Source organism: Pristis pectinata, chromosome 15, assembly GCF_009764475.1.
Source record: "Pristis pectinata isolate sPriPec2 chromosome 15, sPriPec2.1.pri, whole genome shotgun sequence".
NCBI lineage: Eukaryota > Metazoa > Chordata > Chondrichthyes > Rhinopristiformes > Pristidae > Pristis > Pristis pectinata.
In genome coordinates, this window is record NC_067419.1 from 25,096,272 (window position 1) to 25,168,360 (window position 72,089).

At 39.0% G+C, this 72,089-nt stretch overlaps 1 long non-coding RNA gene across 1 annotated transcript; it reads left to right on the forward strand.

Annotated features, from left to right (window-relative positions):
- The first annotated feature begins 27,060 nt into the window (after nucleotides 1–27,060).
- On the forward strand, nucleotides 27,061–46,508 carry LOC127578434 (uncharacterized). Its single transcript, XR_007957521.1, has 4 exons — nucleotides 27,061–27,163; nucleotides 28,677–28,715; nucleotides 45,680–45,797; nucleotides 46,420–46,508. It is a non-coding gene; the product is annotated as an uncharacterized LOC127578434 (long non-coding RNA).
- Nucleotides 46,509–72,089: the final 25,581 nt, after the last annotated feature.

Below are 72,089 nucleotides of genomic sequence, written 5' to 3' on the forward strand. Positions count from 1 at the left end.
CCTATCAATTCACCAACTCATGGTGGACACTGATTATCTTCCCACACTTAAGTTCTCATCTGAGCCTTTGCTACTGAACTCACATACAACCCTCTCCTTCCAAAAGCTGGCACCCAAACTAACCTTTCCCTGTTCTGTCTTCAGGACTTTCATCCCCAGTATTGCACCACTTGCAAATCACACCCTTGGGCCAATGTCTAAGGTATATACAGTGCAAAAGCTGATGGCTGGGTGTGTTAAATCAAGGGGTAGTGTGTCCTCTTGTCACCATCTTCTTGATCTTCTACCACTGCTTGGCTAATTGCAGTTCTTGGCTGCCTGAACAAGAAAGGCAGAAGCGTATGGCTCATGGAGCAAGGGCATGGTGTGGTGAGGGGCAAAGATAATAAGTGCACCACCAGCAGATTGAAAGAGATTGTGATTTGAGTGGGAAATGGAGTGCAAGAAGAAGGTTTAGGTTCAAGGATTCTGTCATCTCTTATCTTTCAGCTCCACTGATGGCTGTTATGGCCTTAGTGCTAATAAGAAGAGTATGGGAGAGCACACTGTGATTTCAAGTGCATGAAGTAAGTCTTCTCTGTGTTTAAGAAATTGTTTGGAGGTCAGTTTGCAATGGAACACTGTGTTCTTCTGTTCCTCCTCAATTAACTTGTTCTCCAGATTCCAATTACCTACACCAGTATTACATCATTTCTGCACCAACAAATACCTCTTCTAAGGTATCATTAAAGGACTAGAAAGTTACATAAACACAGCTGGAAAGGTATTTCCTTGCTGATCTCCTTTGGCATTAGGATGTGCCAGATGGAAGCAAGAGTGAGGACCAATGGCTGCTTTAATTATTGTACCCTCTGCTGAAACTAGCACCGTTGCAAACTTTAGGAAAAGAAAATGTGCTGCTTGTACTCCATTCTCAGGCTAGACACAGTGAGGGAACAGGGTATGTCGGGCCTTTGCTATGGTTTGGGATGAGAGGGCGGGAGAGTGGATTATTTGACGGGGGGGTTATGGAATTGTGGATTAGTTCAGCATGTGGCCAGTTGTATTGAGGGATTGGAGGAGGAGGTGGGAGTGGGCTGCAGATCAGGGGATGATGCAGAGGGTGATGTTGGGGGGGACCAGTTCAGTGCAGGGTTGGAGAGGTGCCCAAGGATCAAGGTAAGCAATTCACTTGCTTGGTAGGCATTCCAGTCCAGAAATGCACCAACAAGTACACCACTGTTGTCAGTAGAATCTCAGATGGAGATGAGGAGGTGTACAGGAGTGTGATGGATTGGCTGGTTGAGTGGTGTCGCAACAACAACCTTGCACTCAACTTCAGCAAGACCAAGGAATTGTCTGTGGGAGGAGAAGTCAGGAAAAGACACACCAGTCCTCATTGAGGGGTCAGTGATGGAAAGGGTGAGCGGCTTCAAGTTCCTGGGCATCAACATCTCAGAGGATCTAGCTTGGGCCCAACACATTGATGCAATCATGAAGAAGGCATGCCAGCGGCTCTATTTTATTCAGAGTTTGAGGAGATTTGATACGTCACCAAAGACTCTTGCAAATTTCTATTGATGTATGGTGGAGAGCATTCTGACTGGTAGCATCACCGCCTGGGGGCTCCAATGTACAGGATCGCAAGAGACTGCAGAAGTTTGTAGACTGGTGAATGCCTTGGTGAATTTCAGGAATGACCCAGAAATGGTCATTTTTCAATCAGGTAATGCAGAAAATTACATTATCCAATTGAACGTATGGGCAATTTTTTTTTCTCAGTACCCTGCAATTTGCATCAGGTTGGGACAGATTACTGTCCTGCAGCAACTCATCTATTGTGCTTGTTGGACTGGGTGAAACTCCGGTACATACTGTATCCTTGTTCCCAGATCCCAATTACCTACACCAGTATTGCATCATTTCGGCACCAACAACTATCAGAATTCCTGTTCCTAATATTTAACAGCATTTATTTATTTCTATGATTGTACATTTGTTTGCACCTTTGTGCTTCAAAACTATCCATGTAATTTATTGCCTTGGAGTGTCAATACCAATGCAAGCCACAGTTGCTTCTAAAGGGGGTCAAGTGAACATTGATGATGCTTTTGGAAAGATAGCTGGCTTAGGTATCATCGAGTAAATAAGGCAAGACTTGCATTTGAATCGAACTTTTCACATCTCTTTCAAAACATTTCAGAGCAGTTCACTGTTAATGAATTACCTTGATGTATAGTTACTGTTGTAATGTAGGAACTGAGCTTGTTATATTTATGCGGCCTCGCAACAATAGTGCTTGACCTCTCTGAAAGTAATGGCACACTGCTGGCATAAGAAGCAACATCCTTGTCATTTTGTGATCTCTGTACACTATAAACCTGCTGAAGCCAAATGCTGACATTCACCTGGGTGAGGTCATATTGACTGGTGTGTATCATCTCTACAAAACCTTATCTTGATGCCTGCAATGTCTTACCAAGTTTAATGTCCTTCACATTTTGACATCAGACGTGCTCGAAGGGTTCATCCTGTGTCAGATACTGCCACAGTCAGGGCAAAGTTATGACCTCGAAATTTGTGCTGCACTAGAAACTGACACAAAATGGGACCGAAATGTGCACACATGGACTAATCAGAAGTTGGCTGGGAATTTTATTTGGGTCATCATGTACATAAGACCAGTGAGTTTAAAGTTGAGGCAACCCGCAGGTAGATCCTTGGAGCAGGAGGACAACCTGTATAGTTGGTGGTAGGAGATACAGGGTGAGGGAGGAAGGGGTTGCGACTGGCTACGGTGCCTGGTGTCATAAACTCATAGAGAGTCATGGAGTTGTACAGCACAGAAATGGGCCCTTCAGCCCACCATGCCCATGCTGATCTTTTTTCCCATCCACACTAATCCCATTTACCTGCATTGGAACAATATCGCTCTATGCCTTGCCTAGGAAGGAAGCTTCCCAATATCAATGCTATAAATTCAAATTCAAAAAGATTGTGTTTCCCTTTAAAGCTTCCAATCTGTCTAATTCATAAATTCATATTACTTGTACTGCAGCAACTGAAGTAAATACTGACTATCTTCTCTTGTCTTTTTTTTAACTGAATTAATCTTTTTGAAAAATTTACTTAGAAATCCCAAGATAAAAGTAAAATATTTAAATCAAGATAAGCGAGCTAAACTTCTCATTTTTGCACATAAATGATATGATTTTTCTGGAGTACTGGAGTGGCAATCTCATTCCCAGTAGCTACTATCTTACTGGTTTTATCTGTTAATTAAAATACAGGAATGCTTCACATCCCCTTAAATATAATCCATCATCCCAAAGTCCTGCTGGCATTAATACATCTGTCAGTCATCTCCAGTATAAAAGTTCCTTACTGCAGCCTTACAATGGAGGAGCTTGTAACTGCTGAAAATTAAATTTAAAATCCACATACAAGGTCAGGGTTGGAGGGGTATTTTAACCTAACCTGTGTGGTGTATGGAAATGTATGACATGTAATTTGACATACATGCACATGTGCAGGGTTGTTTTCAAGTGTGGAATAAGCAAGATGTGCATACTTTAACACTTCTCCAGGAGTTTTAGTGATTCATTATATTCCTGGCAGCAGATGCTGTTAGAAGAAGAGCCCACACATACATTTCAACCACTCAGCAGGGTATAGATATACTATATGGGTTTTCCCCAGGTGCATCCCAAAGATGGTAGATTAATTGGCTACTGTAAATTGTCCCTAGTGAGGTGGGTGGCAGAAGTCTATGGGAAGTCAATAGGATTGTGAGAGAGAATAGGTTTTATTAAAGTTGGTAGGGTCATGGGATGGATGGGAATTCTTTGAGAGCTGACATAGACTTGATGGACTGAATGGCCTCCTTCTCTGTCATAATAATATATTAATAAAAAGTCTGCTATCGATTTTAAATTCTGATTTTACTTTATCCTGACTTCAGCTGATAGTAAAATTGGGCAGGATATAAATTAAATCCATCAAGGAATTGAGTTAAAATTAATACTCTCACCATGCATCCCTCTCCCCATACTCCTAACCCCCATTCCCCTCCCCTCCAAATGGCCCTCCCTCACCCCTAACACCTCCAATAAACTCATTTAATTTATTTGGTACATTTCTTTGTAATTACAATCTTCCCCAAAATGAATATCTTAAGGATTCATTGGGAATTGAAAGAACATAGAGCAGAAAAATGCATTGAACCAAGGAATAATTTTCATAGTGTGTGGACATAATCATGATTCAATGATTATTGAGTTTCTAATAAACTGCATTTGCAATCCTGCTGTATTCTGCCTCACAGATAACAAAAATGACATTTAAATCTAATTACTCAAAAGTTCAGGGACATTATGGAAAACACATTAAAATGATTTATTAAAAGTTCGTAAGTTTCCCTCATTTACTCTCCATTATATCCCAATGGAATGGATAGCATTTCAAGCCATGGACCACTGCTGTTGATGCTCATTTTTTCAGCAAACATGTAGAATCAGTGAAGACATTTGCTTTTTCTCATTCCCTACAAAGAGTAATGGAGTGATAAAGGTAAAGCTAAGTATTGAAGGTTACGATTGCTTTATTTGTGAGAAGCACCATCTTCTGGTCAGAAGCCACATTTGTTATATAGGGAGTCCATACCAAAGTTGTGACAGGGCAAATAGTCAAGCATATAATGGCTTAAAGAAAGGAAACATCATCATTCAAGGGCTCATCATTAATTTTAGTTTTATCTTTTCATTCGATGCATTCTACTGCCTTGGACAAACTAAACCAACATGTTTATCAATGTTAATATTTAAGGATACTTAATTAATAATACATAGACACTTGGTTCCAATAAATGGAGTTCATCTAAACATTGCAAAATAGGGAAATGAAACACATGCAAGTTATGGTGTTGCCTGTATATAGTAAGTACATATTATCCTACAGTCAATCAATCTGACAGCATGGACCTATGAGATATATTGTTAAAGAATCAGCAGGAATTGTTATACAATTATCCTGACTCTGGTTTGCCACATCTGAAAAGAATGAGACAGCAGTCAATTTGAGCATGTTCTTCAAATGAATGATGCAGTGATTTAGAATCTTAATCACTATCTGTCACTCAAACAAACTGACTGCTTAGATAAAATCAACACTTGAATAGCTGTCCTTGAATAAATGGCTGTAAATATTCGTTCGATCAAATGTAGGTGACAATATTCACAGAGACGTAGATAACCTAATTGTGTGACCTTTAAAATTGTTCCATAACTTGAGTGTTTCGCTATTTTACTATAGGAGTTCAAAAAGCAACAGCATATTTCTGAGAAAAAGTCAGGTCACTTTTCATTTGTGGGGACGCATTAATCTCTCCAGAAAAAACATCATAAAATAATACTTATTTAAGCATAATTGCAAGGAATCACTTTAATGAATTTCATGAACATCATTCTTATTCAGTTAGGTGAAATATAAGAGGCATCAAAAATATCCCACCCATGTCCTTGCACAGATGAGGTTCAAACAGTACAAAGTGGTCAGCAGGGCTGTAACCTCCACATTAGCTATCCACTGTAACATGAATTTGTTTATGGGAGAAGAAACTTCTTATTCCATTTATAATAGTAAGTTTACGCAGAGTTTCGGTTTAATTATTGGAACCGTCCTTTTTGCCTTTGTGCCATTTCATGTCATTTCTGAACTAGTTGATTATATTGCAATGCATTTATGACAGTGAGCCTTTGTTGATCATGAAAACAGATTAGATATCCCCAGAATCAATTTTACGTCCAGACAGGAAAATATGCTTGTGAGTGGCAGGGAAGGAGCACAGCTAAATTTTTAATGGACAGAACTGGAGTTAAAATTGTAACATTGTAACAAATAACAAGGTTTGATTTCTGCTCTAAGTCTTTCTCTGGCTCCACAGTAATTCATATTTACCTTTAAGCGCCAATGTAAGAACCATAACCAGTAGGCTAATGTATGGCATTTATGTACAATGTGAGTCAGTTGTTTTGACATTCCATCAGCATTATCAGTAATTAAACTGATAAGAACCAGAGAAATGACCAAGGACAAGGGAAGACCTATGTTTATATGAAAAGTGATGAAATTACCTGCTTTAATTAGATGATTATGCTTTGTAAATTTAAACTGACAATAACTGTGTTTGGTAGGTATCAGTCACATTTGACACTGCTTCAAAATGAGTGGCAAATATTCAGCATCACCTCATCAATGACCTCATCAGGGAGATTTTAAAGGTATAAAAACCATCAGATCTGAGACCAAAAATAAATTTTACTGTTGTTAACAGACTATATTTTTTGCTTTTTTTTCCCCTTGCTAGGTACCAAGGGAGGACTCTCAGCAGTAATCTTTCCCTGGAATTCTCATTGTCTATTATTTTTGAATAAACTGATTTTGTGCAATGGTGATGTCTGGAAATTTACCCCCATTCAGAAGTGTTAAACATCCAGGAGTGTCTGCACATTCTACTCTGCCTCTGAAACTCATTCCATTGATCAATGATCAAGATCAATGGAATGATCTTCAGAGGCAAAGCACAAAGCACTGACACCCATTATATTGTGTATATAGTGCAACCACTGTGGGTTGAATTTCTGGGCAAGGATGTCATTTCTAAACTAACTTTTCTTCATCAATCTAAATAATATGATTACAGGAAATATTACATTAAATGGATTACCAAAAAAAAATTTGAAGCAGTGGGTGGTACCATCAGTTAACACAGAACCTTATCCTGGATTGAATCCAGACCAGATGGTGGGATACAAGTCTATGATCACTGATGTCTTTTCAAGTCCCCTAATACAATCTTAACCAGATCCCATTGAATACCAGTCCACATTGCTACCAATTATATATTGGTACTAATTAAAAAAACAATTGTGAAGGCCATAAAGATTGATTGATGTTAAATATGGAAATGATCTCACTGTGATTGTGCAGGGACATACTGTGTAGTGGCTTCAGCTATGTTGTTAAAATTTATGAAGCACTTCTAAACTGTACCTCTTACTTGAAGCACAAATATTTAGTGCTTACAAAATGAAAAATTTCTATGACTCAGCTTTGTTATTTGTTCATGAACATAATTTCTTTAAAGAAAATCAAAATTACTTTTCAGAACAAATATATATCCTAAAAACTTAAATACATTATTTCTGAAAGATATCACCCAGCCGTCACTTCACCCTACTCTAAAGCAATTGATGTGGCATATGTGTATGCACTTTAACACTTTTTCTTCTTTGTGTTTTATCTTTGACTTCAATACTGTGACTGATTCACCTTCAGTGGGCCTTTCATCTTATAACATTCAATAGTGCAACAACCACTTTGGATTGAACAATCACTTTTAGTGCTAATTATGATTTCATTTCCACCTTCTACATGATTCAGCAGAAATTTTAACTGGAGCTGAAATTTGGGGGTGGAGTGGGTGGGTGTGAAACAGGCAGTAAATCAACCTGACCTTGGCAGGTTGAAGTTTGGGTGTTTTTAACTACTTGGCCTCAGCTGCGTGCTGCTAGGAGATGGATGGAAAACATCTGGGGCTGGCAGATGAGCAAGTATCTTCAAGTGGCAGGAGATTGCCAGCCAGCATTAAAGGTATAAGAAGGTAAGTCATGGTGAGTGAGATTTTGGGAGAAGTTTATTATGAGTTCATATTTACAGTAGGTAAGGGTGGAGGAGCCCAAAGCAGGACTATTTAAATGAAGAAAGACTGAAAAATGCTACAGCACAGAGGGATTTGAGGGTCCTCCTACAAACACAAAAAAACTAACATACAGGAACAGTGCATAATCGGGAAAACTAATGGCATGCTGGCTTTTATTTCCAGATTTGGTATAAGTAGTAGGAAAGTCTTTCTACAACTTTACAAGGCCCCAATGAGATCACATCGAGAGTATAAAGTACAGTTTTGGTCCCCATATTTAAGGAAAGATGTATTATCACTGGAGAAGGTTCATTGGCATGATCCTGGGCAAGGAGAAATTGACTTTAGAGGAAATGTTGAACAAGTTAGATCTGTAATCATCGGAGTTAGGAATAATGAGAGGTAACCTTATTGAATCATACAAGATTCTTAGGGGCTTGACAGCATAAATGCCTGGAGATTGTGTCCCTAAGCAGGTGAATCTGGGACCAGAGGGCATTGTCTCGGTATAAGTGGGCACCCACTTAAGGCTGAGATGAGGAAAAATTTCTCCTCTCAAAGTCTTTGGAATACTTTGCCCAAGAACGTTGTGGAGGCTAAATACTTGAATGTATTCAGAGTTAAAATCAACAGATTTCTTATCAGCAAGGGAATGAAGAGTTTTGGGGAGAGGGTGGAAAGTGGACTAAGAAATTACTGAATTATTGCATGATGGAACAGGCTCAAGGGGATAAATGACCAACTCCAATTCCTATTTTTTATTGTTTAATAGTCTTATAGGTCTAAGTTCCAAGTCCACTCTTCCTCTTCAGGGTCCTGAGGATTCTTCCTGGCATCACAAAGAAAGTTGGAATGCATGTATTTGGATGTCTCCCAGTGCTGGACCCTCTTGCTGCTCTCTTCAACTGAAGAGGAAGGCATTTTAGTTGCCAGACTCAGGCCACTGTTCAAATGCTGTCAGGGCTAGACCAGACCCTGGTCTGCATGTCTAAAAAGGAACACTAAGTTTCAACAAGGTGCCTTTCCTGTGCACTCAGAAGAATGGGCTAAGATAGCAGATGGCAGGCCTCAGTAAGTTGCCCAGTTGATCTTAACTACCTATCTGATCATCTCTAGCCTTTCACAATTTCCTTTCTATTTTAATTATGTTTAACATTCTGCTCCCTTATGATATTTCTCTTCTACTATATAAAATCTCCCATCATGTCAATATTATTGCATCGCTGGTTATTCCCAATGATTCTAAGTGTTGAATGTAGTGTTGTAACTGTGTCCACTGCAATCTCTCAATATTTAACAAAGTGCATCCCTGATAGACCTGTGTCCACCTTTTGAGTTCTGATATCAGAGAGAGCTGGAATCTTGTAACAAGTCTGCCATCTTTGCAGTTAAAGACAGGCTCGTTTTATGGTTTGCAAAGCAGCAGAAGTGCTGCTCCAAGCCTCATAAAATAAAATGGCCTCCCACTACATTGCAATCAGAACACATCCTCCTCTGTAGCAATTCTGGGATTTACCCTGCTACCAACATGTAGGCCAATTGAAGTCTTGGTGACCTACATCTAGTAAATTGCATTCAGCCACCTGTATGGTATCTAGAGCCCTCTAATTCTTCTTAAAATGAGGTTCTGGACTACGAAATGGCTGAAATTAGATATCAACACAGGCAGGCCATAGAGGGATTCTGGCCAAAAGGTAAAAGCCTTGAAATCAGGGAAATCACATATTTGGCTTTGTTCCAAATGGTGAGTCCAGGATGTTCCAAATACTGGATGTTTGAGGTACCAGGGAAATATGTAGGAGGTGGGCGTGTGGGCTAAGCATGTAGGAGATGGCTGTGTGAGGGGAGGGGTGGGGGAAATGGCCACGTGGTGGATGGTGTTGGGGAGATGGCGTTGTGGACAGAAAAGTTGTGGAGATGGCCATGGGAGAAGAGGCTGTGTCTTGGCTGTGTTGGGGAAATGTGGGGTAGGTGTGGATTAGGAATGGGGAGCTGGCTGTGTGGGGAGTGAAGTGGAGAAGATGGTTGTTTGGACAGTGTAAGGAGATGGTCATGTGGGGGAAACAAGGGGGGAAGGGGTGGAAGAAATGGGCGTGTGAGGGAAGAAGTGGATGACAAGGTGGTTTGAGAGAAGGGGGAGTGAAATGACTATATAGGGGTTGTGTGGAGAAGATGACCATGTGGGGGAAACTTAGGGGAAGGTCCAGGGAGATGGCTATGTGGGGGTAGTATTGGGGAGACAGCCTTTGGGTGAAGGGAAGGGGGAGATGGTCATGTGGGTCTGTAGGGGTGGATGCAGTACTGGTGATGGTTGCATTCTTTTAGGGAGGAATTAAGTTCAGTGTTGGGAAAGTAAGCAGAGGCAGAGTATAGAGGAGTGGTGAAAATTAGTCTCCCATCACTGAAAACCTGTTGACGTGTTGGCCTTTCATTTGGGCCTGACAGAATTTAAGCCTCAATATCTTTTCTTCCTGACCATACATCTAGGCATTATTTCTCATTTGAACAAGTCGCCCAACAGGAACAAGATAGGTACAAGTCAGACTCCTATTTCAACCCAATCTAGTTCAACAGTCTGTTAAAGCCTATTTTTCTCTAATGAAGCCAGTTCCCCAGAGATATATAATTTCAATTCCTTGGAAATTTTACAGATATAAAAGGTGACAGGCACCTGTATTTCTTATAGTGAAATTAGATCAATTTTCTCTTCACTAAAGATTACAATTCTCTTATCAATATAAAATGCATTGTCACAATTTGACAATGCCAAGGAAATCTGTGAACAAATGTAATGGCCCAGGCCATTGAAACAACACCTTAAATATGCCACTCTACATTCCAGAGCAACTCATATCTTGTCAAACACACCTCAGCCACCATGTCTGCTCAAGCTTTGGTTTGAATTTATGTGGTTATAAATTAAAATTAGACTTACTCCAAAGGAAGATAATGACACTTTTATTACCATTATTCTTCTCAAAAAATCTCAGTGAATGGCTGCCTTGTAATCCCCCTTGTTTCAGTCTGCCTCATGGCTACAGATTCTAGCACCATTTCCTCATGGAGTTATCTTCTCCTCAGCTCTTCTCATCTGTCCATCCAGCAGGAGCCATGAAACAAAACATCTTCTCCAAAAGCTACTGTTTGGCTTCTTCACTGAGCATTGTATTGAGGAAACACTTGAGTACTGTGATGATGATCACCCTGACCTCACCACTGTTCACATCTTTCAAGCATTGTTCACCTATAAAGCTACACACTAAATGTACTAATAAGTCTTTTAAGCATCATTAGTTAATTGGAAAAATTGCTTTGGATTATCAGATCATTTTTCATTTTTGAAGGAAAAACAAGGAGTCTAACATGCTCTCATCTGTCTCTCTCATAGATCTCCGAACCTAAAGCAAATTCTAGATGAAGAGAGGAGGGAATAAAAACTCACCATTCATCCACTTCTTACTCCTTGATCTAGTGCTGTGTTATTAAGATAAATTCACTATTTTCCTGCAGAATATTTTTGTCATTGTTCATGTCGAGAGTGGACACAAGAGAAATGTGTGTTGGGATTGTACAATATAATTGAGCATTGCTGCTGTAGTGAAGGCTTCCTGCTCTTTTCACAGCAATGTTACTGAACATATTGTGGAGCTGCTTGCCTTCCTGGCCATTTCAGCGCTGTGCCTTGAGGTGCAAATTTCCATTACATCAAAATACTGTTTATACTTGCTAATGGCCCTCGCCCCAGTTGGTATGGATATATTTTGATTTTTGAGGTGGCTGTAGTTTGCAATTCTCTACAACCATCTGTCAATTTCTAGTCTTCACTAAAACTATTGCAAATATCATTGACATAAGGCAACGAGGAGGCAGGCAATAAGACAGCAGGACACTTGCTTGGAGAAAGCTGGGTTAGTGAGAACAATGGGCAAAGACATATGTGGATACAAGTTGAAGTAAGATTAGGGGAACAATGCAATAAACAATAGAACAGATGGCTGGACGGCATGAAGGCAGTAACAAAATCAGAATGGAAAATAATGAGGCAAACCTCTGAGAAAGATAAATAACAGAGCCAAAACGTAGGGATCAGGATGAAGTAAAGCCAAATAAAAAAATACCAGAGAGATCCAAGAAGAAAATCTCAAAAAATAAAAAGACAGTCATTCACCTCATGTTGTTGATTTTTGTTTTTCCTCAACTTTCCTCCCCTAAAGATGCTGAGTTCTATTGTGATACGGTTCTACCGGAGCCATCTCCCTCACGCAGCTGCTGCTATGTGAAGCTGCACAGTATGAATGGCAGGCTTCTTAACCTGTAAGTTACTCTTGCTGAGTCCAGTCTCATCCTCTTCACTACCCAAGTCACCAGAGTTTCAAGTAATCCTGAAGATTGCTTTTTGTTTTAGGAACAGTTGTTCATTAACAATTCCATAGTGGAAAATATGAGCCTGCATACTACTTCCAACTCCACAGCATTCATGAATATTTTTAACTCATATTGATTATATCTTTCTCTGTATTGCATCTCTCTCTCTCCAACCCCCAAAATCTTTCCTTATTAATTTTACATTATTCTCAAGAAACTGACTGATCTAACATTCCTGCAAATTGTCAGCCCTCCTGCAGTGGAAGAAGAATGGAATGAGATAATGTGGTGTCATACCGTTGTCTATGTTTAAGAATAATCACATAAATAATTATTTTCATTTCATTGAAAAATAAATTATTTGGCATTCAAGTTCTATGGACTTTGTGTCAAGATTATAGACTCCTTTATTCAAAACTCATTGTACATTTAGACTGCCATCTAACTTCCTTCAGTCATTTTTTTTATCATTTTAAACTGTGAAGCCTTCAGGTTCAATAACTTTGCTTTCCTCCATAAAATGAATCAATTAAATGTTTATACATGATCAAAACTCAAAATCTTCACTGTATACTTAAATTAAGTAAATCTGAAAAGAGTAAAGAGCCAGCACCAGTATTGGCAAATAGATTATTGTAAAAGACCATCTGGTTCAATGTCCTTCAGGGAAGGAGATCTGCCACAGAAATAGAAAATGCTGGAGATACTCAGCAGATCAGGCAGCATCTACAGAGAGAGAGAAATTGACTCAATGTGTCATGTTGACAAACTCTCATCTGAAATAGGATAAATCTGATGAAAGGTTATCAATCCGAAAAGCTGACTTGGCTTCTCTCTTGAATGATACTGCCTGTCCTGTTGATTATTTCCAGCATTTTATGTTTTTATTTCAGATTACCAGCATCATCAGTAATTTTGTTTTTCAAAGGAAATCTGCCTTCTCACCAAGTCCGGCTTTGTATGTGAATCCAGACCCACCATGGTGGTTATCTCTTACAGCCTCCTTCACTTCAGTGACAAATAGGGATGGAAAATAAATTCTTTTGTTGCCTGTGAAGTCTACATCCCGTGAGAAAATTATAAATAGATTTTCATTTGGGGGAGGTGGAAACAAAAATAAATTACAGCCATACATTTCCCATTTCTCCAATTTACAACTGGTTCATTTCTTAACTTGTAACTAAGATTTATACCTCAACAACGCAGGGACTCGGGAAGGATCAAGGATCTCAATCAATATCAATATCAGTTGCTTGTCCTTGGAGGAGGTGGCCAAGGTTAGCCTCTTAGACCTATGAGAACTTCTTTGCCTGAGTCTGTAAAGTTGATTGCAGCCATCAACTTTTCTGCATTAGGTTGATTTCATGGAGCCACAGATGCTCCTTCAATGCAAAACCTCAGCAATTAATATAATCCCTGATTGCTGAAGTATTACGATACACTCAAAACCCCTTTGAACAATAGTATCCATGGACAAGATGGCAGCATTCTAAGTATACAATACAAAAATCAGAGCTTCTGATGTTGTGGCTTCTGCTTGTGTTATTAATATATTAGTGTATGTCTTGTAATGGGTATGGGTGATGTGTCTGCTAAAAAATGTGTGTGAGACTGGGAACAGTGGTAAGTGTGTAAAGGTGTGCTGAAGCAAATGAATGTTTGGTTGAAGTCCTAATTGATAGTGATTGTTAGAGTGATGGTGATGTATAGCATTAAGGCCAATGGTGCAGACGTTGGCTGGCACGGCTTCAATCAGTACCAACTCATACCAACATGTGCAGCAACTCATGGTTACTCAGTTACTCAGTGACCTGGCAAGGATGTTCCATGTAGGGTCTTTGAACTGAATCATTAACTCTGTTCCTTTCTCCACAGTTGCTGCCTCATGTAGCGAGAGATTTGGAAGGAGAAGAGTACAGTAACCTAGGTGTTCTTGCTGCACCAATCGATGAGAGTAAGTATGAAGGTCCTGCAGGTGTTTAAGAATATATATGCCTTGTTGGCCTTCACAGCGAGAGGAATTGACTACAGCAGCAGGAATGTCTCACTGCAATTTTACACGGCCTTGGTGAAACTACACCTTGAGTATTGTGTGCAGCTTTCATCTCCTTTTCTGAGGAAAGATGTTCTTGCTATGGAAGGAGTGCAGCAAAGGTTCACCAGACTAATTCTTGGGACAGCAGGATTGGTGTATGAACAGAAGTTGGATAACTGACCCTTATGTTTGCTAGAGTCTAGAAGAATGAGGGGGGCTTCATTAAAACTTGTAAGGTCTTGTTGGGAAAGGCAGACTAGAGACAGGAAAGATGTCCCCAAGGTGAGAAGTCCAGAAACAGGACATAGGTTATGGGCTAAACCATTTAGGGCCGAGATGAGGAAAATTTTTCATCCAGAAAGTGATGAGAGACCTGTGGAACTCTCTTCTACAAACACTCTTTGAAATCATATCATTAAAAATAGTCAAGTGTCACGAACCAGCAACAAAAGAACACACTGAGCATGATTCAGTGTTAAAAACTATTTTATTAATTACTACTTATGATAATACGTAAATAAAAGTAAAAATGTTAGTATGTTAGACTTCAAAAATGTTAAACCTTGAACGTTAACCCCAAAACTAAACTCGTCGTGTGTATGTGACAAAGTCCAAAACTCCCAGTTCCGGAATGGTTCTTAAAGTTCAGTTCGCAAGCCATAAGGTGAAACATGAGCAAGGGCTTCTTCAACAACCACATTGTCTGAAGATAAGACGTAGACGTAGAGAAACATAGAGAGAGTAAATACGAAATCCAAATGTTCCACGATGGAACCCAAACGACACTTCAGTGTTTACTCGGTAGTGACTTCCTCACCCCGAAAAGCATCCGAATCGTGGTTGTCCACACACAAATACCTGTTTCCTTCTACAGGTCAGCAACAAAGTGAACTCCACCGGATTACTTCCAACTTCCATACATGGATTTCAGTAGCAAACACAGTTATTGTTTCTCATCCATTGATAGAGAAAATAAGCAGGCTGGTGTCTCTCTCCCTTCTCTCTCTCCCTCTCCTTCTTCTTCTCAACAACGTCATTACGTCCTTTATCTTCTATTGACGTAAGCGCACCCCACACACACCTACAGACACACTCTCTACCTTAAAGGGACTTTCACTGAGTCCGTAACACAAGAAGGAGTTAGGTATCGTTCTTATGGCTAAAGAGTCCAAGGATATGGGAAGAAAGAAGGAATGTGACACTGAATCTGAATGATCAATCATGATCATATTGAATGCAGAGCAACCTCGAAGGGCTGAATGGACTACTCCTGCTACTATTACTATGTTTAATGACCTGCTGATAATCATATTTTGATTTCAGATTTCCAACATCTGCATTGTTTCATTTTTTAAGCACAGTTGGTGATGTCTCAAAGCTGAGGCCATCATACTGAGATGAGAAGACGAATTTATGTGCTTCCCATACCAGATCAAAGGACACTCATTAATCATTTCCAAGCCAGCTTTTCATCTAATAGCTTCTCAACCATGGAGGAGTTTTTATTTAAATGCTCCTCCAAGCACTTTTAGATAAATTCAAGTTAGTTGTTAAAAGCTAAGAATTTCAGTTACATATGAATTTGTTGTGGAAATAAATGGCTAGAAATTGTAGTGTGTTGGCCTGCCAGTGTAAGCAGGCAGAAGGAGTGATTACTGCACTCAAAGACACAGGGCCAAGGAGGTTAAGGAATTAGTTCTCAAATCTCACCTATATAATCCACTTGCGCTGCTCACTGACAAAAACATGAAATTTTGGGCTGAATGCTTCATTGGTAAAAGCCTCTGGTAAATTTGGGAGATTGGAGAAAAAACAGCAAGAAGTAGACTGATTGGCTGGCAGTCGCTATTCAAAGTCCTGTGTAGCCAAGAGGAGAATGCCTGTTCCTCCATGCTCCAGAGAAATTTCATAATAAGCTCCTTTATTTCCCTGTGCAGGCCACTCACTTGTTCAAAAAGCCTGAGCAATGCAGGCCTGAGATTTGATGTGCTCAGGACAGTCCCATTTCAGAAAAGGTTCCTTGAATTTGTCTCACATTGCACAGAAAAGGGTTTTAATTCCTATACAGGCGATTGCCCAGAGTTTTGCAATATTCCAACCTGGTTCTGGGTTTGAAGGTTGGACTGCTATCAATGGGCTTTGCCATAAATTGGTCATTTTTTGCATCTGTTTACACATTTAAAATCAATGCAATGAGCATCAATTTCCACCCTAATGTTCCAATTCAAAGACAAGGTCACAAGGCTCATATTTTAACAATAGGGGAAACAATACTTGGCAGGATTTCCAATGCAGCTATAAATACAGAGCACCGGTTGGCCGCAATTTCTAGCTGGTGGGACTCTTCAATGGCAAATAGCAAGATTTTGCTGTTGGAAAACAGAAATCACCAGGTAATCAGGCAAGGCAACTTTAGACAAAGAAGCAGTCAGATTTTAAATCAGTGCTGATGGAATCAGCTCCACTCAAAATAGTGGTTATTTTAAAAAAGCAAAAGAGATCATCAACATTGAATACTGATGAAATTTTGTCTTCGTAGCTAAGTTTCCATTTAGTTCTCTGGGGAAGGCAGAAGAACAACAAAGCAATAACCTTTATGCTCCCAATTTATCAGCTTGGTTTAACATTCCACCACTAGTGGTGGCCAAGTCTCCAAACCAATGGAAGCAAGGAGCAGTATTTCATTTCACAGTCTATTTGTCTCATTGAAGTCAGAATTACAATCGGCAAGGTGGCATATCTGCAGCTGTCAAGAAACTATAACTTCTTCCTGAATTATAGTTTCAGCTCAGGATTCCTTCCTTATGATTATGATGCAAACATTTATTTGTACAAACAATATTGCCTGTACAAAACAAACTGTGAACCTGCTAGCCTGCTGTGTCTGCTGCTAACCCCACCCAAGCAGACAGCAGCATGTAATAATTATCATGAATATCTTCTGATTTGTTCAGACATGTCAGAAGCGCTCTGCTTCAAGCAAGATGAAATTCTGATGGGATGTTGCAAATTCATGTTTACACTTTGACAGATAGATTTTTAATGGTTTTGACAGTTCATACTTGCCGCCACAGCATGAATACATTTTGGTTTTAAGATTTAAACAATGAATACATATTTTTCTGATTACGGCCATAGATATGTAGCAATCACAGGAATTGTTTTGTCCACATTTGCCCTCTATAATACCTTCAGCTGTTTTTGCATTTTTTGTGACAGTAAATATTATGAATTTACTTTTCTTCTTGTTTTCCCTGTATCGTACAAAGGCAGCGTCAAAAGCTATGAGGAATTATCCTGAACAACTCCCTATATGTTGCAGTAAGGTATTATGCTGGGAGAGCATATTTTGTATTGCCATACTATTTGATACCTGCAGTGATACAGAAGTTCAAAATAGCAAGAGTATTCAATGGCTTCAAAGTTAGGAATGCGACAAATATTCTTTGTTGGTGTCTTTCAAATGCTACATAATTTAAAATAATGCTAGAAAGTGGGCAGTGAACCTAGAACTATGAAATACAGATGGTTTTTTTTGCATTGGAATAGTTGTTTGGAATGCCTAGTATATATCCTTCCAATTGCTACTTTTTACAAATCTATAGAATTAATGCTGAAGTTGTTTACCTTTGTAATTGCCAATAATAATATAAGAACATTTTAATAATCAAAATAATGCAAATTTTTGCAGTAACTTAAAGTATAACTTTCTTGACTAAACGTACAACATAATATTAAAGAAAATAGCAGAATAGATAGAATATAAGTTATGAGCAGAAGAAAAATTGCAAATGTAATACTTTAATTCAGTTGATAAAAAATCTGTGAAACCTTTGTAGAATGTTAGTAATTTAATGCACTACTTCAGCTCATCATTTTCTAAGCTATCACAGTATCACATATAAGACAATTGAAAATATTGAAGTGATCCACTTATCATTAAATATGAAATGATACTCTCCAGCTCACATATGAGGGCATAGAAGGCAAATTATCTTTCTGAATATTTTGTATTTGATAACAGCAGTTTTTATCCTTCCTTGTTGAACATTTTCAAAGTCACAAGCAGATTTATAACTCTTTCTTCCCCTTTTATTTTTGCCTTCTTCAGAATATGCATCATCTAGGAGTCTAAACAATGCAAAATTAATCACTGGGAAGTCTTTAACCTACTCCTAGTCAGTCCTGGCTGAGCTTCCAGCCTCATGTCACCTGCATCACAAATACCAATTACTTCCACTTGTATATATCAATGGCCACTGCCAATGCCTTATCTCTGTTACTGTTGAATTGTTCATTTAGTTTACCTCCTGAATAAAATGTTACTCTTCCATGTTACTCACATCAGCTTGTGCATATCTAAAATTGCTGCCCCTATCCTGACCCAAACCAAGTGCCATTCTTATTCACATTAGTTCCCAGGTCACCATTTTTCATCTTCATACTCAAGTATCTGTGGCCTCATCCCTCCCAGCTCTTTATCCCTGGAACTATGCTCTCCTTCAATTCTGGTCTCTTCTGCATTCATTCCAGTGATGGTGAGTGGTCTTTAGTCTTTCCAGGGCTCTGACTAGAGTTATTTCTCAAAGTCCCTCCAATTCTCCACCTTCCTTAAAGAATTTCGAAAAATCTAGTACTTCTGAACCCTTTGGCATTTATTCCAGTATTCACTTTCTTTGCCTGGTATCATTTCTTGTCTGGTTACACTCTGCTGAAGCACTTGGAGATGTTTTAGAAGTTAATACTGCAGTGTTTGATGCTAATTGGTGTCAGTGTTGTTATTGTTGTTGAACTCAAGAGGGCTTTGAGTAAGTGCTCCAATAATTGATCATATACAACATAAAAGAATACGGTATGATTATCCAAAACAAGTTACCAAACCCCAGAACATCACTGTAGGAGATCTTTAGAGACAAGTCCTTGGTCCAGTGATTTCAGTTTCTTTATCAATGATCATGCATGAGTTCAATTGTAAAGTCAGTTGCTGCTCTTTCTATGATCCATTCAATCTCTTTCATGAATAGTGTAACCTTTGTCAGCTTATGGCAGGAATTGGAGATGATACATGTTTGGACAGATAAATGGTGGGCTGCATTCATATCACAAATGTCTAAAAGAAAAGGCCCAATTATTCCCTGTTAGCCTTCTACAACAGCATCATTGTCAAGTAACCCACCAATAACATCTTGGGGAAGTAGCAATATCAACACTGCAAGAAACAGACTGAGGCTAGATACACTGCAAAGAGTGGACCACCTTCTGCAACAAATAATTTCTTTGAGAAAATACTCACTATACGTCCGAAGGAGTGCTTCAAAAACACTCAAGAAACTCAACACCATTCAAGGCAAAGCAGTTTGCTTGATCAGCACTCATCCCACTTCACTTGATAACCACCAAATAACAGCCATTTGACTGTACTACCAATCAAGGTTGCTTCAGCAATTGATTCATTCCCTGCTGCTTCCACCACTGAGAAGAACAGGGGCTACGTTGTTAACAGAACTTTAATACCATCCAAATGGAGACACAATCCTGATGAAGGGTCTCAGCCTAAAACGTCCACAGATGCTGTCTGACCTGCTGAGTTCCTCCAGCATTTTGTGTGTTGCTTTAATACATCCAAGTTCCCCTCCAAGTTAAAAATAATGATTTTTGCTATAAACTGATTGAAATATGGAAATGATAGTTAACAGAACATTACATGAAAAACATATTAATGATGTACAATAGTAGCAAAATGCTAAAATTATAATTTTAAAAATAAATTATTATTGAATACTATTCAGTACATATGTAACATAAAATTAATATTTATGAATCAAGATTTTAAGAATAATCTTAAAATGATTGAACAGAAAATATTTACAAACTAAACCTGTAAAGATATTGCATGGTTAATATTCATTAATAACAAAGGGCTGGTCGAGACAAGAAGGGTCTGAAAGAACAATGCAGGGTGGATGCAGACATTTTGGGCAGGAGGACAAATGGGAATGTTCTGGAAGACCAGCTTCAGCAAGTGAGAACATTGACTGACTACATAGACAAAAGTGGATTGGAAAATGTATTTTAAAAGTTGAGGAAAAACAGAAAGGTAGATTGCAACACCTAAAAAAAACAGAGGAAAGAGACCAAATGTTTAGAGTGGAGCATTCCGGAGATCTGATGGGTCAATGTTTGATGATTACAGAGAATGATTTAAAGAAATTAAATTACAAAACTGAGAAAAAGAAAAAGAATTGACAAAGTGACTATTTTTCCTATAGAAAGCAAGTCTGGGGAATGAATGAAAACAAGGAAATGATAGATGAATTAAAAGGATAGTTTGCATCTTTTGGCTCTAAGAGCCTGCTCAACCATTCAATATAATCATGGCTGATCCTCTTTCTCTTAATATCATATACCCACTCTCTCCCCATGCCCACTGATGCTTTTTGAGTCCAGAAATCTATCTACCTCCTTCTATAATATATTCAACAACTGGGCCTCTGCCTTCTTCTGTGACGGAGAATCCATTTGTTCACCTGAGTGAAGAATTTTATCTTCATTTCAGTCCTAAAGGTCAAAATAAGGTATAAAAAAATAATTCTAAAGCTACATAAAATAGTGCAAGTGGAGCTGTGGGCACTCCATGGGTTTCTGATTGGCATAGCTATTCACTTAATAAGATATTGGAATGAGGTACCACAATGCCTATCCTGATTGTAATATGCTGCCCCTCTAATTGTGAAGACTGAGTTTCAATTTTTCAATTTCAAATAGGTTGAGTGGTGGATTCATTGTATAATAGTATCCTGGGATAGCTCAATTCGCACATTAACATAATTCTGCATTACTCTATTATACTTGGGCAGTGTTCGTGCCAATCTGGGTTTCAAATTTGTTGCAGCTTAGGCTATTCTTTGCAACACAGGCAAAGAGCTTCTCTGCGCTTCCCTACAGCTTCTCCACAGACAGCAGGGGACTAGTACAGCCTGACAAAGTTGCAGAAACAAATCCCTTTATAAATGTAGGAATTTATAAAAGAAATACCTTTGACATTTCTGAGCAAGAATTCATAACTACCATTGCATTCAACAGCATAGGGAAACTAACTGTTGCTACATAACAGCTGCTATTGCAAGTTAAATTTTCTTTGCATAGTCCTGCTGGGCATTCTGCATTCAGTTCATTAACATCAGATATAACAGACAATAATATGCCTCCAAAAATTCAACCATGTGCTCCTATCCACAAAGGCAATCAAGTAACTAGCCTTAGAATCTATTGACAACTTCTCGGCAAACCAAGCAGTCTAAGCCTGTGTGCAGCAAGTCCTAGAAATGCACAGGAATTAGCTGGTATGTGACAAGTAACATTCGTTCCAAAGAGTGCCAGGCAATGACTATCTCCAACAAGAGAGAATCCAACTGCCTACCCTTGATACTCAAATGCATTATTATCATAGAGTACCCCACCATCAACATCCTGGGGGTGGAGCGGGTCATCATTGACTAAAAGTTCAACTGGACCAGCCACAGTGATTACAAGAGCAGGTCAGAGGCTGGGTATCTAGTACAAGTGACTCACCTCTAGCCCCCACGCCCCCCATATCCCCCCAAAGACATCAACTATCTATAAGATACAAGTAAGAACTACAAAAGAATACTCTGAATTCGTCTTGATAAGTGCAGCGCCAACAATACTAAAAAGATCTCAGCACCATCCAGGACAATGCAACCCATTCATTGGATCCCCATCCACACTGTAAACATTCATTCCTCCACCACTCCGGATATAGTATGTATGATCTACAAATACACTGTTGTTACTTACTTAGGCTACTCCAATAGCACCTCCAGACCCATAACCTCCACTATTAAGAACAGCCGGCACATTGGGAACACCACCACTTGTAGGTTCCACTTCAAGTTTCACACCGATCTGACTTGGAAATTTCTGCTCCATCATCTTTGTTGGTTGTAAATCCTGGAACTCCCAACCAACAACATGTGGGAGTACCTTCACCAAGAGGACTGCTGTGCACATTAAATCAATCCTGATAATAAATAAATAGAATCTCCTGTAATCAGATCCTTGATCCTTGTTACATAAATGTTTCACACACTCATTTTCCTTTCAGGTGTTCCAAAGAAATACTTTTGTAGAGTAGTCGTTGTTGCAAAGTAGGAAACATGACATCCAGTTGTACAGCAAGTTTCCACAGCCACAAGTGTGATAATGACCAAGTATTCAAGGGATCTTTCTAACAGTGATTAGGGAATAATTTTTGGCCAGGACACTTTGGACTAATACGAATATGGCCTAAGTATGTGTTGATTAACTTCTACTAGACAGTCACATTCCACATATCATTGGTCCTTAACATAATCTCTGGTTTGCTGATTACTGACTGGGGACTGAAGTTGGTCAAAATGTTTTGATGTCTTATTGACCCCTAAGATGTGCTTCCAACAGCATATCTGCTCTATTCATTAGGAGCACGGAACCAGCCACTTCTACTCCTCTGGACCACTCGCAACTCTGCACATGCTCCTGCTCATCTGCTGTTGAGACCTCTTCTATGCCTTTGTTTCCTCTTGACTTGTCCTTTCCAATGCAGTCCCTGTAAAATCTTCCCTCATTTAGCTCCAGAAGCTTGAGCTTATCCAAAACTTCTGATTTATCCTGACCCACACCATTCCATTCACCCATCAACCTGAGCTTGCTAACATGCACTGACACCTGGTTAACCTACGTCTCATTTTTTAAAATCATTATCCTTGCTTTCAAACCCTCCATGTGCTCACCATTCCCATCTCAGTAATCTCCTCCAGACCTACAGCCTTTTGAGAAAGCTGCATTGCTTTGATTCTGGCCCTCGCAGATCATAATTGGCTGCTGTGTCTAAGCCTAAGCTCTGAATTTCTCTACATAATGCTGTCTGCCTCATTACCTCTTTAAAACCTACCTTTCTGAGCAAACATCTGTTCTGCTATCTCCTTGTGCTGCTAGATCTTGATTGTCTTTCGATCATGACACCGGGCACAAGTGTAAATGTTTAGTTTCTTATTTTCAGTAAGTTTTGATTTTCATATCACCTTCATTAATGCAAACATTGAACAGTAGACATGGTGACAGGAAAATGCAAAATCAAATGGTAATGAAGGAGAATTTTTCATTTGTTTAATTTCTTGCATCTCCATGTTTAGCACAGATTATGTAAATCAATAATCAAATCACAACTATTGGGAATAGGAGAGCATGTTTAATAAAAACATAAAATATAATAACAGGAAGAATTTGGCTCAGCAAATTTAATTCTTGAAATTGTAACTGCCATGAATATTCCATGATTTATATTCACCTTATAAACGGGGAAAAATAAAAATACAGCCTTCCTCTTCCTGCAACCTCCAAGAGTAACTGAAAACACAAAAGCGTCAATCTGTAATTTATAGTAATTTTATGTCTTTGCACTGTACTGCTGCCGCAAAACAATAAATTTCAAAAAACAACAAATTTCATGACATATAAGTCAGTGATAATAAACCTGATTCTGAATCTGATTCTGACATTTGAAAACAAATTGATTTTGAATAATTCCTTCTCTATGCATCATCACCAAGGGTATTTTTTTTTTCTTCATCCCTTGTCTCTGCCTGGTAATCTGTTGGAATGAATAAACCGCTCATTTAGAACCTGACTGATTTTGATTCCACTGAGGGTCTGTCAAAGATAGTGATTTGCGCCATCAGACTCCCAGCGAGGCACTGAGCAAAGATTACCCTCTTGTGTTCTATAGCTTATTGGCATTTTATCAGTAGACAACTAATATCATTAATTCTCAAAGCTGCTTTCATTCTTTCATTCAAATAAAGTTTGTAATATTCAGCTCTAAGTATCTGATGCGTATGTGAAATTATTGATTTCCGAAGAATCTCCATATTAAATTTTGATAATAAGGAATTTCCTTCATCTAACCTGTGGACATAGCAATGACAACTGATTCATCAGCACATTAGGAGCAGAAGCAGATCATCTGTCCCTTCAAGCCTGCTCCATCATGATCATGGCTGATCTTCTAGCTCAGTTCCATGTTCCTGAACTATCCCCATATCCCTTGAGAAACCTTAATATCTAGAAACCTACTTATCTCTATTTTGCTTTTTCGGTTGGAGAATTGCAAAGATTCACAAGCCTCTGGGTGAAGAAATTTCTCCTCGCCTCTATTCTAAATGGCCTACATCTTAATCCGAGACTCTGACCCCTGGCTCTAGAGTACTCAGCTCAAGGAAACATTCTCCATGTATCCAGTCTACTGAGCACTATAAGAATTTTAGAAGTTTCAGTGACATCACCTCTCAGTTTTCTAAACTCTTTAGAATAGAGGCTCAACCTACAAAATCTATCCTTATACGCAAACGTGCCATCTCAAAAACCAGTTTGGTGAATTTTCATTGCTGTGCCTCCATATTACCGATAATCTTTTATGGGGAAGGAGATCAAAACTGTACACAAAACTCCAGGTGCAGTCTCGCCAAGGTCCTATGAAACACAGTAAGACATTTATTTCTCTTGAACCAATTTGTGCCATACCCATTTGACAGCAGTAAAATGAACACCCCAGGATCCAATATAGCAGGTGTTGTGCGCAATTTCACTCTGGACTGCAAGTATGCTGCATGCCAGATGGATGAAGGCTTCTCCATAGAGATTGACACCATGCCTGAATTATACACAATTCCTTTTGTATATGCTTATAGGGGGTCAGATGCTAGTTTGAAGTCAGTTTGCAACATTTGGATTGCCCATGATCACAGCATGTGTCCTACATAATGTAAACAGCAGCCAGGCCTCTGGTGGATATTGTCAGAAAAATTTCAATTGCTTAAATGCAGTGCTAGGTGAAGCAGGATTGTACCTGGAGGTTCCTACTATACATCCTGCCCAGTCTGGATTGCTTTCTTTCTTGTCAGTCACAAGAACATCAGCTGATCAGGGTGCCTCCTAGGAGAAACATGCTGCCTCTGTGACCAATGCTGCAGATCAATACTTGTAAGCAAATGAGGCTAGAGACCAATCATATGACCCAACTCAGGTCCAATCCCACTCATCAACATTAAGCATATGGTACATTTTACATTATTTTCATCAACTTTAATTCTATATTGCAGTTCTGCTAACAGCCTTGGTTTTCAAATTAATACACTGTCTTTAGTTAAAAAGAAGGCAAGTTATGTTGCTCATTATTTGTCCAAACATGTGGTGAGTTTGTATTTCCTTGACTTCTATTGACAAATCCAGAAAATGGCTTGTTCCCCCTTTTTACATTTTTTTTAACATTGTTCACCTTTTTCTCTCTATACCTCAAACGTATATTTGAATTCAATAAGTTGCAAGATTGTTATCACAGGAAGAAAATATGAGAATATGTTGTCCAGATCTATATCCTGATACATTTCACAGTCTATATTGCAGAATATCAACAGCATCAATTCAAGATGCAGTCAGATTAAAGTTTCATCAAACAACGGTCCCTATTGCTATGATCCATTAGCCAATTCTGACTGTCATGATTAAAATAGACCAATTTTAGCATTTAAACAATTCACTGTAGTATATATTGAAACTAGGGTCTTGTGAACAATCTTGAGAGGGGATTCAGGCAAGCCTATTAGCTGCTGTGTTGTAGGAATCTTCTTGGTCTGTTTCCGCTGATGCAATGTCATTGTTTGCAAGCTGTATTGGTGGTAGTTCGATATTTGTAATCTCTGTTGTTCCATTCTCTGTCAGCATGTTCAAAAGCAAATGACTCAATACATTGTCTACGTTAGATCATTTTGAAAATAAGCAGATATAACTATAAATCTTATGAACTGTGAAACTAAGGGACAGATTTGGATTGTATCAGATGACTCCTATCTAGTCTCTCATGTTTCAGATTCCATAAAGTTAAATTAATCAAATACTCTGCAATCTGTAATCTGTTCACAGCAAATTACTCAGCCTATACTTGCTGATTTATTTTGTCTTTCAATTAAACTTGATTTTAGAACCCTTATCATGTTTTTCAAATTTCTCCATGGTCCACTCCCTATCTATGTTTGTATTCCTCTCCAGAGTTACAACCTGACATGTTGTCTGTACTCCTTTAACTCTGGCGTCTTGATACCTCTGTTTTTAATTGATCCACTGCTGGAACCGTGCCCTCAGTTGCTAAGAAATGTGGCCCTGGAATTTCCTCTCTGAACTTCCCTGCCGCTCTAACTGCTAAATTGCTACACTGATAGTCCAGAGACCTGGATGGAAAGTCCAGCAATCCAAGTTGAAATCATACTATGGCAGGTGTGGAACTTAAATTCTTACACAGGGCCTCTATGTGCTCCCAATGTTTGCCTTAAAGTTCTCAATACCATCAAAAATGTTCCTCTTCCACTTTGAGCAGCCATGAGCCAGAGATTCCCAGGAGTTAATGGGGATGTTGCATTTCTTCAATTTATCAGTACTGCAGAAACTAAGTCACTTCAGTGTTTTTCTTCACTCAGCTAGTAAAGTATAATGAATTTAGAATGCTTTAGTGGTGCTTTATACTAAATTAACATTTCAAATACTACATTGATGCCAATACTTTCTCTGGTTTCTATTTCATTGCATTGTTTATGAGGTGTGAACCAACCTGTTGATTGATGGGCAAAGATGTTAAATTATCTGATGATGGATTGTGTTGTCATTGGGTGTTTGATTTATCTTAACTATTTTGATTGCAATAATTTTACTGTCAGCACTTTTCTTAATGATTTATTTATTGCAGATATATGTTCTACGCTTCTTATGGTAGCATTTCTTCTCACATCTGAGGAAAGTTTTCTTTATGAAGTTTTTTTGTCAGTATTGCCTCTGTGTTTTAATAGTGTGGCATTAATTTAAATTTTAGATATTTTTTCTTGCAGAAAAGGATGAGGCTAGAGTTTGACAGCACATATATGCATCGCATTTCCTTTGGTTGCAATCTGGAACATTTTCTGCACTCTTTTCCTTCATCCTCATTCGGCACAGAAGAAAATGTACCCAAAGGAATGTAGCATTAATTAATGTAGCATGTGAATTAAAAGTGAAAATAACAAGATTATTCAAATGATATTATTATGCCATGATGCAGTTTGATGCAATGCACCATAGAAAGCATTTTTCAAGAGCATCAGTTTCTGTTGCTTTTAACGGATGAAGGAAATGTCAAGTAACCCATGTGCCCATAGTAAAACCATCAGTGAACCTCCACTCCTTCCATCACAGATCTCAGACCAAAAACAATTGTCAATATACACAGAGGGGAAACTGGGAAGGCAAGTGATCTGTAGTACAATCCAGAGTACATAGTAAGCAACTTGCTGTTTGGATATTATACTCTTTGTAAGTCTTATACTAATAGCCAGAGTAAGGTCACTGAATTTTCATCCAATGCCACTTCAGATCTGAGGTTCAAAATGGATGGTTCTTAGTCATTTGAATCTCATTTCCCGGCTGTCAGATGGAAATAACATCTTCTTCCACCTCCTTAATTCCTTTACTAAAGACTTTATAACATCAACAAAAGAAATGTGTCTTCTCCCTGTGGATATTTTCTACCAGTCAGTACACAAAAAACAAGGTTCATTGCTGCTTCATAACTAGCACCATACCCCTATTGAAGATGTCCACCCAACACTAAGATACATCCAACTCCTTGTACCTAATGAGTGAGTTGTCCAATTGGCAGTGTAATTCAGGCCGACATCTCACCCCCTGCAGTGAAGTGAGGTATGTAACTAAAAGGAGTGACAGTATCAAGTAGGCAAAGGTATTCACTGTGTGCCTGTTATAGGTGCATCGAAGGTTCCCATACAATATTTCAAGGTAAAAATGAATCTATTACTTCTAAAACCCTATTTTTCCTGAACCCGATGGCAGCAGAATGAACTTTCACAGCAAACTCTGGGAAATTTATCTATCTAATCTCCCCATGATGTCAAAGTAAATGTTTATTGAAGAGTCAAGCAAACAAGGTCTTCACACCCTGCAAACAATGGGATAATGTTTTTGATTGATGTATTTAATTCCCAGGATATTCCCACATCACTAGCACACAATGTTAATATACAATCACAAATGAAAATTGCACATTAGTCTATCCCATCACCTGAGGATAGACTCCATTGACAAATGAATATTTAACACAGTGTATTTGTAATCAATCAGATAATGAAAGCTATTTGCATATTGCATCAGCCTTGTGAAATCACTTCACCATAGAAGAGAAATAAGCAAGAATCATAGATCCAAAGTAGACTGTTGCCATTTATGTGGTACCCAAACTATTTCTTATGAAATATAATGATATAAAATTTCTTATTTTTGTCACAGTATGTTTCTGAGGGTACTGCTACAAATCTCTGTAAACATTCAACAATACTGTCACTTATATAGTCCTGTCACATTGCACCTGAATCTCGTACATCAAATTGCTTAGCCGTGTAGTGCAGTAAGATCTGACCTTAAGTTATTGCTTTTAAATTTTAGTCATATATACACCTCAAAAATATAATTCACCAATGTTCATGTCTCTCATACCTGTAGGTTTATGGTCTCCAGAAGGCAGGATGTCAACAAAGGATGGTGAGTTCAGTTGATAGTGATGAAACACTGATGAACAGATATATAGAGATGTTTCCAGTAAGGAGTAAGGTTTTACGCAAAAGACCACGGTATTCAATTCATGGTATTTTATGTCACTTCAAGAATGCAAAGCCAACCCAAGAAGACATACTAAAGTAATGCAAAAATAATGAGGAGCCATGTGACACCAAAAGTGTGAGTTCATTCTTCTTTCCATCTGAGCAATCACTGTTAAAGGCCTCTGTGTGAAGAATGCTGTTACAAAACTATGTAAACAGGATAATAGCCACAGATTGAGTCAGATGTCCTTAATGGATGATACTTCTCAGTTCCCAACTTTCCTCCCCTCCACCCCCCTATGGTTCCTGCCATCATGGAGGCCAGCCTCAGCCAATTCTTTAGTCTATGTGACATAAAGAAATGGCAAAAGGACGAGATACAGCAAAGACTTGGGGATTTGTTAATGTTCTGGCTATGCTCCAGAATCAGCCATACCTCCCGCCAAGCTGCCCCAGCACACTGTTACAACATCAGTATCTATCCAACAATGTGGAACTTTCCCAGTTATGTCTTGTCCACCAACAGTAGGGGAAATCTAACTTGCATAATTAGAACCCAGTTAATCTATCTCAATCATCAGTAATGTAATAAAATATTGCAGAAGGTCAATCAAGATGTCATTAGCAAATTCAGCAAACATACCTCGGAAAATTAATACCAAAACATCAACTATCTCACTAGCCACTGATTTTAAGACCCTAAAATAAAGTCCATCAGGACAGAAGACTTGTCAACCCACTCACCTGGACCACTTTCAAGGCACCTTCCAAACCTGCAACCACATAGAGGGATGGGAACACCATCACCTGTAAGTTCCCCTACAACTAACACATGCTGTCTGGGAAATGAATCACCATAATTGCACAGTTGCTGGGTCAAACTCCTGGAACTCCTTATAAGGCCTCTTCAGTAGTGCCTACATCCCATAATTGAATAAAGAATATAAAATCAAAGCTGTTCTACCCTATATCCTCCCATGCCTTAACCTCTCTGAATTCATCCATTTCCACAATTGATACTAAAAATATGTGCATATCAGCAGGGAAAAGATGATAGATTTAGTAACGTAGGCACAAAATTCAAACTGAAGGGTTCAAAGTGCATTCTGTTTCTGCACCAGAAGGACACAGTATGCCTAGGTAGATGTAGCCACCAGGGTGCTGGCTGAAACTCAATTGCTGAGTACTTTCTCAAGGCCCTTTGAGAAATGTTACACATGGTGCAGTTAGTTTTTTCAAGAGACAGCTGTCAAACCAAATACTTAATAAGCCCCTGGAGGCTGACATCAAAAAATAGTAACTAATACTTTTCTAAAGGTGGAGTCAGAAGGAGCTAAAGTTATGGCTGAACTACCCTTTGAACCTGAATTCATGCATGGTCCATTTTCTGGGCAACGGTGTCAGCTTGGTGTGAAATACAGTTTGTAGCAATTTACTCATTTTAAAACTTTTTTTTTGTACAAGGCATGCTGGAGGTTTCTTCACAGAGCAAAGTAATTTATCATACTTATTTTACATTCTAAAAACCAGATGTAACCATTAGAGCTCTCAAATTCAACTGCTCATCTGCACTGATAACCAAACTTCTGAGAAGATGACCTACAAAGACTAAGAAGATTTCAGGTTTGATCCCTGGACTATACTGAGCTAATTTATCTCAATTCATAGAATGAAAAATGCACTTAAGTGCCGAAGAAGGATTTCACTCACCATTCCTGCCAGAAGTACTTTTTTTGAGTGAGGCTTGGAGTGAGTAACTGGATGGACAATTTCCTTGGATTACTGACAGAATATCAAGGAAGTATAAATTCAAGCACAAAAGAATTAAAAGGAAGTTTAGTTAAAAAAAAAGCCTTAAAAGGAAAGTGAGGACATGGGTTCACTGTCATAATTATTGCTGAAGCAACTCCTATAAATTCTTTTAAAATGAATTAAATAATCCCTTAAGGAAAATATTACAAGCTATGGGATACAGAATGGACTTAGTGGTAGCCTGGCAGTGAATTGATGGGTCAACAATTTATACAATAAAATCTGGGATTCAGTTCTATCAACATAAAAAGCAGGCCATCAATCATCACATCACAAACTGAGCTGCAATAAAATTCAACTGTGGAGATAACTGGACCTTTTTAGTCAGCTCCATTGTGCATAGACTTAAGTAAGGCAAACTGAGTAAAGATCTATACTTTGTTTCATTGACCATAATATTTTAAATTACTGACAGAAAAATTATTTACTCCAGGGAGAGAAGTTGGCTTAAATAGTACACACATTCACAGTACTGACTGACAGTGTGTGAGCAAGAGAGAAGGAAACTCAATCTAATTAAGTCAGGAGATATGTCCTCCATGATGGTTAACTCCTCATCATTCCTGCTTTCAGAATTCACCATTGTGACAGCAGGTATCAGCAGATATTAATGTACCACTCTAAAATAAAAGATCACCACCAATAAAAGGTGTCAGTTTGATGAAGGTCAGGGTCTGTGTCTGTAGCTGGATGGTGATTAGCGGGTCAATAGTGGTCAGAAAGCAGGGTTCTGATGGTAGTCAGGGGCGGTGATATCTGGTGGGGTTTGCGAGTTTTCATGGGGATTCAGAGGGATTGTATGCCGTTCAGGAGGGGAGTCGAGGTTAGTGATGTGTTGCTGGTCCAGTGATCAGGTCAGCTGATGCTGCTTGCGAGGTCTGATGTATACTTTTGGCCTCCTTACCTAAGGAAAGATGTATGTGCCACAGAGGGAGTGCAATGAAGATTCACTAGACTGGTTCCAGAGATGACAGGATTGCCTAACAAAGACAGATTGAGTAGAGTGGAACTTAATATTCTGTAGAGTTTAGAATAATGAGAGGAAATCTCCTTGAAAAATTCTTAAATGGCTTGACAAACTAGATGCAGAGAGTATGTTTTCCTTAGCCTAAAAGCCGAAGAGATGGTGCTGAAAAATGGTGCTAGGTAGAACCTCAACCATGATCTTAATGAATGGGGGAGCAGGCTTAAAGGGCCAGGTGGCCTACTCCTGCTCCCATTCACATTGATAAGAAGTCCAATGAGGATCCTGCTAGTTCTGCTCTGCAGGCAATAGTATAAAGGCTCTTACCTCATGGGTTTTACTCTTCGTGTCTATTTTTAGCCATTGGTTCTCCTGAGGCCTTCCATTAACAGAGACTTTCAAGGCCTCCTAACTTGACATGTAATTTCTTAAAAATTCTTTGGGCACACACCCAGAACTTACTAGTCCATAACACCATAGATTCCTTGAGAAAATCTTGGGCAGAAATTGCCTTTGCGCACAAATACCTTGTATCTGACCTAATAACTCTGTGTAAAACAAGCATAATACTACCACCTGAATATTAATGTTGTACCTTTTCTGATGGAAGGTATGTTGTCACCACTTTCTAGTCCTACAGGGCAGCTGAATCTGATATAGTCAGAAAGTTGTCACATCACTTAGGACAGATAAATTACAGCTGCAATTTCACCGGAAAATCCTTTATCTTCAATGCAACATTCCCACTTGTCATCTGAACCTAAGTTACCAACATTAGACTTATATTGTTAGAAATAAGACCAACTCTTTCACCTTTTTATTTTATACATTCCATTTTCAAATACTAACTGATTGGCATGAATGCTTTGTGTTTTCTTCTGCATAGTAAACAAATATAATTGGGACCTCAAGTGTTTCTGAATAAGAGTTAAAAATACACTTTCAGTACCAATTAGAAATCAAGGTTTACTACTTGTGATGTGTGCATCTATAATTTGTGCATTTTTAGATAGATTTGTATAAATGTCTTTTACAGAGGCACGTGCTAATGAAGAGGTTGATTTTTAGGCTAGGTACTTTATACATCCTTGTATATTCTTTCGAATCTGGCTTTATGGTCTGCATAATGTTTTTTTTACTCTTTTTCCCAGCTTGGTCCATATCTGTGCTAATTTTGATACAATCCGATCCTTTGTTTATTCATATGAGAGTTAGTTGAGTTCTCAACATTGCTTGCTTTGTTACATTTCTCAGAACCAGCAGCAACCCTGTATGACTATCTGCTACTGTCTGTCACCCAAACTATTATGCAATCATGTCAAATATATTAAAATCTGTCCTCTGGTCCCAAATCTTCTGCTGTAATCCATTGCCCTTTGCCAATACCTTCACATTCTGCTAAGAAAACACAAAGCAGGTTAGCTAAGTACTGGCTTGACATATCCAAAATCATCTGGATAAACCCCCCCACTCCCAAATATGAAATGATCCCAATACTATTCCTTATGGTTTCTGTGGCAAGGGGAAGCACGTTGAACAAGACAGACTCCGCCTGAACTTTTCCTTCCTATTAATTTGCAACAATATTTACAAACTAGCTCTACAGAGTTCACAGCACTCATCAAAGTATTAGCTGTGAATGTGTACTTAATTTTAGCTCTATTGAATTGTAATCTTTAAAGCTGAATCTATAGGAAGCTGAAGCTGAACCTTGCTAGACAATAGAGTGGCACCCACATAACCTGATGCAGCATTGTCCTTAATTACTATCAAAGTGGTTTAGGAACATTTGCATGCTATTAATATATACTCATTTACATTCAGAAATGCTGGCATGACTGTTTCTAAATTCACTAGATGGACACAGAAATTCAAACATTAACATAAAAAATGCTGACACAATTTTACTCATAAATACCAAAATGCCAAAGCACTCACTTAAGAAATTGAAAAAATATAATAATTTAAAGTAATGAGCTGTGAAATTAGGCCACACAGCGCCAACTTTTTTCAGTACGATGGATACCAATTTTTTCCAATATCCATTGTGCATTGCAAGCACATATTTTTAGTGCAGCTTGTTCTACTGAGAAATTTGGATAGTGCAGTCATACATGCATCATGCACACAGAGAAGGTAGTTGGTGATGTCTGCACTGCCGAAAAACAGCTAGCAAATTGCGCTGCTGAGAAACAGCTAGCACCTTGTGATAACCTTGCAAATGTAGACTTCTGTTTAGAAGTAGTAAGAAACCTGAAATACAAGCTATTTAAAGGGATTCTCAATGATTTGCTGCCATGTTGCTGATTGGTTGTGAATAGCATTGATTAGAGAGGTAAGTATAATTTTAGAGAATGCATCAGTCATAGAGGCAAGGAGACAGGTCCCTCAACCCACCATGTCCATGTAAGCCAGCAAGTACCAATCAATTCTAATCTTCTTTCCCAGCACCATGGCCTCTCCATGATATTTCAAGTGCTCATCTAGTTACTTCTTAAGGTTGTGAAATTTCCTCCCTCTGGTAGTATGTTCCAGATTTCAACCACCCTCTGGATGAAAGAAATTCTTCTGCAAATCCACTCTAAATTTCCTATCCCTTACCTCAAACCTCTGCCCTTTGTCATGAATACCTTTGCCATGGGGACAATTTCTCACCATCTACCCTGTCAATGCTCCTCATAACTTCGAATACCACGTCCATGGAATTTGAAAGTGCTGTTATCAGATTCAAGAAATCTGTTCGCAATGAAGAGATTGGTAGTTTAGTGACCATCCTGCTGGGCCTCCAGGAGAATGAAGAGAGGGCCCAAACACTAGCACAAGTGGGCATGGGCCTTCCCATAGCCACACAGCTGCTACTGGCTCCAATTGCATGTTATCGTGCAAGAGAAAATAAATTCTTCCTGACGTGGTCAGTAGCTGGAAGTATACTGATGAGATATGAGTTTGAACCAGAAGGTAGTGTTAAGTTGCACTAGGAAGTAGTGAGGAAGAAGAGGGCTGATTGGCGGAGAATGTTATTGGACTTGTAACAGTGGCGTATCACATGGAACAGCAGAGTCATTGGATCATATAGCATGTAAACAAGCCCTTTGGCCCACCGAGACTGTTTCAATCATCAAACAGCTATTAACATTAATCCTACACTAATCCCCACGTTCCTTTCAACTTCCAACCCCACCAGTTCTACCATTCAGCTACACACTGGGGCAATTTACATTGGCCAATTAACCTACTGATATGTGATGCTTGAGATGTCATTGCGAGAAGATAAGGATTGTTGAGTACATTATTCACTCACCTCAACCTTGTCAGACTATTAAACCTTTTGTGGCATTACATTCATGTTCTGAGTGCTTCACTTACAGCATAAGCCCTGAGTGCAACCTTGGCTCACTTTAATACATTATTGACCGAGAAGACTGCCTGGGGTTATAGGATGTCTCTCCTTTTTGAAAGCTGCATCTGAAATTCAGTACTGCTACTTACTGATCATCTGTATGCTTCCAGGAAACTGGTGCACCTCAATCACATATTGCAATAGCAGTATTTCTTTGGCTATAAACTGGGTTATTTTATCTCTTGAATGAACTTTAAGATTAAATTAACATTCGATCCAACAATGTAGTCCTATTTGGTACAAATATTAATTACATTTCATTATGCTGTAAGTGTCATCTGTAGAAGAAATACAAAACTAAACCAAAGCCATTTGCAGAGTTTCAGCACTCACAAGGAACTAATTCAAATACACGGCATTTAACCTGTAATGAAGGCACAAGTAAGTACCTCAAATTACCGTGAAAGCAGGTTCTGATTCTTCCTGGAGGCATTTCGTGCATCAGTTATTATGACACTGTAAAATTACACTTACCACCACATTGTATCCAACAGGCAAGGCAGGATTCCAAAGTCCAATGCACCTGCAGCAAAAATAATTTGATAGCTGAAATGACATTAATCTTAGAAATACATACTTATTGAGCCAAGTTATAATGTTCAGCAATAAAGAAACCTGTGCTTATCTGCCTTCCATTTTATTGTGTATTGATAACCAGTCAGAGAAATATTGAATTTCTGATTTTGCACCACTATTAGATACTTTTTAAAAATGGAATAACCAACCATGGTCACTGTTTAGTTCAGCAATATTTTTTTACCAGATTGCGGCTTTACAAGTTTTCAATAATAATTTTCTTCAACGATTACGGTGCACCAGGATTACACAAGCCATGGGAAAATTAGTATGTAGAAGCAGGTTCTGACTATTAAGCTCATCAACTCTGTTATACCATTTACTGAAAATCACGGTCTATGGCTTCTTTCGTGATGGGAAATAAAGGTCACAGGGTGGTAATGTCTGCTCAGGGCCTCATCCGTCCAGCTCCAAGATAAATCCAGTTCACCCACTTTGCCCACTACTAGGTCTATGTTACCCTTTGTGTAAAGAAGCAAGTCCTGGTATTGGTCTCAAATGTTCCAGCTGCTTTTCTTTAGTATTTGCAATGTGATGGAGGTTTCTGTTGAATTCAGTCTGCTGTTAGGATCATTAGATTCCCCAGGTAGCAAGCATCTCGCAGGGACTATTTCCAGATGGCCTCCCATTCAATTAGTGGCCAAGTCTGAATCTGGGTACTCACAGGGAATGCAACAAGGATACAGATCCCTTGCTCCTCGTCATAGACCTAATTTCATTATCTGAATCCCACTCCCTGTTGCCATCAGCACCAGAGGAAATCCTTTCTCCCTAATCTGTAAAACACTTTATTCAGATCAGCATTTATTTTTCCATATTAATGGCAATATTGACAGTCCATGTAACCTGCCTCTTGGTTCTATCCTTCTAACATAGTATCACCCTGGTGAATTTGCACTGCAAGTAATATATATTGTTCCAGTGGTTTGTAATCCAGAGCTGAAAGCAAAACTCTAAAAATAGTCTTTTCTAGCCAGAGCTTCATACAATTGTGCCTTAACACCCATCACATTATTTTCCAGTTCTCTTGAGCCAAAGGCTAACATTCCATTAGTCTTTTAAATTATTGTGCCTACCCCTTCACTAGCTTTTAGTGTTTTCCAAATGCAGAAATCTCTCTGCATCTCCCAGCTTCTCACCAGTTAGGAAATAATTTAATCCGCCTTTCTCAGGTCTGAAATAGGTGACCTCTTGCTCCCCACAATCGCACTTAATCCATCAATGTCCCTTTACAATAAAACTGAATGATCCAAATAAACTGAACAAACATTTTCAGTGATAAAAATGGTAAAAAGAAGTCCTTAATAAATCAAATCTTTCCTGAATACAGGACATATCAGTATTGATAGATGGGAGAAGGATTAGTCTGAATGGATTACAAATAAAAAAGACAAGACAGGAAATCCAAAGTCAATGTTCTATACCTGTTCTATTACATTTTTCTACTCTTCTGACCCAATTGTGGGTTTTCACGCACTTAATTTCCAGTTGCCTGAAGTTATATTTTCCTGAAGGATTAAAGAAAAGTTTGCTACTTCAAAATGATGACGAAGAACAGATTGGCCCCATATCTACTTATGTAGGAACCCAGCACTTGTTCCCAGGGGCTCCTCAAAAATGACCCAATGTAATATGAAATCCTTTGGGTTCCTTGGGATCCTGGATGTTGACCCCTGGAACTGGAAATCAGTCTGACTAATTTATATCCATAAAGTGGGAACTTTAGAGGCTGATTTCTAATCCATTATGTTTAAGCAGCCTTTTAGCAACCAGTTCATCTTAAAAGCAATAATGTTGAAAAAGATGCAAGGTGCTAACTTTGGCTCCATAACCAATGTCACTTGGATGTTAAATGGGTCAAACTGCAACATAGGACATCATATCAATGTACGTATAACTGTCAAAGCAACCAACCTCTACAGCTATGCAAAATACATGCCTATTGACATGTATGATGAGTTAGTTACGATGGGTTGGTTAGGCCTCCTCCATGTTCTTTGACGTTGCCCACATGCTTTCTGAAAAGCCTACCAACACCCCAAGTATTTCACCTTCTGAAGTCTGCCCCATCAAAGACCACATCTGATTTTTTCTGGAGTAGAACCACAAGGTACCTCATCCTTTGGATAGCTGACACCAGCAGCACTATTTCCCACTTCCTTCTCCACAATCCGCATGCTGGGGGTTCTAATGAAGCATGGATATCACCTCCAAATTGTAGACTGTGTTGGTACCTCAGCTGGTGACAGGCATGTTAAGCCAAGTGAAGGCGCTACTTCTCCTTCATTCCTACTACCTTCTGCCAGATTACAGCTCTTGGTCAATGGGAATGAGAAAGGTTCAAGGGTAGGCTTGCATTGAGGTGAGGACGTTAGTAGGTGCATGATTACACAATGAGTAGTTTGCAAATCAGAAGCAATTGTGAAATGAGAGTGAGAAAAGCAAGAATCATAGTATCATACAGCATGGAAACGAGCCGTTTTGGCTCACTTCGTCCATGATGCCTATCAACACTAACCCTATTTACCCGCATTAGGCCCATCTCCCTCTGTGTCTTTCCTATCCACATACCTGTCCAAATACTTTTTAAACATAATCTTATTTGCCTCCACCTTCTCCTCTGGCAGCTCATTCTAGATATTCACAACCTTCCATGTGAAAAATTTGCACCTCAGATCCTCTTTTAACCTTTTCACCTTAAACCTGTGCCCTCTAGTTCTAGATTCCCCTGTCCATGGAATAGATTCTAACTATCTATTCACCTATTATATTTGAGCATCTTTCACCCTCTATTATTCCAGCCCACCACTGACCATGTTCTCAGTAAAGTGGATAAGATCGTATGGTCATACCTTTTCCCTGGTAGTTAGCTGCTGCTTCTGATTATGTGCTGTCCTGTCCTGCAAGAGAGAAGAAATTTGTTAATGACTGTCATGTAAAGTATTTAAGTTACATGCCTGTTATGGTTGTATAGCTGGGAGACACAACGGAATGTCTGTAATAGGACAGAAGACAACAAGAATATTTTTCTTCGAGCTCTCTCCTCTTTTCCCCTTTATCTGCATCTGAAAACCCACTTTATTGCCAGTTCTGATACCAGATGCTAGCTTTATTTCTCTGCCCACTATTTTTTACTTAATTTCAGATTTCCAGCATCTGTAATGTTTTTGCTCTTGGATAATTTGATTTGTTGGACTTTCTCTTCTTTGTTCTATATGCACTGGGATGGCCTACTGACTGCCCTGGAGGATAGGATATCTTCATAAATCCTCAGCACATTCTCATTGGTGGTCTGCATCACAAAAATACAATAGCAGGAAGTCAGTGTTTCTAACAGAAAAGATGTGCTGTGTATAAGGCTTTTAATATAGATAGATTGAAAATGACATAATTATATCAGTACATTAATAATATGCTTTTAGAGTATTGTAATATAAAGCAAAATCACCAGCATCATAAATTCACTACTTTTAAAATTCTGTACATGTTCTCATTTTAACCTGCTCTGTGACACTATGATCTAGAAATTTATAAATTGGGACAAAGCAAAATGCTTTATATAATGGCTTCTTGAACTTCAAAGAGAGACAAATTCAGAATTATTTCCATAGCAATATTGAGCACTTCTGACCAAACTGACAATTTTCAGGACTAAGAAGCAGCATTCATATTTGTTTTGCCATGAAAACACATTTGAATAATAAGTACATCAGTGAAATAATTCCTCTATCATGGGAATTTTCTGATGCTGTTTACTGAAGTGAAACTAAATGTAAAGTGAATGTCATTGATGTTAAAAATATATTGAAACATGACCTAGTGTGCTGGCCAATGTTCATCCTTCAACCAAAATCACAAAGGTCAAATTATCTGGAACTGAACACATGTTTGTGGGTTTGCTATGTGTAAATTATCTGACATCTTTTCTACATTACAATGGTGACTGCATTTCAAAACCAGGCTTCTTTGGCTATAGAGTGCTTTTACTTATCTGAAGACCTATAGTGCAAATGACAAGGCACCAGTACTCTCTGAAGGACCAAAAACCTCCACAACACAAAATAAATCTCATTGTTCTGGTTGGGTTTCCTGAAGTCATAAAAGACATTATATAAATATTTTTTCTCTTCTTTCTTAATAAGACATTGAAGCCATTATATTGAGTCTGGCTGGATGCTAAATCATTAAGTTGCTTCTTCTAACATTGAACTTTAAGTGTCAATTTACATTTCTACATTTTAAAATAGCATTTTACAACCTGCATCAATTCTCACACATAAATCCTGCAACATCAATAAACCATTATCAGTTAGTACAGTACCAGTTAAACTAGCTAACTATATGCATATAAGAGAAATTAAAATGGGCAATTAATACTATTTCTTGTGCAAACTGTTGAGGACAGTAAGGGTTCACATAATACCTAATTTTCCTCACACAATTTACCATTAACTGTCTCTACTGAATTTACTTTGTAGGGTTTCTTTTTACCCCTTATCATTACCAAAAACTAAATTGAATATCTATTTATACATGTTATATTCAATGAACAAAATCTAAAGTGTTCATGAAGATCAGATTACCTCTGTCAGACGTAAACCAAGTCTTGATGTCAAACTACTCAAATATGAAGTTGTTTCTGAGTTGGATCCAGTGCAGACTTCAGGAATGGAATTATTAAACTCAAGTGAGTCTGACAAAGAAACAGAAACTTCTTTGAGTTTAAAACTTGATTATAAATTCAACCAAGGAACGTTTTTGATGTTTTCCCTTTCTCCTTATGGACTTTGGTATTGAATTGACTTTTAAACTCTTTCATTCTGGTTTTGAACTCAAAGAAGTTTCAATTTTTTTGTCAGGCTTTTTTGGACTTGATGCTTCCTTGGTAGGTATTGTTGATTTGGGACCTAATGTTGCTAGTAGTGATTTATGACTGATTACCAAGGTAAAGGATTAACCTCAACTGGATTATTATTGTCACATGTACCAAGGTACAATGAAAAACTTGCCTTGCATACAGTTCATACAGATCAATTCATTACAACAGTACATTGAGATAGTACAACATAAAACAATAACAGAATGCAGAATAAAGTTTTACAGTTACAGAGAAAGTGCAGTGCAGGTAGACAATAAGGTCAAAGTCATAACGAGGTAGATTATGAGGTCAAGAGTCCATCATATTGTACTAAGGAACCATTCAATAGTCTTATAACAGTGGGATAGAAGCTGTCCTTGAGCCTGGTGGTATATACTTTCAGGCTTTTGTACCTCCTGCCCGATGGGAGGAGGGAGAAGAGAGAATGTCCGGGGTGGGTGGGGTCTTTGATTATGCTGGCTGCTTTACTGAGGCAGCGAGAAGTGTTATAGACTTTCTTGATTTCAAACATGTTTCCATGTGCTTCCTGCTCAGTTTTGCATTATTACCCTTAGATCTTGTGAGAGAATAAGAAGTGAAAGCTTGGGTTTATTTAATTCATCATCCAGTGGCTTATCACTGGACCTGAACCGTATCCCTAGGCATCACACAGCGACTCCAATTAATGCCTTGTATCATAAGGTACAAGGAGAATTTCATTTGCTAAGCTTTTCTTACATTCATCAAATACACTTTGTTGCTCCTTGTTCCACATCCATTTCACATCTTTTTTCGACTAATTTAAACACCATTGCATGACCTGCCTGAAATTGCACAAAATGCTGCACCTTCCCTGGAACTAATTTTAGATCTGGTCTATTTTTCGGTCTTGGTGCACTGTAATTGACCTCATCCGTTTCCTTCATCAGTTGCAGGCCATCAACAGCAATCATTAAACCACTGCACTTGAACTCCCCATGGAGCTCATGCAATCTCCTGAGTGTTTCCTCCAAAATCAGAAGACTTTCCTCTTCTCTCTTCATGGCAATCTACTGATATCTTGGTTACGCAAACAATGATCCACCTTTGCAAAATTTTACTCCTCATTCCCAGGAAAATCTTGATTGAAGACATAATTCCATAGGATAAGGTTGTGTATGTGTACAGACTTTAGCATACGTTGATGGTTAAGTACAGCTGACTATCTCTGTCAACATTCATGATATGCATGAGTGAGATCCAATTTTGAAGATAACCTTGATCCTTCTAATTCTGATATAAATCTTGCTATTGTAGAAAATGAATATTGATCTTCATCTCTGTCTCAGTTTAGAAGAATGAAAGCTAATCTCAATCAGATAGGGGGCTTGACAGGGTAGGTGCGATATTAATGTTTCCCCCAATTGGTGAGCTTAGAACCTGGGGTCACAGGCTCAAACTAAAGTTCAGAGGTGAGAATAACTTTCAAGAGAGTCTTTGAATTCATTACCCTGAGATGGCTGAGAGTGATCATTTCCTGAGTTCATTTAAGTCAGAGATCAAAAGATTTTTAGATATTAAGAGAATCAAAGGATATGGCAGGAAAGTGGCATTGGGGTAAAAGATGAACTGTGGTTTTATTGAATGGCGGAGCAGGCCTGAGTGGCTGAATATCCTACTGCTGTTTCCAATTCTTATGTTATTTCTTACTTTGAATGAGCATAACCATTAAATTATAATTTTTCTGTTACTTCTACCTATGAAAATCCACAATGGGCATTTCCAACATCTAAAAATATTAGCAGGATTTACACTGTTGTTAATATCCTTCTCAATACAATCAATAAGTAAAACAAGGAGAACAAATAATTTTCAGTCTCATTTGCATTATCTGCAAGGTTTCTGGTAATGGACTCTTGGTAACTGCTGAGAGAATTTGAGGGCTCTCTATGTATTCAAGAGTGTTCCTCATATATAAGAGAGTACATGTAAAGGCACCTGTAGATAAGGGTGGAAGTTTATCCTTGGTCACTTCCTAGGCCTAAACCGACCGTATACTGGCATGCACACAGTGTATTCTGCTTCCTAAGTCAATTTCCATTGCCTGCAATGAAATCATGTTTTGGAGACAGTGTGCAATGCACACAGGCTTTTGTGTGGCATGTTTAACACACACGCAAATGTTGATGAATATCAAAGTCAAGTTCATAGTTGAGTTTATTGTCTAAGTATTGAGAATATCTAACATGCCATTATTAAAACCAATTTAACACAAGAAAAAAATACAAGTAAATTATCTACCAGTCATGCTTCCTTTGAGGATTCCTGGTGAAATATAGAGATTTTAATATTTATGCTTCTTTTGTTGAAAATTTGTATGCTCTGATGAGGTAAATGAGACGCTCATTGAGCTTGGCTTCTTTCGTACACATTTATTTCTCAGCTATTTATTTACTAATAGTAACCAATCTAGGAGGCTAGATTGGTTATTATTAGGGAGGAGGCTATCTAAAAACAAATTATTGGGTACAAATTTAATTCCCTAAAATTAGCTTGTTCTTTTCACTATTTATGTACAAACTGATGACTCATGAAGAACAACAGTTACATTACTTTTCCTCTCACTTTGAAATATAAGAATGGGAATAGCAACAGAAAATAAAAATGCATAAACAAATTCTGCAGACAGCTGATAGTCTTCACTTTCTGAGCATTTATGATATTTTTCATACAAAATCTAGAAGAGCAGATAAGGGGAAAAATTGCCTCAACAACAGAAAATAAATGAATCTGGCGGGCAACAGGACTGCAAATAAATTATAGTTCCTTTTTGATGGCCTTCACAGGCTTTTTCCTTTTGAAGATACATTATATTTTTAAATGTCCAGAATAAAATCTAGCATTGCTGAAGTTTTATAACTAGTTTTTGTTACTTCCAATATCATTGCAAAAAGAATATGCTTCAAAGGTACTTGATCAAACAAGGTTTTCTGGTGGTGTTTTTTTTCACAAGGATAACATCTGTAAGAAAGGGAATAATGTAAAAATTTTCATATTTCTGATATTAATACAGCTTGAGTAGAACAGGTGGAAAAGAACTCCATTTATCAAATACTAATCTGGGATTCACTGAAACATCAAATTGTTTCCTTGCTCAGTGCCTGAAGTACATGCACAATGTATGTATATTGGTCTATAAATTTTGTTTTTTAACAACTGTTTTACAACTATTTATTTTAGTTATTGCCTTAATGTGGTACAATAGTAAAGAAAACAGAAATACTTCTAAAACTTGGACCAACCACTGTTTAACTACATTCCTCATCCATTTCATTTATTGTTGGTGTTTTTGTCTAAATAGTTTTGGAAAATATATATCTTAAAATGGGAGCTGGTTAGATTCCACATTAACAAATGTGCTCTATGCCAGGTACATGGCCAGCATGGGATTTATTAAATGAGTAGGGCCAAGGAATTGGGACTTTTTTTCTTTTTTCAAAACTCTGCTAATATTGGGATTGCACTAGAAGACTGAAAAATAGTAAAAGGTAATTCTAATCCTGAAATGCGATCATAATTATGATCCTGTGAATTGAAAATTGATTTGTTTGACACTCAAAATGTTGGCTATGTTCTGGGGATAGCATTCTCTCTCCTGGGCTTGTTGGTTCAAGCTCCAGATTTCCTTGAGTGCCTAACTTTAACTGTTATTACTATTCAGTAAGGCAACTCTGGAGGCACTGTCTAAGTTACAGTGAACCAGATCCTCCTGTTTGGAACCACTGCTCCCTGTACCCCTACAGCTGTACTTATCTAGTCGGAACGCTGAGCCCTAATCATAATGACCCAGAGCAGCCCAGGTTCCAGCAGTGTAGTCATAGTGGCTGGAAAGTCTCCAGTGGTTCTGTGAAGAGACCCTGCTTTGAAACAGCCAGGACAGCATTTGACAGCCAACTTTGTCAATTGTAAAAGCAGTGAGTAACTTCATTAGATTTTAAATGTTACTCACATTCAGAAACATTAAAGTTAGCAATATAATAGTAGATAATTAAAAATAAAATATTATTAGAATGTTTTATAAAATTAAAATCATCAAGTTGGTCAGAACAAGTATGTCTTAGAACACAAATAATTTATTGTAAGATGATTTGGAACCAGTAATTCACCTTCTGCCTATTCTTGATCCAATGCCATAGAATCCACAATGATATCAATGGCATCTCAGATCCTGACATCAGGTCCGAGAAGAGATTTTATTGTGTAATATCAAGGAATCTTACTGAGACTGGATACCACTGCTGCATTGATGCCATGTGGTGCTCAGCAGCAGAGTAAACCGACAAATCCAGCATCCCAAGTTTTGTCATTATGTTCGGGACTTCCACCTTTGACAGTACATGCATAAATATCCAAGACTCACTGCTATTTAAATACTTAAAGGCTGGGGGTTCCATTCAGATCCCCAGCATTAGTCAGCAAGGCCCATTCCATTAAAAGGAAAGATTTTTGTTTGGGGTCTATAAAAGTTGTTTGATAAGTTTCTAGGGACTATATTGGCAATGCCAGAAAACAAACAAGAGACTAAAATGCATGATTACTCTATTCAAATTGGAACCAGTGCAGGCAGCAAACCAAATTTGTTCTGCCTGCTCCTGATAATGATTTCAGCATCAGCTAATGCTGCATTACTGCTGCTTGCCTTTTCACTTCAGCAGGGGCTCCATTTTGTGAGTAGCTGGAACTGTTCAAGTTAGTCTGCACTGCTTAAAGCCAGTCTGCATCTCTTAAATGGCAGTTCCATAGCAGCTGTAGCAAATAGTGGAAATGATTGTGAAGACTGCTTGTGACTTGGAAGGAAATATGTGATATATGGCTGGTGATTTCTGGGTGTAGCAATAGAGGAGTAAAGAGTTGGAGAGACTTCCATGTATAGAAGGCGAGTCTCTAGCAATCAGAGGAGTTAGTGGTAAAAAATAAATATCGGGAGTCAAACCCCGAGATACTGAATGCCAAGCCATAAGAAGTTCAATGGCTTCAAGCATGTAATCAGGGTAAGTGAATGTAATTCAAGTTCAACGTCTTGCTAAACAGCACAACCTGTCTCAGGCACTGCTCAATGCTCAGTGTCCCCGCCATTCACCTGCCAACATTCTCTATTAAACAGGACAGCCTCTGTGTGTCCTTTCCATTACTCCAAGCTTCATATCAACATCCCACAGCTTATACATAATGCTAGCAATTCAACTATGACTGGCATATCACTCGAACACAATGTATGATACTCACTAATCCATTTCCCTCTCTCTTGCAGAACAGCTCTTGCAGCAAATGCAGCTAACTAGCGGGACACAACTCCCCAACTCATCCCATCCTGGAGGAAAAATATTCACGATAATTAGACTAGCCATTATGAAATCGATGACCATTGGTGTGGGTAAGACCACTGTGTGCTCATGCCAAATCCTCCTCTGCACATCCCACTTCCCTCCATTCATCATTCCAACTCATGTGATTAAGCCAGAGAGGGTGCAGAAAAGATTCACAAGGAAGTTGCCGGGACTGGAGAGCTTGAGTTATAAGAAGAGATTGGATAGGCTGGACTGTTTTCCCTGGAGTGAAGGTGGCTGAGGGGTGACCATTTAGAAGTTTATAAAATCATGAGGGACATAGATAAGATGGATTATCACAGTATTTTTCCAAGGGTAGAGGAGCCTAAGACTAGAGGGCATGGGTTTAAGGAGCAGATAAAGATTTAAAGGAGACCTGAGAAGCAAGTTGAGAAAGTGTTGGGTAATACCTTTTGTGCACTAGCAGACTAGGCATCATGCAGTGCCTGATGGCTGCTGACACAACTCCCAGTGCAGCACAAGTAGAAGCTACACAGGTCTGGGTACTATATTCAATGGCACTCTGCGTGTCAGGGAACTTGCAACCCTCATAGCTTACATGCCACTGTCTGGAAAATCATGTGCATACAACTCTTGGGAGAGAGAATGTCTGTAACCTGGAATATACAACATGGTTTCACATATCCTAATTTCTGATTCTATCCCCAGTTGCAGCCCGGAAGGAGCCTAATGCATGGAGTTTCATGGTCACCATGATCTTGACAGCCACTGGCCATACAGTCCTTGCAAGGATCTACAGTTAGGGTTGCACTGGAATTTGTGCATATTTCAGTGAGAATGTCTTAAATGTGGATGCCTTGTGCAAAGGTTCAGATGGGAGAATTGCTCCTTAAAGACCCTGAAGATATTGTCAACTACCGAGAGCTCTTGTGGTCATCTGCTCCACCTCCTTGATCCATTCTCCCAACAATTCTGTATTCCTGGGGGAATAGCTACTAAAACACCCATGCCTGGGTTTAACTTCTTAGTTGCAGAAGTCAAAAGCTCCTCTAACTCTTGTCCCACTACTCCCTGCAGACATTAACACCTTTAGGAAACAAATACCAGTTGATACAAAGCCACATTTGGTAGAAATCAACCTGCAGCTAACCTGCAGGTAATTGATGGATGTCTTTACATAAGGTTGGTGAGGGCTTCTTCCTACTGCTGAACCCTGGTCAGCTATGCAAAGTTAATTCATGGCATTTAGATGCATTTGAGGTACAATTTGGCAGTGCTGGGGTTAATTCATCAGCATTGCACACTGATTGACGTCACAATCTTCCTACTCTTTATGCTTTGAGCAGAGACCCTAAAGTCTTCCCAGTATGGTGCCTGGCATGATTTGAACTAAGATTGTGCACCTGTTATTTGTACAGCATAATGGAAACAAATCTAGGCTGGGCACTGCACATCCAAATTTTGCAGCCTGATTGTCCATAAAAGACCAGAGATTCTCATCTCATTTCTAGGGTCCTAAAGCAAGATATAGTTCTTACATTTAATATTCTGGCCTTTTTTTGGATTCTGGAAACATTTTTTAAGCATAGCGTCATTTAAATAATCCTGCTAATACCTGCTAGTTACATTGCTAAATGCTCTTTTAAGTTCCTCCCACAGATATTTTGGCAATATGTTACTTGTACAGTAATTGCAAATAAGATCTATGTGCACATATATTCATTAGGAATATTAATATTTATAAACCCTTATTTTATAGAAAAATAGAATATTTTATACATACCTTTTCAAATTACACTGCTTAAGATATGATGTGATGGTTAATCACAGGGAGAATTCAATTACCAAGGAATCATTGGGGTTTTCACAACACGTCTGAGGAACTGAGTAGTGGTAGTAGTAGTAGAAGGTTGCATTTCTGTTGTTTGCCAATCTTCACGTTATATGTCTAATACCACTCCTTCTGAATTATTGCTCATCTCCATCAACAAATCTCATTCAATGAAAAGCGCATCACTTTTCATAAAACTAAGACAGGTCAAAATTAATTTTATGTGCACACACTGGATTAATAAAGATGATCCTGGAGGTCAGTGAGGGATTCCTTTGAGAGTTTTATCGAACATTGAATATTTAGGACTAAATACATCCTGTTTCTTTCATATATCCATTAATCTATGTAGCATATTGAACTATTATTCCTTGCTTTGTACTACAGCATAGGAACCTGAACTCCACAGTCAACATTTAAAGGTGTTTCTGTGCATCAGCTTTTGCTGAAGGCATTTTGCCATGTGTTGCGTTAACATGAGTAGGATGGGAAGCCCGCTACAGGTTGTGGAAAGTTCTCACACAAGCCACCAATAGCGTGAAGACTCCTCACTGCTCAGAAACTAGTGAAGTAGTATTACAACTTACATTTGTTTGCAAGAAGGTTGATCGGTACAAGGGGCAACACAGTGGCCTCATAACTCTAGAGACTTTGGTTCAATCCTGACTTCGGGTTCTGTCATAATGGGATGAAAGATCTTTTTCTGTATTCTATGACTCTATATGTAAAGCAATTTCATGCTTTAATTTAGGATTGTCAATTATTGTCGTTGTCCAATAATAAAATCTTACATGTGAAACAAAAACTTGAGGTAAGTTCTGAAGTATCAAAACATCGAACACATAGTGACAAGTGATTACAGATATTGGAATCTGTAGCAACACACAAAACGTCGGAGGAACTCAGTGAGTATCTATCGAGGGAAATGGACAGTCAAGACCCTTCATCTGAACTGAAAGATAGAGGGAAGATAGCCATTATAAAAAGCTGGAGGGAAGGGGTGAAGCAAGAGCCGGCAGGCGATAGGTGGATCCAGGTGAGGTGGAGGGTGCTAGACAGATGGGGGAGGAGAGAATGGTGTCAGGAGTGGAAAGTGATAGGTGGAAGTGACAAAGAGCTGAAGGTGGAATCTGATAGGAGAGGAAGGTGGAGCATGGAATAAAGGGAGGGAGGTAGGGAGGGCAGAGGACACGGGAACGTGGGAGGAGTGTGTGGTCGATGGACAGATGGAGCGGGTGGGGGGGAGGTATGGTGATGGGGGCCAGGTGGATCATGAAGAGAGAGGAAAGAGAAAAGGGACGGAGGGGGACTCGTTACGGGAAGTTGGGGAATTCAACGTTCGTACTGCCAGGTTGTAGGCTGGCCAGGCAGAATAGGAATCAGAATCAGGTTTTATTATCACTGACATATGTCATGAAAGTTGTTGTTTGTGGCACCAGTACAGTGCAAGACATAAACAATACTATGAGGAATAACAAGGTAGTGGTCATGGACTGTTCAGAAATCTGATGGTGGAGGGGAAAAAGCTGTTCCTAAAGCATTGAGTGTGGGTCTTCAGGCTCCTGTACCTCCTCCCCGATGGTAGTAATGCAAAGAGGGCATGTCCCGGATGGTGAGGGTCCTTAATGATGGATGACGCCTTTTTGAGGCGCCGCCTCTTGAAGATGTCCTCGATGGCAGGGAGGGTTGTGCCCATGATGGAGCTGGCTGAGTCTACAACCCTCTGCAGCCTCTTTCGATCCTGCACATTGGAGCCTCCATACCAGGCTGTGATGCAACCAGTCAGAACCACTGTAGATCTGTAGAAATTTACAAGAGTCTTTGGTGATGCACCAAATCTCCTCAAACTCCTAATGAAGTAGAGCCGCTGGCGTGTGTTCCTCATGATTGCATCAATGTGTTGGGCCCAAGATAGATCCTCTGAGATGTTGGTGCCCAGGAACTTGAAGCTGCTCACCCTTTCCATCACTGACCCCTCAATGAGGACGCGTGTGTTCTCCTGACTTCCCCTTCCTGAAGTCCACAATCAATTGCTTGGTCTTGCTGATGTTAAGTGTGAGGTTGTTACAGCACCATTCAACCAGCCGATCTTTCTCACTCCCGTGTACCTCATCACCATCTGAAGTTCTGCCAACGACAGTGGTGTCATTGGTGAATTTATAGATGGCATTTGAGCTGTGCCTATCCACACAGTCATGAGTGTAGAGAGAGTAGAGCAGTGGGCTAAGCACGCATCCTTAAGGTGCACCTGTGTTGATTGTCAGCGAGGAGGAGATGTTATTACCGATCTGCACTGACTGTAGTCTCCCGATAAGGAAGTTGAGGATCCAGTTGCAGAGGGAGGTACAGAGGCCCAGGTGAGTTGCTGTTCCTCTAGTTTGCACTTAGCCTCAACTTGGCAGTGGAGGAGGCTGAGGACAGACATGTCGGTATGGGAATGGGAAGGAGAATTAAAGTGGCTGGCAATCGGCAGATCCAGACGGCACGGCAGACAGAGCCATCACCCAGCTTGCATCGGGTCTCACCAATGTAGCGGAGGCCACAATGGGAGCACCAGATGCAATAAGCAATCCCAGGGGATTTGCATGTGAAATTCTGCTTCACCTAGAAGGGCTGTTTAGGGCCCTGGATGGTGGTGAGGGAGGTGTAGGGGCAGGCAGAGAGGAAGGTAGAGCATGGAATTAAAGGATCATATGGTGTTCAATATGAGCAGTGTCTACTGTGACTTTTACAATCTGGTGTTCAACTGTACATACCTTAAGAGCATAAATAGTAATTATTGTTACCAGACTATTTGTTCTACATATCAATGGTTTTCTTCTTGTTGACTTGGCACTTTGCCTAGAGACTGCCATCATATAGCACTGACACCCTCCAGCAACACGATGTTGAAGGACTGATCTCTAAATTTACAGAAGAATGTGTATGATTACCCTATAGTGTTGAACTATTTATTGAACACTGTAACACAGGCTGCTTTGAAACAGACTGCTGTGCTAGTACACAAATGCTACTCCATTGTGCTAAATGGATCTGTCACAGCATTGGCACTTTGTATTACTGTCGTGCTGCTCAAAAACATTTATATCAACTTGCTTTGCCACGAAATCACACACAGTTACATAGTCATAGAATCATAGACTTGTACAGCACAGAAACATCCATCTCCTCAGGCAGTAAGTTCCAGAAATCAACCACTCAGTGTGTGAAAAAAAACTGTCCCCTCAATCCTCTTTAAAACTCCTTCCTCTTGCCTTCAACCTATGCCCTCTTCTTTTTGATACCCCTACCATGGGAAAAAGATTCTGATTATCTAATATGTCTCTGCCTCTTATAATTTTATATATCTCTATCAGGTCACCCCTTAGCCTCATTTGTTCCAGGGAAAACAACCCCAGCTTATCGCATAACTAATGTCCTCTGATTCAGGCAACCACCTAGTTGCCTGAATTTCCACTGCACTATCTCCAGTGCAACCACATCCTTCTTATAGCATACCAACCGGAACTGCACACAATACTTCAAGTGCTATCTAAACAGTATTTAATAAAGTTGCAAAATAATGTCCAAACTTGAATAGTCTATGCACTGACCTATGAAGACAAGCATGCCAAATGTCCTCTTCACCACTCTATCTACCCATGTTGCCACTTTTAGGGAACTATGGATTTGAAACCCAAGGTCCCTCTGTCAATCAAAATTCTTTAGCACCCACCATTTACTGCAAATGTCCTATCCCTATCTGACTTCACAAAAATTGTTGGGATTATATTCCATTTGTCAAGACTCTGCCTAAGTTTCCAACTGATTTATATCCTGCTATAGACTAAGACAACATTCCTTGCCATCCACACCACCAACCTCTGTGTCATCCACAAACCTATGAATCATACCTCCTACATTCTCATCCAAGAATACTAGAATGCAATACACTTCGCCACTGACATTTATTACAATTGGCATTGTTCTACCCTAAATTGTGAAACCTTACTCCATATTGTAAAATAACTTAATTAGCAACAAATATTTCTTCTGATACAAGACTCACCAACAGTTTCTGAATTTTCTCATGTTTTACCAGTTCAGATGGTACATATTTTTTTTAAAAAGTCTGCCTATTTAGATTACCAATAACCTTCATTTGGGAGGCAGAGAAGCCAGTCTTTTGAAGTACAAAATCTTCTCCACAGTGTTTGCTAAGGAGCTGGAAGACACAAAACGAAGACAATATAAACCACCCCTTGAGCGTGGGTGTGGATAGAATAATGTTCATATCTGAAAGTTTCATTAGAAACATATGCAGAAGAATTTATAATGGGAAAAGTTGGCACAAAATTATTAAAAGTTTGAAAATAAGGTATTGCATGCAGAAAGTGTGCACAGACATAAAGGATTCCAAATTTAACATTGTTACATTTGGTCATTTTTAAAGACCTGAATTATTAAAATTATCTCATCTATTTGAGTAATTCCTGGCAAGTGTTTGTAAGTCTCCATTGGCCTAAGCAGAGATTCTTAAAGAGCTCCAGAAAGAGCCAAGTTGTCAAATTGGGGGAGTTGAGTGCTCCCCTGGCTCCACATGACAACCATAGTCTTACTGCCAAGCTTTCCTCACTCCCCTCCTGATAGCCTGACTCCTCCCAGACTTAGTTATGGGCCTCGTGTCTTTCAAATTAGATAGTTACTTGGTAATTTGGGAAAATAATGGATGGACAGCTGGAGTTATCCAAGACCCACATGAAGAACAGCTGGAGCTTGACTCTCGATCTCCCAACCTGGCGGTATTGTGGTGTATATTCACCACATGAACTCCAGAATTTCAAAAAGAGCAAATCTTTAAAGCTACCTTAAAATAGCAATAAACACTGTTATTAGCTTTTATTATTGATACAAGACTTTCATCTTCACTCTGTCCACAAGATGAGGCTGTCACCTGCTAGGTCTGAACAATGACAAACACATGCCAATATCTTTAAAATGTGATAGACCTAAGTGAGTAACTTTGAAGGGAATGTGCTGGGAAAATCATTGAGAAGAAATGGAACAGGAAGAGTTGGATTTGGCAAAGAAAGCCAACAGTTGAGCAGAAATGTCATAAGATCATAAGAAATCAAAGCAGAAGTTGGTCATTAGATCCCCAAACCTACTCAATCATACAATAAGATTATGGCTGATCTTGTGCCTTGAACATTTTCATACCTGAGTCCTATATCTTTCTTTTCCTCTGATGTCCAAAACTCTATTGCACAGTCATTGAACATACTCAATAATTCAGCATTCAAAGACTCCGAGCTAGATATCCTAGTTCTGTGGAACAGGACACAGAAACAGAACACCAGCACTCAGCATTTATCAGATGTTCTGTGATCAAACTTTGCTAAAAGCATTGTACTAGGTGCTGAGGAGTTAATCTGAACTGAACAGAGCCCACTACTCATTTCTATGATGTTTTCTCACATGCCCAAAACTGCACTAAACCATGAAAACTCCTCACAGCTGAGGAACTGGTGAAATACTGATAGAGCTTTCAACGGTTTTCAATGAAACTCCAAGTGCACTCCATCCAAACTCACTATCCAAGATCTATTACCTTACTGGTGTTGACACATCAGCACTGAAAGTTTTCAACTTATCCAAATATTTATCCTGGTCTACAGATGATCGCCTCTAAAACCTAACACAAGAAAATAGCAGCAAGTGCAGACCAGCATGTCCTTCAAGCCATTTAATATGATAATTCTATGGCAGAAAAAGTACAATTTAATTAAAATTGTATGTTAAGACTTAATAGCTGGCATGGCTTGTTGGATTACTTCAGTGATTCCATGATATGACAGTTCAAGGCAGGAGTTTGCAATCTGACTGCACCTCAATTCATATCCAATTCATTTCCAGGTGTAGCCACCGTCTCATACAAAAGCAATATTTATGTTGCAGCTAGAATCCTCGATGGTAAAATTTTGACCAAATTTTTGTTGAGCAGTATTGCTGCAGACCAGGTTTGTGATAACACTTCTCAATTTCTGAATGCCAAGACTGTCTGATAAAAGTTGAAGTATGTGTGGCCAACAATGGGCAGGCAATATTTTCATACAGCAAGAGCACAGGGTCAGCCATAATCTGTTATCTTCTCAAAGTACAACCAAATCCCTTCTCACACTAGAGGGAGTGATATTCAATAACACTGACCTGGGTCAGAAGAATGAGAGCATGTTTGCCGGGATTGATCAAAATATGTCTTCAACATTCAATAATATGACATGCATATAAACAGAATGGTTTCTTTCCAACATGGTAATGTCTATCTGAGAGTCAATGTGTCATGTATGAGAGATTTGACACCAGGTAAGTTTGTAGAATTTAATATAGTATAACTTTTAAAATGATTCACGGTGCAAAACGGATGAATGGAAATTTTATAATCAGTTCATTTAATTACCATGACAGTTTGCATGGTACATACAGTAAACAAAGCAGACATGCTGTCCAAACAAGTACAACTTTAATAGACTGGATGGACTGAACGGCTGGTAATCATGCACCTGTGCATCTTCTTCTGACTGTCCTAATTCTAATACACACAGGTCTGTACTTCTGAGGCTGCAACATTCATACCCTGTAAAGCTACAGCTCTGCAAAACACAGCCTTTTTGATCCATCTGTTTTCTGTCTTTCAATTATGGAGCCATAGACTATCTAATTCAAGCATGACTAAATATCAAGTTGTAATCAGTTCTTCCAGCTTTTAGCATCTGTTTTTTCTGCATTCCAACTCACATGGTAAAATTTTTTGAAACTTTTCTGTAAACTGAATGTCTTGAGAATGTCTGAACATACTTAATCTCTCCAAACATCTGTACGTTGATCTACTAATCTTTACAATCATAGAATCATAGAGGAGTGCAGCACAGAAGTGGGTCCTTTGGGACCACCACATCCATGCTGATCTTTTTGCCCATTCACATTAATCCCATTTGCCTGCATTCTTTGCCCACCCGAGTTCTTTCTCTGTATCCTTCTTTGTTTGCCTTTTCAAGTGCCTGTCTAAAAGTCTCTGAAATGTAGTAATTGCTTCTGATCCACCAACATCCTCTGGGAGTGAGTTCCAGATATCAACCACTCTCTGTGTAAGAAAACTTACCCCTCAAATTCCCTTTAAAACTCCTTCCTCTCACCTTAAACCTTGTGCCTTCTTGCTTTTGATACTCCTACCATGGGGAAAAGATTCTATCTACCCTATCTATGCCTCTTATAATTTTCCTCTATTAGGTAACCCTTTAGCCTCCTTCGCTCCAAGGTAAACAAGCACACTCTATCCAATCTCTCCTCATAATTAAAGTCCTTTAATCTAGGCAATATTCTGGTGAATTTCCACTGCACTCTCTCCAACTCAATCCACATCCTTCCTATATGTAGCAACCCAGAACTGCACACAATACTCCAAGTGCAACCTAAACCTCAGGCAGAAGATACAAAAGCCTGAAAGCACGTACCACCAGGCTCAAGGACAGCTTCTATCCCACTGTTATAAGACTATCAAACGATCCCCTAGTACGATAAGATGGACTCTTGACCTCACAATTTACCTTTGTTATGCCTTGCACCTTATTGTCTGCCTGCACTGCACTTTCTCTGTAACTATTATACTTTATTCTGCATTCTGTTATTGCTTTCCCTTGTACTACCTCAATGCACTGCTGTAATGAAATAATCTGTATAGATGGCATGCCAAACAAAGTTTTTCACTGTACCTTAGTACATGTGACAATAATAAACCCATTTACCAATTTATGAAGTGTTTTGTAAAGTTGTAACATAATGTTCCAACATTTTTATTCTATGCCCCAATCAATGGAGGCAAGCATGTCTTATACCTTCTTCTCCACCCTATCTACCTGTGTTGCCACTTTCAGGGAATCATGGACTTGAAACCCAACGTCCCTCTGTCCATCAGTATTCTTTAGTTCTTTAGCACCCTAGGGATGCTGACGATCCAACAGCTTTTTTTTTATGGGCAGGCACAGTAGTGTAGCAGTTAGCGTAACGCTATTACAGCGCCAGTGACCCGGGTTCAATTCCTGTCGCTGTCTGTAAGGAGTTTGTACGTTCTCCCTGTGTCTGCGTGGGTTTCCTCCGGGTGCTCTGGTTTCCTCCCATATTCCAAAGACATACGGGTTAGGAAGTTGTGGGCATGCTACGTTGGCACTAGAAATGTGGTGGCACTTGCGGGCTGCTCCCAGAACACTCTACGCAAAAGATGCATTTCACTGTGTGTTTCGATGTACATGTGACTAATAAAGATATCTTATCTTATCTTATGTCCTATCCCTATTTGACTTCCCAAAATGTATTACCTTGCACTTGGCAAATGGATTATATTCCATCTGCCAAGACTGTGACCCAAGTTTCTATCTGATCTATATTCTGCTGTAGCCTTAGACAACCTTCCAAGCTATCCACAATATCACCAACTTTTATGTCATCCACAGACCTACCAATCATACCTTCTACATTCACATCCAAGTCATGTGTTTTCTTTTATTTCATTCCATATTTGCCTCAGTTTCCTGAATCACATTGAATTATTTACTCTTTCTAACATGCATGCATGATTAGTTTATGAAACGGGAGGAAACTTCTATCTTTTAGGTATTAACTGTCTCTTGTGAGAAATAGAACTACTTCTTTCCAGTGTTATATAAAGAACTTTTACCTTGCTGATAGTTCAAAAACTTAAATCTTTATATTTGCGTATTTTAAAAGCAAACAAATAGTTTTTACCCATCACCATTTCCTTTTCTATTTCAATACTGCAATGTGGCCTAAACTCATGTTCCTGAACAGAATATGTGTTTTACCACACCATTTACAAACCAATTTATTGCCATATTTCCTCATTCAACCATTCTGCTATAACATGGTTGCAGGGATCGATGAAACCATGTCTTCAACTTAACGTTACTCAGATGATATCTACTATCCTATTATCATCAAAATAATTCAAGAAGGGCATTTCCCAACAACACAGAGTGTCAGGGCCATGTGGGTGTACAAGCATCATGAGGGCACAAGGCACAAGGGTACAACCATCACAGCTCACTTTCTTTAACAGTGCCTCTTGTGTCACTAGTTCTCTTGTTTATCTCAAGCTTTTTTTTAGTTCATTTTTCACATGTGACTCTGAATCTCAGTTACATCTCCAAACTCAAGCTCCAGAAGTACATCACAAATTATTTCACCCATCTATTTCTTCCTTCACACTTACATTTTAAAGTAGATCTACACAATTATTCTACTTTTCAAACATACATTGATGAGATATATAAAGATCTTTTGGCTTACATCTCTTTACTCAACTGCTCAGCACACCATAGCAACCAACCACTGAGTCACCAGAGATAACAATGCCTCAACTTATGTAACAGCCTCCTTTGGATAGTTTTCAATCAAAACTGGGTGGTGATTAAGGTATTTTTATCATCCACTTGTAGACGGAGAAGTCAGGAATGAGCTGCAGTCAGCTGACGGTTCTCTATGGAACTGCTGGTGAACATCAGTATGATTTCATCCACCATAATAAACTCCTTCAGTTCTTGATATGTTATAGCCAAAGTCCAAATTAAAAATAATTAACAACTATGTAAAATGCATTCCTGAAATTTTATGCAGTAAATAGGTACGAGTTTGATCCATTGAATTGGGGCTCTGGAGATTCAATCTGGGTGTAGATAGATTCATGAAGGCATGGCCTTTGGGATAAATCAGGATTGTCTCATTTTTATTGAGCCGTTTTCCATTCAAAATGCAACAGCTGGATTAACAAGCATTCTGTGTTATATTGGTTAAGTGGCTTATTAAGTGCCTAAGTTGTTTTAAGGAACTGCTGATACAACTGTGCCAAGATTGTCCACTATTTTGTTCATTACCACTAATGAAATTGTATTCTCTGGAACCGTATGTTTCAATCTGTGCAAGTTCCTGTAAATGCATTAGGGGCTCATAAATTATACAAGAAATCGGACATTTCTCTCAATTTTTGAGCAGTGGGGTAATATAATTCATTTTAATTTGGTCAAAATGTATGTATAAATGCATAGATTTTTGTATTTTGATTTGATGGCAACATATTTTGCAATTGGGTTTCAATATGTTGTTAATACCACTGAAAAAAAAGGCCGATGAAAAGTTTATTTGCTCATCTGTCTGGGTGCTAAATGTAGCCATTAAAACTGTTATTTAATTGAAAACTGCAAACAGCTAACACATAAAAAAGGATACAAATGATATTCTTTAAAATATTTTTACAACATAATGGGAACCAACACTAAATTATCATAAAAGATTATTTTTATGGGCCTTGGTGTTTAATTTTAGTAGCCTTTGGCTATCTCTGAGGTATTTTGAATAGGAGGTAACAACTATAAGAAACAACTAAATATGCTATTTACTGTAAGGGGATTATTAGAAATCAAGATGGAATTGCTGACATGTCATAAACCCAAGATATATCACATGCTCAATACTTTTCATCAACAGTTTTCATTAGAAGCAAAGGATAAATAGCATTCTCTCTAACAGTTCCATAGGGAAATTAAAGATCTGACAGACCTTGAGCAGATTGTATATAGTCAATAAAAGCTGATCAATTACATTTTGTAGCCCTCACCAACTGAATGAAAAGGCATTAGATATTAAGTTTTAAAATTTGTATTAAGGTGCTTTATCAATATGCAATTTGATTTTTAAACTTTTTGAAACATACTACAAAATTAGCATCGATAAATGTGTGACTGGAAATTTGCTGAAAAATATAAATTTTGTTATAAATTAGCTTCTAAATCATAAATTAATTTTCAAATTAAGCATTTTCTGATTTTCCTTTCCAAAAGCAAAACAACTATAAAACCCTTTTCACATCAAACAAATGCAGTTTTGAAGATTTTCTTGTTACAAGAATATCTCTCTGTTATACCTACCACTTTTTACTTTAATCACTTCTGCCGGTTTAAAATTAACCAGGGATTTTAACAGAAACATTCAAAATGTCATAAAAAGAGATCAGATCTATCACTTCATCGCTCACCACTCTTTGGAAGCCACTTACGATTGGTTCCCAGTGAAATGACATGGCAGACATAACAAAGTTCAGAAAATCTATTTATTGAATCGGTGCAAATTGTAAGCACAATATTGTACGAATTCAAATGAAGAGCTAGATTGTACTGGAGAAAGTGCAGAGGAGATTCAGCATGGTGATGCCTGAGGTGGAGTGTTTCACCTATGAAGAGCAATTGGACAGGCTAGGTTTGTTTTCCTTGGAGTGGAGAAACCTAAGGGGCAACCTGATTGAGGGGGATACATGGGCTAGATTGCGAAAATCTTTTCTTCTCAGTAGAGGAGTCTACAATCAGAGGGAATGGATTTAAGGATCGGGTATGGAGATTTAGAGAAGATTTAAGGAAGCATTTTATCATTAAGAGGCTGTTGAAATCTGGAATGCTCTGCCTAAGATGATAATGGAGGCAGGTATTCTCATACATATACTGGAGAATTGTATTGGGTATAGATAGGTACTTGATGGCCAGCATGAAATGATGGGTCAAGGGGCCTGCTTCCATGCTGTATGGCTCTCTATGACTCTTATAATGAGACAGATATTCTTATCAAGATAGTATAGAGTGAGAGTTCTTCACAAAACATTCAGATTAAGGGTGCCAAATTAATCAGATTAGATTTATAACCCTCAATCCTCTCCATCACTGAATCATTTCTCCCTTGGTGATCTCCCTCCACCACTCTCAGACTCCTTCTCTCTATACCTCACTTCCTCTCTACTGCACCTGCTGATGATCAGCCTTATCCTGCAATGAACACCCCACTTCCTCTCCTTCCTCTGGCCTTAGCTCTCCCCCACCAATATTTTCTCCAGCTCCCAATCCACCTCCAAACCCAAGTCCTTCTACACCCTACCTGTCTCTTCAGCTGTGAGAACACTGTCCCAAGCTCCCACCCCATGTATCATCACTTTGAGTAACTTCCCCTTTGCAGTGGATTGGTCAGAGCTCAGGATGGCTGATAGCTGTGGTCTCTGATCAGCGAGCACACTACAGCACTCCTGACCGCACTCTGGCCCCTGCACTTGACAATGATCCTCACCCAGCTCCCAACCACATTCATGACTTCTCTTCCAGTCACATTTCTCCTCTCACTCCTACCATACTCAGGTTCTTATTCCTGAGTAATGGCCAATGTCCCTAGCAATGAGGTCCTTTATGCTCATTAAGCTCCATTGGGCAGGCGACATCATTCACATGCCTGACACCAATGGGATGGCATTGAGAACTTCGAGTCCACTAGTGAGAAGTACACAGAAGTCAGTATAAACAGCAGAAGGAGAGCAGTAATTCCCAAACTACACACTCACCCATCCCATCACACAGTACCTGCCCCATCTATGGCAGAGTCTGCAAATCCTAAATTGGCCTCAGCAGCCAGTTCCGAACCCACAGAAATGGATTGGAAGCAAAGAACTGCCTGAGAAGAAAAGGTTTATATGTAATCCATTCTATATAAAATAGGATTGATGAATATTGATTTCTTTGCCAATAATTATTTGCAGATAAATGTAGGTCAGAATGTCCTACTGACGTCATAAAATCCCAGGTATCACAAAGAAAGGAGTTTGGCCTTTTAGTTTTCTCCGCATGTTAAATTTTATGCTTATAAACTGCAAACTTGAAGCAGCCACAAAGTCCTGTCTAAAAACAGTATGGTAAACTATGGCCAGCATCAAATATTGGAGGTGACTGGTGAGATCTGCCAATCTCTGAGGAAATTCTTCCTAAAATGCCTGTCCTTATGTTTTACTTAACATGGCTTCAGAAAGCACCAGATCAGGAAGGTTCTGTAAGATATAATGATAAGTAGGGATATCTTTCTTGATAGCATTTTAAATAATTTTGGATTGTGTAGAATTTAGTTATGTTTTCCTCCTTTATTCTGTATTTTAATTTGAGTATTGCAGGGATTCAAACACATTGTGAACACAGTCATATGCGCCAGTTTATTTTGACTGATAGAACCCCAAAATATTACTTTCATCCATATTATACCATTGTCTCACTTCATGTATTTTACCTTATTTTGATTTTATTTAATTTCCCACTTACCTTTTCCTTGTTTTGCCATTATCAATCTAGTTCAAAGAAGTGTTGAGACATCTAGGAATTCTTATTCTCCTACACTCTGTGCAGACTGTTATCCTTCTACTCCTCAATGGCATGTCTCCAATGATTCATCCTTGGCCAGTTGTATTTCTCGACTACATGCTGGTCCTTGGTGACATCATCCAAAACAGTGTCAGTTTCCATATGTTCTCTGATTACTCCCAGCTCTGCCTCACCAGCCCTTTCTTGACACCTCCTTCATTACTAAGTTGCCAGAGTGCTTGTCTGGCACGCAGTACTAGTTGAGCAGAAATGTTCTCAGACTATATGTTGGTAAGACCAAATTTATTGGCAGATTGATTTTACTTTTCCAAATTCCCTTGATTTGGGGAAGGTTGCAGTACATTGGAAAATAACAAATGTAATTCCATTATCCAAAAAGGGAAGGAAACTACTGGGCCAGTTAACATAGAGACACAAGAGACTGCAGATGCTAGAATCTGGAACAAAAAACAAACTGCTAGAGGAACTTGGTGGGTCAGGCAGCATCTGTAGAGGGAAAAGGACAGTCGACATTTCGGGTTGATACCCTTCATCTGGACTGAACGATAGAGAGGAGACTGGCTATCTGAAATCTGAAGCATTAATTGTTTCTCTTTCCATACATGCTACCTGACCTGTTAGGCATAAATGGGTATTTTTCTGTTTGGCAATATGTAATATGTACTGCGCCACAGGGATTGATGTTGGGACCTCAACATTTTGCAATTAGTATAAATGACTAGGATGAAGGCATCAAAGGTATGGTTGCTAAACTTGTTGATGACATTGAAGCACACAAGCGGATAGGCCTTACGCACAACATCCATAAGACCAATGTCTTCTATCAACCTGCCCTTGCTGCAAAACACTGCCCTCTGACATAAAGGTTCAGGGCAAGACCCTGGAAACTTACATCACCTATATCAGACTCCTATTTATTGACTATAGCTCTGCCTTCAATATCATAATTTCAAACAAACTCATCTCCAAACTCCTAGTCCTAGGACTCAGCACCTACCTCTGTAACTGGATCCTTAGTTTCCTGATCAACAGACCACAATTAGTAAGGACAGGCAGAAACATCTCCTACACAATTATTCTTGACAATGGTACCCTGCAAAGCTGCATCCTCAGCCCCATACTTTACTCCCTATACACTCACAACTGTGTGGCCAGATTCTGCTCTGATTCCATCTACATGTTCGCACATGACAGCACCGTATTGGGCCAGCTCTCAAACAATGACGAGATGGAGTACAGGAAGGAGACAGAGAGCCTAGCGGCATGGTGTCAAGAAAAAAACCTTTCTTTCAACATCAGCAAAACAAAAGAGCTGGTCATTGACTTCAGGAAGCAGGGCAGAGCAGGGCAAGCCCCTGTATGTGCAATAGTGCTGAGGTGGAGATGGTTGAGCGCTTCAAGTTCCTAAGTGTAAACATGACCAATAGCTTGACTTGGTCCGACCACATAGATGCTATGGCCATGAAAGCTCACCAATGCCTCTACTTCCTCAGTAGACTCAGGAACTTCGGCACATCCCCATTGACCCTCACCAATTTTTATAGATGCACCACAGAAAGCATTCTATCGGATGCGTCACTAACCTAAGACCACAAAAAATTGCAGAGAGTTGTGAACACAATCCAGTCTATCATGAAAACCAGCCTCCACTCCATTGACACTGTTTACATTTCCCACTGCCTCAGGAAAGCAGCCAACATATTTGACCCCTTCCACCTCAGTCATTCTTTCTTCTCCTCCCTTCCACAGGGCAGAAGATACAAACGCTTGAAAATACACACCACCAGGCTCAAGGACAGCTTCTATCCCACTGTCATAAGACTCTTGAATGTACCTCTTATATAATAAAGATGAACTCTTGATCTCTAAATCTACCTCAATATGGTCCTTGCACCTTATTTGTCTACCTGCACAGCACCTTCTCTGTAACCGTGACACTATATTCTGGATTCTGTTATTGCTTTTCCCATTGTACTACCTCCATGCATTTACGTTTGGAATGATCTGTAAGGATAGCATGCAAAACAAAGTTTTTAATTGCATCTCAGTACATGTGACAATAATAAACCAATTAATTAACCAGTTAAAACAAGATCCACTTCCTGTATCTCAGGAGCCACCTCTCAGCAAAGGCAGCACTGATGATGAAATTCATCAATTCACTGACATAGCCTTTGGTTGCCTGATGAAAGGGGTATTTGAGTATAAAGACCTCAGATCTGGTACAAAGCCCATAGTGCACTGGGCGGCTGTGACTGAGACCTGGACATCTTCAGTAGGCATCTTAAGGCACTTGAAAAATACTACAAATGCCATATCCATAAAATCCTCCAAAATTCCTGGAAGGATAAGAGTACCAATGTCAGCATCCTCTCCCAGATCAACATCCACAGCATTGAGACTCTAGTTATATACAGACGGTTACATTGGGTAGGCTAGATCATTCTCATGCCAGACACCAGATTCCTGAAATTCTATCATGGATTGAGATTATCAGGCAGACAGATAAAAAGATTCAATGTTGTGTTCAACACTTCCTTGAAGAAGTGCAAAATCCTTGCTGAGTCCTAGGAATTTTGAGCTCATGACTGCTCAAAGTTGAGAAGGAGCATTTGGGATGGTATTGAGAACCATCAGGCCATGCACACGGAGCACACAGAGACCCTGTATAAGTGGCAGAAGGAATGGACCACCTCACAAACTACCCACTCCATCAGCCACCGTCTGCTCCATCTGTGGAAGAGTCTGTGGTTCTCACATTGGCTTTAATTGCCCCCTCAGAAGGCACAAAACCAGTAAATCATCTTCAATCCCAAGAAACTGTCTAAGAAATGGAAGTATGGGATAGTGGGATTCAACTTTGTTGAAAAGGCCATTAACCAGGGACTTCAACACAATAATTAACTTCATTGATCATTAACCTGGGCCAGGTAAGAAATTGAAACACAGATCTTTATCCTAGTGATACTACATCCTACAATCTTCGCTCATTTTCAGCTTTTAAATGTGAGTATGATATAATTTTAATCTCACTTCTGGTTGTAAATCAAAACACATTAATTCAGGGCAGTCACACATTTGAAAAATTAGCTTTAGAAATTCAGCACTGAGCAATTGTCAAAATGGATCATTAATGACGAATGACAGTCTTGGTAACATTAATTGAAAAAGCAATTAGTCAAAAATCTGTTGGTTATCTCAAGACAGTGTTTTCTAATTTGTGATAAACTTACTAAAAAGTAATGTTCTGGAATACATAAACATGAGCAATAGAGCTTCAAGGTCTAAAATGAATCAATATTGTTCATCTTACAAATGCAAAAAAGCACAATTAATTAACATTATTAATTCAACATCATAAATTTTTTATGTGCGGGCAACATTTGTAAAAGAAAGTTAAGTGTGGCCCTAAATTGATAAATGCTTGCATTGGAGAAATTGTTGATTAAATACATAATATTAATTTTTGTTCCAAAATACTTTTATGTATATAATTAATACCGCATCAAAATGTGCACATTTAAGTACTTGTTACACATGATGTATTGTTACTGATACAGTAGAGCCCTGTGCAGTTCACCAACAGTGATAAATCTATTCAATTTTATGAAGATAAGAAATAAATCTACATATGCAACAGCTGTAGCAAATAATCAGACAAAGTTTCTCCTCCACTCCTCTTTCAGAACTTCAAAGTGACCTTACCCTTTGTGACTTTCTGATTCACTCTTCAATCTCCATTAATCCCTCCCCTTCTTACGACACTTTCCCCTACAAATGCAGGAGATGCAACACCTGTCCTTTATCTCTTCCCTTCCCACTAGTCAGGGACCCAAACGGTCCTTCCAGGTGAAGCAGTAATTTACTTGCACTTCTTCCAGTCTAGCGTCCTGCACTAAGCGTTCAGAATATGGTCTCCTCTACATTGGAGAAACCAAACACAGATTGGGTATTGCTTTGCAGAGCATCTGCATACAGTCCTGAGCTTCCTGATGGCTGCCTCTTTAATTTCCCATCCCACTTGCACTTTGACTATGACCTCCTACTGTTATAACAATGTCTGGAGATGTGGTAGCCTTCCAGACTCAATAGTTAATTCTACAACTCTCTCTGCATCAGAACAGGTCAGTTCATCTGTGATATTAGCTAAGTTTTTCTTTCTCCATTAACATAGCCTACTGGGCACATTCTGCATCTCTGTATTTTGCAACTTTTATGTTCCTCGTTCAGGTTCTCACTTTCTAACTGTCCTAATTTCATTGCTCTAATGTTCCTTTGTTCAGGTTTTCTCTCTCTCTATCTCTCTCCCTCTCTTGCTAACTACCCAGATGTACCCAACAACTGGATGACCTCACTTACTGTTTATCCCCACGGCAACCCAGGCCTCACCTTATCAGAGATATTCTCTTTCTCCTATCTATCCTTCTCCCACTCTCTGTGCAACTTAAACCCTATTTGTTTTCTTTCTTTCCTCATTCTGATGTAGGGTCTTTGACCTGAAAAGTTAACTCTGTTTCTCTCTGCTGCCTGAACTGCTGAGTGTTCCCAGCATTTTCTGTTTTTATTTTTAAATTTGTTAAAGTACAAGAATTATAGATTCTGATCACAGACATTTACTTGGATTTAGTTCCCTGAAAATTATGTCTATGGCAAACACTCAAGCATTTCTAACAATTTCATGAAAAAAATATTATACCTGAAAAACCCCACCTGGGGCCTAACTTTCAAATTGCTGATAAAATGGTCCTTTGGGTTGACTTCTAACCACTTTTGAGGGAATAGGGCAGATCTAATGCATAATCATTGTTAAATATTTCAAAAAGCTAGAAATTTGACCTTTGTGGTTTAACTTCATTTTATATTCATCACAAATAAATCCTAGTGGAATATCCAAAAGTGTTTCAATGTCACTGAGAAGCTAACGAAGCAGAAAGGGACTGTTTTATATGGATTTTCAGTGAAAGCAATAGAGATTCAAAAATATAAACAACGTCAAATGACAGAAGGTCACTAAAACCAGATAAAGCTACAATTAAGGCACGTTATTGAATGCTTGAGTGCTTTTCTGTGGACTTGGTGAAAATTCAAAATTATTATTTCAATACCTGGGTTTTTCATGACATATGTCAGTGATAATAAACCTGATTCTAATTCAAACTGGAGGTGGGGGAGGGGTGGGATAATGAACAATTTACAAGTGCCCAGGCAATGGGTAAACAAATAGTTTTTGTTTGATGTTTAGACTTAGGGTTAGAGAATGGGTGGTGAAGGAAGGGTGGGAACAAAAAAGGTGCATAGCAAAAAAGGTTTGGGAATCTCTAATTTATAGCATTTTGATCTTAAAGAACAAGAACATCATCCTCCAGGAATGGATCAATCTACACATTATATTTTTTTCAACTGTCAAGTCTGAGGAAGTGAGATTGAATGAGTGGAGGCTGTAAAATTAGGTGGATAACCTCAGTAGGGATGATCCCTACAGAAGCAACAAAACAAGATGGGTAGTCTGGTGGTCAAACCGCCATCCAAACACAGATTTGATGACAAAACTTCATGTCTAAGTTATTATGGATTGAAAGTCAACACATATTCAATTCCCCAAGATTCTCACCAGGAATGTGCAATGGTTGCTGCTTCTGCTTGTGGATGGTTGTTTCTCAGATTGGAGGCCTATGACTAGTGGTGTGCCTCAGGGATCTGTGTTGGGGCCATTGTTGTTTGTTGTATATATCAATGATCTAGACGATAATGTGGTAAATTGGATTAGTAAATTTGCAGATGACACTAAGATTGGAGGTGTAGTGGACAGCGAGGAAGGCTTTCAAAGCTTGCAGAGGGATCTGGACCAAATGGAACAATCGTCCAGAAAATGGCAGAAGGAATTTAATGCAGACAAGTGTGAGGTGTTGCATTTTGGAAGGACAAATCAAGGGAGGACACACAGTAAATGGTAGGGCACTGAGGAGTGCGGAGGAACAAAGGGATCTGGGAGTTCAGATACATAATTCCTGAAAGTAGAGTCACAGGTAGACAGGGTTGTAAAAAAGGCTTTTGGCATCCTGGCATTTATAAATCAAAGTACTGAGTATAGGAGTTGGAATGTTTTGGTGAGGTTGTATAAGTCATTGGTGAGACCAAATTTGGAATATTGTGTGCAGTTCTGGTTGCCCAACTACAGGAAAGATGTCAGTAAGATTGAAAGAGTGCAGAGGAGATTTACTAGAATGTTGCCGGGTCTTCAGGAGTTGAGTTACAGGGAAAGATTGAGCATGTTAGGACTTTATTCCTTGGAGCGGAGAAGAAAGAGGGGAGATATGATAGAGGTTTACAAAATGATGAGGGGCATAGACAGAGTTAATGCAAGTAGGCTCTTTCCACCTAGATTAGGAGAGATAAGTACGAGAGGACATGGCTTTAGGGTGAAAGGGGAAAGGTTTAGGGGGAACATCAGAGAGAACTTCTTCACTCAAAGAGTGGTGGGAGTGTGGAATGGGCTGCCATCTGATGTGGTAAATGTAGGCTCGCTCTTAACTTTTAAGAGTAAATTGGATAGATACATGGACAAGAGAGGTCTGTAGGGGTATGGGCTGGGGGTAGGTAAATGAGACTAGCAGGATAATGTTTCAGCATAGACTAGAAGGGCCGAATGGCCTGTTTTCTGTGCTGTAGTTTTCTATGGTTCTATGGTATGCTTCCTCTGACAAAGGCCAGCACACAGAGATAAACCAAAATCTTGAATATGTGTGGGCTACGTAGCAAAATAAAGGTTCATTTTTGTACTGGCAGCTTCTCTCTTTTGGACCCCTTTCTCGCAGAATTGAGCCAAGACTGGTGCAGTTGTTTATTTTTGGTTGTTGCAATTGAAGTTTGTGATATGAGCAGTTCTGTACAATCTTTGTAATGTTTAGGAAAAAGAAGAGGAGGATAACAGCACCAGCAATTAGAACTATCTTCATAATGTCACAAGATGTCCTTGCGTATTGGTCTGTGTATGGGCACAGTAACCTTGGTAGGCATCTGAGGCATTCATACCTGTTTTGCATCCACTGATGATTCTAATTGCTGTGTGAATCTCACTGAGTTTGCATTTCTCAGGATATGTCATCACTGCTGCAGTGTTCTCAGAATTAATCATTTCTTCATTTTCCTTGTTGACAACTGGTAGCACAATGAGATGGCACAACCTGTTTTCATTTTGCAGATTGCTCTATTGGTGTCCAGGACTGTTTGTAACTCAAGTAACCCAGGCACTGTGAACTATCTTAAAATGAAGGCATCTTGACCACTGCCTGGAAAACATATTTATTTATATGACTCAGTTTTGAAAATTGCAAGCAGTTTGTATGCTATTGGAATGAAAACTCCTATGGTTTAGAAACATAGAAAATATAGAAACATAGAAAACCTACAGCACAATTCAGGGCCTTTGGCCCACAAAGCTGTGCCGAGCATGTCCCTACCTCAGAAATGACTAGGCTTACCTATAGCCCTCTATTTCTCTCAGCTCCATCTACCTATCCAAAAGTTTCTTAAAAGACCCTATCGTTTCCGCTGCCACCACCGTTGCCGGCAGCCCATTCCACCCACAAATAAAGACAAAAGAACTGTTCAGAGATACCTTTAATGCCACATGGATGTCATCAGTGATGGTAAAGAGAAACTAACCTCTAGACAAATTGTATGTGTGGCGATAGCACTACCAGCCATTGCTCATTCCTGGTCGCCTTCAGAGACATTGGTCATTCTGCAGGTTCACAGATTACAGATTACTGCTGCACTGTTTCCAGAATTAACCTTGTCTTCATTTTCCTCATCAACAATCAGTAACATTATGAGATGGCAGAGTATATATTTCCATTTTGCAGGATGTCCCAAAGTCACTAATGATTACAAGACCCTGGAGAGAGGATAATCAGATTCTCCTTCAGTATGCAACAATCTAATCAAAATCACATACTTAGCTAATTTTCTTGAGAACTAACTTTCCTTTAATCAATTAATCTCCTTGCAGTGGAGTTCTATATTGTTAAAATGCTTGAGTTAAATGATTAAGTAAAACTTTGTGAAACCAGTTTGCACAAGTACACATTATATCATATAATACAGACTGATGTGCTTATATTTGAGTTTTCAAAGTACCCATATTAACGTTCTCTAATGGCCTCAACAAAGAAAAGACTGAGGGAGAGGTAGGGTGGGTTTTCCATGGGGGCAGTGAAGTCATGCAGAAACATAGAAAAAATGGCAATAAATCCTATTTAGACCACTTTCAGTAGCTCTTCCAGCTGACTCATAGAGAATCAATGGGAGAACCACCTTGAAAATTTATACATTTTATCTTATCATAAGTCTGTAAATTGAACATCACCAGCACTAAATGTGCTTTGCATCTTTCATTGTTGGTGCTCTTCTGTTTCCATACCGACCACCGCCCTTAAGTGAGTAATCTGCACATTACTTTCTTCAGTAATGGTCTTTGATTGCATTTTGTTCATCAGCAGCAGAAGAAAATAAGAACAAACACTAATCATTGGGTAAAACGGTTCTATTAACAGTGTGCCATTAGCAAAAGATAAAAGTAATTGAATATAGGGCATGAAATATTGACAGAGTTACAGGTTATAGCTATGGACCTACAATTTATTATGTCTTATTTCTTGGTACTGTACTGTGGTGAAATGTCATAAGCTACTGCTGCTGCTGTTGATTTGCTGTCTCTGATGAGGCTACAACTGATCTGACAGAACGCATTGTGCTGGTGCTGCTCAGTCAACCATTCTTCTTCTGCTGTCACCCTCCTCCATTGTGGTAATTTTGATAAATACCTTGAGATTTATAATATTTTCTGAATTCTTTTTGAAAATATTAATATTTAAAACACTTAAGTAATCCCCACATCTGTGGTGACCTACAGTATGCTGCTGACAAAACTGTTCTTTCTACTGCCACAATGAACTGGCATTCTATTCTTGTTGATTAATAAGCTTTTAACTTAACAACCTTGAAAATAATTTACTACTTTCATATCATCCTTTTTAGTAGTTTGGGATTTTAATTCATGCAGTTGGGTGATAACTGGAACTGGTCACTTAGGCACTACTGTAGTAAATATCTCAACACATTCCAATATATCTTTCGCTCTGGACTATTCCTTCTGTACTTTATTGCATCTTTTTGTTTCTTTCTAGTTTGATCATCTCTCTGCACTGCCACCTCACTTTGTCCTTTTCCATCCCATCCTTCGACACATTTCAATTCTTTCCACTCACTATTGCTGATTATGAGCGACGTACAAACTGAAGCTCCAGTGTGTAACTGTTCCCAATGAGTCATATTGCTCTAGGCTGCTATCATTGTTTCTGAAGATAAATTGTATTTGTCTGAGAAAACAAAGTATGGGCTTCTGTAAGTAAAACTCAACTGAACCTATTGATGACTTCTGATAAATAAATACCTGTAACCTGGTCAGTGTTGTTTACTCATGTTGGCAGTGTTTTTGAGGCAGGAGTGATGCAACTCTCCATAGGCTTAGCTTTTTGAAGTCTGGTGCTGTACATTTCCTCAGCAAATTGCAAGAGTTATTGCTCATGCTACAGCAGTGAATTCAGATGCTTTTATATAAATGCAGTACAGTCCTTGCCAGAGGTTTGAGGAGATTTAATTTTTTAAAAATCTGAAATTAATCTGGTGAAACCACATTTTTTATATGATGCTTTTAACAAATTGAAATTTTCCAAGGCAATTTGAGGATGCATCAATATAACTTTCCATGAGCTTCCCATCCTACCAGTTGAAACTGTGACCTGTCTCTGCAGGTTAATGTTCAACACTGCAAGCCATGGTGATTGTTAGTCCAGTTAACAAAATGTTACCTCTGTATTAAAAGAGTGAAAATGGGAATTTCGTATAAAGCAATAACAATACCAGCAGGAATTTCCAGGCATTTTTCTCAAAACTAGAAGCCTTGCACCAAGTCAATCCTGACTGATAGCTGAAAAGCTGGGGCAGACCTTTCCCAACAGTAACATGTGTTATTGATTGTTTTAATTCCACCTCCTTTGATGGCTATGGCTTCTACTCACAATACTCTAAATTCTGGATTTCGCTTTCTAATCCCCTCTGCCTTTTCACCTCTTCTTCCTTCTTTAGGATATTCCTCAAATTACTCGATCAAGTTTTTGGTCATTGTGCCCCAAGATCTGCTTACGTAGCTTCCAATTCATTACTTCATTCCAATTCTGTGTGTCTGCGAGCTGGCTCCACTGCTGTAAGATATGCATTAGTCAGTGGGGTTTAAGATCAGTCCATATGTTTCCCATATCAGTATTGGTTGATCCTCTCAAGCCTAAATGCCATAATCCATAGCTCATTTATAATTTGAACATAACATGTCCCTGCATCTATCAGAGCCCTTCTTACATACACTATTAATTAGTCATGTTGCATGATAGCTGCTTCAAGCCTTTTTTGTTGAGGTGTTTGCTTGTCATATCAGCTCTGTTTTATCACCAAAGTGGCGCCACATTGGCCGTGCAGTGACCATCTCTTTGATGTGTTGGACTGCTTGCTCCTGGACGTCCATCCAATAGCACTCACTATCTCTCCCTATGTGGAATCATCTTATTGTCCTCAGAGAGTTAGACAGGAAAAAGATACTTTCCCAAAATATAAAGTACAGCTGTGGAAAACTTCTCAGTGAAAACATTGGATTAGATGTTCTGTGTTACATCAAGAAGCAGCAGCTCCTAACAATTGAAGAGCAATTAATAATTCACAGGGGAACAGTAGATTGATCAATATTGGTTGGCTGACTTATTGAGGATAAATTGTTTACATCAGAAGATAGCGCAGACTGAGGCCCATGTGACAAGATAACAATGAAGAAATATCATACGGGTGGCTTGTCAGCAAATGATCGTTTTCCTGCACTGGTCCACAATGAGGGAGGTATAAACACCAGTAGTGCAGTTGGAGGAACAATCAACATAGTCAAGCTGCAGTTGGAGGAGAACCTAAGAACCGGCTAAGTTGGGATCTGCAAGTACAACCATTTAGGTGATTTGAAAGTCAAATCATTTCAGTGATTTGTATCAGTGGGAAGAGTATTGATTCTTCTCTTCTTCTTAGTCCCTCAGGATTAAGGATGACTTGCTTCTGCTCCAGTTTTGTGGACTCTGGGGTGGCTGGTGAGGCCAGTGTGGGAATCGCAGACTCTTCCACAGTTGGGGCAGGTGGTGGCTAATGTGGTGGGTGGGTGGGTAGTTTGTGAGGTGGTCCTCTTATCCACCCTTACACAGGGTTTCTGAATGCACTCGACA